At 40.9% G+C, this 54973-nt stretch overlaps 2 protein-coding genes and 3 long non-coding RNA genes across 6 annotated transcripts; 4 read left to right on the top strand and 1 right to left on the bottom strand.

Annotated features, from left to right (window-relative positions):
- Positions 1–4188: 4188 nt before the first annotated feature.
- Positions 4189–5841, top strand: LOC117483842 (protein NLRC3-like; the record flags this gene model as incomplete). The annotated part of the gene is made up of 1 exon (XM_034132176.1): positions 4189–5841. A coding segment is annotated over one exon (1653 nt), but the record flags the coding sequence as incomplete, so codon positions are not given.
- Positions 5842–18509: 12668 nt separating this feature from the next.
- LOC117483848 lies at positions 18510–19542 on the bottom strand. Of its 2 annotated transcripts, none has more exons than XR_004556048.1 (3): positions 19368–19542; positions 18629–18707; positions 18510–18548 (listed from the first exon to the last, which is right to left on the bottom strand). It is a non-coding gene; the product is annotated as an uncharacterized LOC117483848 (long non-coding RNA). The 2 variants fall into 2 exon arrangements; XR_004556047.1 differs by having other exon boundaries at positions 19421–19542.
- Positions 19543–32447: 12905 nt separating this feature from the next.
- Positions 32448–34271, top strand: LOC117483845. Its single transcript, XR_004556044.1, has 3 exons — positions 32448–32546; positions 33591–33653; positions 34166–34271. It is a non-coding gene; the product is annotated as an uncharacterized LOC117483845 (long non-coding RNA).
- An 8351-nt stretch (positions 34272–42622) lies between these two features.
- Positions 42623–47170, top strand: LOC117483854 (protein NLRC3-like; the record flags this gene model as incomplete). The annotated part of the gene is made up of 3 exons (XM_034132185.1): positions 42623–44325; positions 45135–45317; positions 47047–47170. Coding segments are annotated over 3 exons (2010 nt in total), but the record flags the coding sequence as incomplete, so codon positions are not given.
- A 30-nt stretch (positions 47171–47200) lies between these two features.
- LOC117483844 lies at positions 47201–51867 on the top strand. Its single transcript, XR_004556043.1, has 4 exons — positions 47201–47217; positions 48946–49116; positions 49552–49595; positions 51282–51867. It is a non-coding gene; the product is annotated as an uncharacterized LOC117483844 (long non-coding RNA).
- The last annotated feature ends 3106 nt before the right edge of the window (positions 51868–54973 follow it).

Below are 54973 nucleotides of genomic sequence, written 5' to 3'. Positions count from 1 at the left end.
ATAAAAAAGTCCCCTTGATCTCTTCTCCGTCATAATCTTTGAGTTTGTAAACAGATGGTTGACGAGGTATGCGTTCGGACGCCGTAAATAATTAGTCGGTATAACTCTGTTCATATTTTTTATCAAAGACCCCTCTCGCCTTGGAAATTCCTACAAGTTCCCCCTCCTCAAAGTTCATTTTCGTAGCACCTTTCCCCCACTGATGCTAGTGACCCCCCTTTGTATGCTAATTACCCCTTTGTTCGAGGTGTTATCACATGTAGGTGTGTTCAGTTAAACACTGAGATTTTCAACATACTATTCTACATAATGATTTTTCATATTCTTTTGACAAACTATACTTGACTTTTTTACGGAAAATCATGACAAACTTTAATGTGACTTAATCTTAATTTTGCCATACTAAAGTAAGACTTGAAAATACTATATCGTTGTTTTTTAAATTATATTTCAACATATAAAACAGAACTTTTGTTTGTGTTAACATAACATTGACTGGCTTTTCCTTGATCATTTCAACATGAAATGAGTTTTATTTTTTTATTTTTTTTAAATGATATTTTAATATAGCATATTGGCGGAGATAATATTTACGGGCCCTTTGAGTAGAATGTTAAAAAGTAAGCTAGTCCCAGACTGTAGGGCCCACTCCTTAGGTTGGCTCCACTTAGGTTAAATTACTTTAGTTAAAATGAGGACATTCTAAATATGGTTAAAGTGGAGTAATTTGAGTTGTCTGATGCACACAAGCCTGTTTTTTTTGTTTGTTTGCACTGCTGTGTGCACTTAAATTGATGTTGATGGCTAAATTAGTTATTGGTTCAAATGTACTGAGTTCTGAACATGTCATCTAAATGTAGAAATGCCTTGGGCATATGGTTCTTGTTTTAAAAACAATGCAGCATTTTATTTATTTGTTTGTCCTGCTTTTACAACATACAGTATAAGCACTCCTATGTTGTTGTTGTAGTACTTTAGCGTATCTGTAGCTATTAACATGATTGCTCATATTTCAAGCCATATTATTCCTGACCCTTTATTTTGGATCAGTTTTCATCAACCAGCCACCATTCAAAACCGCATACATACATCTGTTTTTCCCCCTCACAACACGCCTTTTCAGAATTTTAAAAACCCTAAATCTAATTTAAGTAGTAGGTGACTTTTTTATAGATCAAGGCTAATTAGATTGACAACAAAAGGGTCTGAGAGTCTCACAGTTTTGTCCTCCCAACAGTGTAAAATAAATTTGATGCAGCAGTGAGTCATTGCAGTTCATTATGTGTTTGAATATATCAGAATGTTCTAAGAAATGTTTTAAAGCACCCAGGACTCTCATTTTTGCCAAGACATGACTTAATACACGATGCAAGTTTTAAAAGCTTTTGCCTGGAAATAGCAGATTAAGTGATTTAATGGTGGAGCAGGATTGTTAAGAAACCCAATTCCTTACAAAAGTACTTTATATTCTACCAAGAAAACGAATTCCTTACAAAGTACTATTCTATCAGTTGTAAAGTGTTGCACACTTCAAAGTGTATCTAAAAGTATCCTAGTAACACAAACAAAAGCAAGGAAGAAAAAAGCAAAAATCAGTAAAGTCATCTAACAAAACATATATTTAACAAGTAATGTTAGTCAAGTCAAGTTATCAAAACGGCATTGTTTCATCGAAACAGTGTTAAAATCACAAACTCTCCATTTAGAGTTTGATTCTTTAAGAATCTCAATTCATTACAAATTAATGAATATTTTACCAAGTTATAAAGTTTTGCATCCAAGTATCTTTGTAGGAGAAAAAACGAAAATCATTTAAGTTATTTCCAGAAAACTGGATTGTCTTACTAAAACCCCAAAGTGCCTTTAAGAGTCACAGTCTTAAAGAAAATCTGTTCGTCTTAGTGGGGGTCCTTAGTTTTGGATGATTTACTAATTGGGGTGGGACTTATTGCGTTGAATGTCTGTATATTCAAAAATATAATGGAAAAAAGGAGAGAAAAAACAAATATCACAGTATGTTGAAAAATATGAAAAAAGTAATGTGTTAAAATAACATGAAAGAAATCAAAAGTAAAGCATCTAAAAACATATATTTAAAAAAGTAATGTTAGTCAAGTCAAGTTATCAAAACTGCATTGTTTCATCGAAACAGTGTTAAAATCACAAACTCTCCATTAGAGTTTGATTCTTGAAGAAAACTCAATTCGTTACAAATGAATGAATATTTTACCAAGTTATAAAGTTTTCCATACATAAACGTGTATCTTACAGTTCCTTTGTGAGAGAATTACGCACAAATCTGTCATATCAAAACATTCTATTGCAGTATTTTATCTGTTTTATGTGCACTGTTGGAGGAGCCTGTGACCTATGTTTGGGGAGACGTGAGGGGAGACAGTCTCACACATCCAGACTCCATTTTTCATGAAGAGCCTCAGACGGAGGGTCTGAACCCGGCACAGATACTGCACCCGTTTCTTGACTGGCGCTTCCGACGGATGGCGGTAAGTTGTCACAGGCGTCTCGCTGATTAAACCCATATCGATGCGTCTCTTTGCCATTTTCGTTTTTGAAAGTTTAGGTGACTTGGTGAGTGGCTTTTTATCTAGTTTGCACGGATTTCTTTTTTTTTATCTAACTGCACCCCTCACTATCTTCTGACATCACAGCAAAAGGAAGGGGGAAGGGGTGACGGGAAGGGGTGAGAGGGGGACGGGGTGCGAGGGGGATGGGGTGACAGGAAGGGATGAGAGGGGGACGGGGTGCGAGGGGGATGGGGTGCGAGACATGTGACAACACCTCACCACCCTCACATCAAAGGACATACATCAAAGGGCTAATTAGAGTGACATCAAAGGCTTATAACACGCCGGTGCGATATCACACCTACATGTTACAACACCTCACCCCCTTACATCAAAGGACAGACACCAAAGGCTAATTAGATTAGACAACAAAAGGATCTACTACAAGGGGGAATTCACACCTACATGTTACAAACACCTCACCCCTCACATCAAAGGATAGACATCAAGGGGTCAGACATCAAAGGCTAATTAGATTACACAACAAAGGATCTACTACAAGGGGGAATTCACACCTACATGTTACAAACACCTCACCCCTCACATCAAAGGATAGACATCAAGGGGTCAGACATCAAAGGCTAATTAGATTACACAACAAAGGATCTACTACAATGGGGAGTTCACACCTACATGTTACAAACACCTCACCCCTCCCATCAAAGGATAGACAACAAAGGGTCAGACATCAAAGGCTAATTAGATTACACAACAAAGGATATACTACAATGGGGAATATCACACCTACCCCTCACATCAAAGGATATCACACCTATCTGTGAAATCACACCTACACGTGATAACACCTCGACCAAAGGGGCTCATTAGCATATCAAAGGGGCTCATTAGCATAAGTAGGAGGCGGGACATAGCAGGTGTGACCTGTCACTTTTTATGCATTCTAATGAGACGAAAGGGGTATTTGTATAACTACTGAGGTGAAATTCATGTCACCTGCGTATTCGTGCAGCGTGAAACATTTCATCTTGAGAGTGAAGTTTGTGACGCTCTGCCCATTGGTGAGAATCAGCTCCACTAATGTGACGTGCTGTAAAGGATGTGTTCATCTCCACAGAGGGAAGAGGAAGAGTGGTGTTCCTGTGGAGGAGCAGCTGTCCAGCTGTGCTCTGTGTCAGGACGTCCTGAAGGATCCAGTCTCTACCAGCTGTGGACACTGGTTCTGCAGACAGTGCATCACCTCATACTGGGAGCAGAGACCTCCATCAGGAGACCCCTCCTGTCCCCAGTGTGGAGAAAGATCCAGAACCAGAGCTGGACTGCAGACAGCCAGTCAGACCAGCTCTGTACAAGGTAAGAGGCCGAACACATGCAGCGTCTTATTCCTCTTCCTGGTTCATTTGTTTTTGAATAGGTATACTGTTGTAGAGCATAGACAGTAAGCTGTTTATAAAACATTTAAACTCAGTCTGTTTTCTGTTGTTTTATTGTTATAATTAGATTCTCAGAGCATTTTCCTGATTCTCTCCTGTTTCCTTCTCTTTCAGCAGATAGTGGTCTGCAGGAGGTTTTAGATGAACATAGGCTCAGTTTGAGGAGGAGATGTGAACGTGTGACTGAAGGAACTGATCAAAGTGAAACCCTCCTCAACAGGATCTTCACTGAGCTCTACATCACACAAGGCCAGAGTGAAGAGGTTAATACCCAACATGAGGTGAGGCAGCTGGAGACAGCTTCCAAGAAGAAGCCCCTCCATGACACTCCAATCAAGTGCCAGGACATCTTTAAAGCCTTACCTGACCAACAGACTCTCATCAGAGCGGTCCTGACCAACGGAGTCGCTGGAGTTGGAAAAACCTTCTCAGTGCAGAAGTTCACTCTGGACTGGGCCGAGGGTTTGGGAAACCAAGATGTCAGTCTGGTGATCCTGCTCTCCTTCAGGGAGCTGAACCTGATCAAAGGTGAGCAGTACAGTCTTCTCAGGCTGCTCCATGTTTTCCATCCAACCTTACAGAAGGTCACAGCAGAGCAGCTGGCTGTCTGCAAAGTGCTGCTCATCTTTGACGGCCTGGATGAAAGCAGACTTTCTCTGGACTTCAGAAACAATGAGGTTGTGTCTGATGTCTCACAGCAGTCCTCAGTCAACGTGCTGCTGACAAACCTCATCAGGGGGAAGCTGCTTCCCTCGGCTCTCGTCTGGATAACTTCCAGACCTGCAGCGGCCAATCAGATCCCCCCTGAGTGTGTGGACAGGGTGACAGAAGTACGAGGCTTCACTGACGCCCAGAAGGAGGAGTACTTCAGGAGGAGATGGAGTGATGAAGACCTGTCCAGCAGAATCATCTCTCACATCAAGAGCTCCAGGAGCCTCCATATCATGTGTCTGATCCCAGTCTTCTGCTGGATCACTGCTGCAGTTCTGGACCACATGTTGACTACAGACCAGAGAGGAGAGCTGCCCCAGACCCTCACTGACATGTACTCACACTTCCTGCTGGTCCAGACCAAGAGGAAGAAGCAGAAGTATGAAGAGGGACATGAGACGAGTCCACAGCAGCTGACGGAGGCTGACAGGGAGCTTCTTCTGAAGCTGGGGAGGCTGGCGTTTGAACATCTGGAGAAAGGAGACATCATGTTCTACCAAGAAGACCTGCAGCGCTGTGGTCTTGACGTCACCGAGGCCTTGGTGCACTCAGGAGTTTTCACACAGATCTTCAAAAGAGAGAGAGTGATCTTCAAGAAAACAGTCTACTGCTTTGTTCATCTGAGCATTCAGGAGTTTCTGGCTGCAGTCTACATGTTGCACTGTTACACCAACAGGAACACAGAGGTACTGAAGCACTTCCTGCAGAGAGACTTTAACAACATCAGTGATCAGGATTACCCATCCCTGGATGACTTCCTGAAGAGAGCCATGGAGAAATCCCTCAGAAGTAAAAATGGCCACCTGGACCTGTTTGTCCGCTTTCTCCACGGCCTCTCTCTGGAGTCCAACCAGAGACTGTTAGGAGGCCTGCTGGGTCGCACAGACAACAGACCAGAAACCATCCAGAGAGCCATCAGCAACCTGAAGGAGATGAGCAGTTCTAAAATCTCTCCTGACAGGAGCATCAACATCTTCCACTGTCTGACAGAGATGAAGGACCACTCAGTACATCAGGAGATCACAGAGTTCCTGAAGTCAGAGAACAGATCAGAGAAGAAACTCTCTGTGATCCACTGCTCTGCTCTGGCCTACATGCTGCAGATGTCAGAGGAGGTTCTGGATGAGTTGGACCTGAAGAAGTACAACACATCAGATGAGGGACGACGGAGACTGATTCCAGCTGTGAGGAACTGCAGGAAGTTCAAGTAAGTCCAGATGTGATTAACTTTATAAACTAATGTGGATCAGGAGTTTAATTATTCAAATAAACACTATAACATTTCTGCTGTTTAAATACTGAGAGCAAAATAAACCCAACACTGTTCTTCTATTTATTTATAATAATAGTTAAACTGAAGCGTTTCTCTCTTCATATTGAGTGATGGAGGCGACATGTCAAACACATGAAGGACTTTAGAGGTTTCTCAGCATGTGATCACACCACACAGCAGGACTTACAGTTATCACAGAAACATGTTATTATTACTTTCTAGTAGTTTCTTTATCATTAAACACGTTTTTATCACAATGTGTTAGAGTTTAAAATCAGATCTATATCATTTCCCACCAATAACAGAGTTATGTCTTAATGCTGATATACTGGGAACATCTGATGGTATCAAGTTGAACATATTGAAACTTTATTGGTTTGTTAATTGTGTTTGTGTGCGCAATAAATGTTCAGATGCTCAGAGAAGACAAAACATCCTTCATCCATCATTCACATCCACATATTAACTAACATTTAAATATGTACATCTCTAATATTGTCAAGTGATTCATTTAATTTCTGTTTCTTTTGGTAACAGTCAGTGACAGCAGGAGCACAGACATGTGATCAGATCACACTGACAACTCATTACACTCTATTATCATATATTATTATATATTATATTAAATGGACTAACAGCAAATGTCTATCAGAACATGTCAAATCTTTTTTCATCAAATGCTTGATGTTAATATAATGTTTCCTCTTTTTTAACACATGTTGTAATATATGTTTTATTATAGAATTACTGGCTATGGACTCTCAGAGACTGAATGTGGAGTCTTGGCCTCAGCTCTGAAGTCTGACCCCTCTCATCTGAGAGATCTGGACCTGAGTAAGAACACTCTGGATGATTCAGAAGTACAGCTGCTGAGTTCTGGACTAAAGAGTCCAAACTGCAGACTGGAGGCTCTCAGGTCAGTTCACTGACTGCAGTTCATATTGATCTGTTTGTGTTTATGATTTTCTGAATTTGAACAAATACAATGTTATTTTTATTCTTTCTATTTTTGCTAATGACTGAATATTGATCAGAGTAACAAAGAGAAGGTGAATGTGTGAGGGAGAGTGTTTGAGCTTCCACAGACTCACTCTGTGCTCCATGAGTCAGTGGAGATGCTGTCAGTACTGATGAGCTGTGAGGGAGATGAAGGAGTTGTTAAACATCTGATCAAGTTAAAGTTCCAGATTATCAGTGGATTGTTTCTGCATCATCTCTGACATTAAAACCCTGTTTAACTCTGAACAGATTATTAAACCTGGAGTTATTTCAAACAGGAACATTGTTTTCTAAAGTTACATCATGTTTTCTTTATTCAGACTGAGGGACTGCTGGATGACAGAGATCAGCTGTTCTGCTCTGATCTCAGCTCTGAAGTCCAACTTCCATCTGAGATATCTGGACCTGAGTGACAACGATCTGCAGGATTCAGGAGTGGAGCTGCTGAGAGATCTTCTGGAGAGCCCAGACTGCAGACTGGAGACTCTCAGGTCAGTTCACTGATACCCCTTTCATACCAAGGCTTTTCCCGTTCTAGCTCCGTGCTAGAGCTTTTCTGGTTCAGAACCGGTTCTTCGGTTCAGCTCCCGCTCTGTTCACACCGCTCAGAGCCCGACTGGTGCTGCCGCTGCTGCGTTATGACGTCACAGTTTACGTCGCTGATTTTCTCCCCAACGGCGCTAACTACAACAACAACGGGGGGGGGGACTGCGTCGGGTAGATGATCGTGTTGCTTTTAATCATACGAAGCCAGATTAAATTAAATAACGACTTCTCCAACCTTATACTTTTCTCCAGAGTGCCGTGGTTCATTGTTTATTAATGTGTTTCAGCTGCATTTACCGACCGCTGCAGTGCTGGCTGCTCTTCCACGGGAGTGTATTCTCCCGTTAGCTCCGGGTTAGCTCACACGGCTCTAAAGTATTCACTGTCTGACTGTCACACAAGCAGCTGAAACATATCCCCAGTTCCCCTTAAGTGAATGTGTGTCAGTCTGAATTGACGCTGTTTGGTGTCAGTCTGAATTGACGCTGTTTGGCATCACAACGCTGTTATGAAAGTTTCTCTGGTATAACATGGGTGATGTTAGCATAGCAACCGAAGCTAAACTGACTACTTGCTAAGCCGTTTTCTACAGGCACTTTTTACCGGCGTATTTTTCATTATGATTCTACTTGTGATAGTCGGACATGACAACCTGTGCAGCCCATGTATTGATTCCATCCGATAGCTGCTATAATAACAAACAAAACATCTGCCTGCTCTCCACAATGATCAATAACAGCGAACGGATGGTCAAAGTAAGGTACAAATAAACAGAATCACACGAAGCCTGGTTAGTGTTGCCTGACTTTATAAAGCGTGTTTTTTTTTACAAGTGTGTGGTTGCCTTCTAGTCACTTTGCTCAGCACTACTGCTTGTTACAACTTTTATTTGCCGTACTCGCCTTAACTGTTAGCTCAGGTTAATCTCGCCCCCCTCCGAAGTAAATGTGACGTATGCGGTTCTTGCTTCTACACGGACAACTTTTTGGTGCTCGAAACGAACCGGATTCCGGAGCTTAGAGGCTGCTCCGCTGCGGTGTGAACACGAAAACCCGGTGCTTTTCAAGCTCCAGCTCCGAACCGGCCCTGAAACACCGTTGGTGTGAATGGGGTATGACTCTCTGTTACTGCTGGAGATCTCACATGTTCACTTTGTAATTTAACCTCATTTATATTCATTAATAACTTACATCCATAAAGTTGTAAATGTCCTTTTATTCATATTTCATTTTTAAGAGTAAGAAGAAAGAACTGCAGACATACATGTTGACTGTTTCTTAAAGTAACTGTAATAGATGTTAGTTGTAAAAAGTAAATCCATGTATTTAATATTTAGTAAACGATAACGTCTGAATAAAGGTCATCTGAAGTCATTTTAATTTTAAATTGTGGTGGGAATTTATTGATCAAATGTGGAAAGAGAATCAAAGCATTCAGCTGTCTTTGTGGTATTTTATTTCTTGAAGAAAGTTCAGTCAGTCACACAGAGAGCATACAGTCTGCAGAGTGGAAGAGGAAGAGTAGAGTTTGGGTTGCATATTTAAACACAGAGAGGAGAAAGGGAGGGGGGAAGCTTGGTGACCATGAAGTAGCATTCTGGGAGTTAGGGAGTTAGGGAGACCGTATCAGGAAGTCCTCAGTTCACCTGAGGTGAAGGTCATACTGTTGGTGCACATAGAGAGTCACTAACAACACCGCAACACATCTTCTTCATAAGGACTTTCCCCAAGCTTAGCTAAGAAGTGTGAGAAGTAGTAAATATAGATAAACATTAGCAAATAAGAATCACACAATTATATTATTAAAGTAAGTAAGTGAGTACAATTGTTGTTGTTGTTGAGTAACATCTGATTGGATTATAAACAGATTTGTATCCTCATCATGTTTTCTTTATTCAGACTGAGTGCCTGCTGTTTGTCAGAGATCAGCTGTTCTGCTCTGGCCTCAGCTCTGAAGTCCAACATCCATCTGAGAGATCTGGACCTGAGAGGAAACACTCTGCAGGATTCAGAGGAGCTGCTGAGAGATCTTGTGGAGAGTCCAGACTGCAGACTGGAGACCCTCAGGTCAGTAAGGGGTCTCTGCTGGTTCAGCAGTATTGTATGAAACACAGGGAGGTGTTTCTCTCACTGGGGAATCACAACAGATCAGTGATGTTACCCACTGACTGCAGGCTCTTTCATTCTTCCATCAACTATAGAAGGCCAGCTGAAAATGCAAAGCCACATTTAGTAAGTAATCAACTTTCCACCAGACATATGGGATTTGACAGAAGAGTGGAAAAGGTAGTCTGTTTTTGATGGGATGTTTTTAGTTCCTTGACTAATGACTGTTACTTCCTGTAATGCAGCTGAGAGCTGTGGCAGTCAGTCGTAGTGTTTGCAGAGAAGATATGATGGGATGTAAAGCATGAGATCAGTCAGGACTCTGAAGCTGACTCAAAGAACAAACACTTATTTTAAACTGGATCCATAACTGTTGGATTGTGTTCATCCCTACAGGATCAGAGAGGATGAGACGATCAGAGCCAAGATCCAGAAGAACTGTGAGTACTGAATATCCTCCATTCATCAAGATATGAAACTCTTTCATGGAGCATGTCCTCAGAGGAAAACAACACTCTTGTTTTTCTCTCTTCATCATTTTGTCTGTTTCTCTTCACAACAACTGTCTATCAAAACAGTGACGCGTTCACTGACACTCTGTAAAATGTATATAAACTCTGAAGAATAAAACACTTGAAAACATCAACATTATAACCAGTCTGTTACAGTATTACCATCAAAATATACTTGAGTAAAAGTAGAAGTACTCAGATCTTGTACTTGAGTAAAAGTAGAAGTACTCAGATCTTGTAGTAAAAGTAGAAGTACTCAGATCTTGTACTTGAGTAAAAGTAGAAGTACCAGAGTGAACTGAGTTACAGTAAAAGTCCTGCATTCAAAAATGTTACTCAAGTAAAAGTATAAAAGTATTCTCATCAAAATATAGTGAAAGTAGCGACAGTAAAAGTAGTCATTGTGCAGATTGGTCCATTTCAGAATAATATATATGATATGTTTTATAATGATTGATCATCAAAGTGTTCTCAAAGCTGGTAAAGGTGCAGCTAGTTTGAATGACTTTGTATACTGCAGGGTAGCTTGTGGATTTACTCCAGGTGGAACTAAAGTCTGATTTAACACTTGGTTAGATTTCACATCATTCATCCAGATCTGTGAAGTAACTAAAGGTATTAAATACATGTAGTGGAGAAAAAGTACACCATTTACCTCTGAACTGTTGAGGAGAAGAAGTACAAAGTAGAATAAAATGTAAATACTCAGGTAAAGTACAAGTACCTCTAAATAGTACTTAAGTACAGTACTTGAGTAAATGTACTTAGTTCCCCTCCTGATCTGTAAAGCTCTCCCAACATATGCAGGTTAGCATCCGGCAGCTTCTATGTGCTGGGGACCCGTACTGTACATTTCTCTCATCACACTTTGGGCTCCTCAACATGTGTGGGTTCCCAGCAGGACTCTCTGAGCTGCAGACACATTCTTTCTGTGACTTTGTTCCAGATATTTGGAGCATAATAACTGAAGCTGTTTCTCCATGTTCAGGAACTCCCATCCCCCGAGTCCTGCGGCAGGAAGCGCTCCTTCTCTCCAAGAACTCCTGGACCCTGCAAGCTGGTCCAGAACCAGAGTCCCAGTGAGGAGTCCAGCCAGTCCACCTCTCAGAGTTAAACTAAACTACAACATTATTAAAGGTCATGATTAAAGTTAAAAAAGGATGCTTTCAGACTGAATCCAGAAGTTTCTCAAGCTGCAGTCAAAGCAGATCATTTGAGGAATATATAAAACAATTATAAAACTGTAATAAGAATTACTCTGAATACTTTCTTTGGACATTTTATTACATTTGTTTTCAACAAATATTTCAAATGTTTCTGACTTTCTATCAGAGTGCTTTTCTCATGAATTAACGACTTCATTTCATTTTTTTTTCATTTCCATCTTTATTTCGAACAGATTAAAAAAACAAATAAAAAAAAACAAATGTGAAAAACAGAATACCGTATTGTTAGAATACAGTATTTATCAATATTCATATTAATTATAATAATAAATTATATGTGTCCGAAAGGGAGCGGGAGGAAGCAAATGCTTATTAATTCCCACCCCTTACTTACCGCTGATCAATGATTATCCTTTAAATCATTTCTGCAAGTTATTCCTACTTACATATTTACATTTATACATACATTTACAATCATTTCTCATCTTCAATCACCTTAAATCATTCTCATAGTTTTCCAAGAAAGTGTTTCTGTACATCCTTTTAAAGTGAATTATATTTGTGCTTTGTTTGAACTCCTGCTCCAAACCGTTCCATCAAATCACCCCACAGATTGTTCTACTCATACTTCTCACAGTTGTTCTGACCTTGAGTTGTTTCAAATGTAGATTTCCTCTCAAGTTATACCCGCCCTCTCTGTCTATGAACAATGTTTGTAATTTCCTAGGAAGTAGATTATGTCTTGCTCTGTACATGATTTGTGCCGTTTTAAATGTAACCAGATCAGTAAACTTCAGTGTGTGTGACTTCAAGAGTAATGAATGAGTGTGTTCAAGATATCCAACATTATTGATTATTCTTATAGCCCTTTTTTGTAATGTGCATAACGGCTGTAGGTTGGTTTTGTAAGTGTTTCCCCAAATCTCCACACAGTAACTCAGACATGGCAATATGTTATACAGAGCATAATGAGTTGTAGTCCAGAATGTGTCTTGCTTTCCCCAATATTGCGATAGTCTTAGCCAGTTTTGCTTTTACATGATTGATATGAGGTTTCCAGCTGATTTTGTGCTCTCAAACCACACCAAGGAACTTCATTTCATATACTCTTTCTATGTTTATGTTATCTAGTATTAATTGCACCTGAGGATTTGTTTTATGTTTTCCAAATAGCATAATATTTGTTTTGCTTAAATTTAATGTTAATTTGTTCTTAAATCTTTTTTTTTTTTCTTGTGTATTTCATAAACAGGATATTTGATTTTTTTATAATAAATATTATTTTCTCAGCTCTGTGATAAAAAACACATTTTTAAAATAAATATCCCACTTCTTGTACTTATATCCTGATTGATGAGTCAGCAGTAAAGCAGCCAGGCGTTAACGGTCAGCTGGCATGTGTATCTGTTCATTGGCTCATATGTGTAGCATGTTTAATGGCAGTGTGTTGAAAATGGCTGACAGGTGAATATGTCAGATCTCTGTGTGTTACTCAGAGAACCGTGTGCAGTGTTTTAGAAAGTGCAGAGTTGAATTGCAGATTGTGTGCAGAGCTGAAAATGTGTTTAGAGTTCTGTTTGATTTGATCCAGCCAGTTCTGCCACAGCAAAGCATAAGGGCTCAGAGCTTGGACCTATTGTGTTCACATTATATACGCTTCCTTTAGGCAATAAGGAATCACTCGGGACATTTTCATTGTTATGCGGATGATACTCAATTATACACAATATAGACAAAAGTATTGGACCACCTACACATTAGAGAGATACCGCAGGTCCTTCCTTCCTGCAGCGGTCAGACTATATAACCACCACAACCCCTAGTAGACCCCCCACACAACAACACAGACTATAACACCTATTATCATTTCTTTTTTAAATCTTGAATACTTTGTTGTATGCATGCTTTAGGTAACATGAAGCTGTCTCTGGCTCTTTCTGCTGTAACAATGTACATGTATCCTCTGTGGGACTAATAAAGGTATTCTGATTCTGATTCTGATTCTGATTCTGATTCTGATTACACCTACAGGAGCTTTCAGGACATCCCATTCCAAACTCTTAGGCATTCATTTGAACTTGGTCCCCCTTTGCAGCTATAACAGCTTCCACTCTTCTGGGAAGGCTTTCTACAGATCTTGGAGTGTGTCTGTGGGAAGCCCTTTCATCCAGAAGAGCATTAGTGAGGTCACACACTGATGTTGGACGAGAGGCTGGCTCTCTGATCTTTTAAAAATATTTTAAACATAGTATATGCAGTATACAAAGTCATTAAAACTAGCTGCACCTTTACCAGCTTTGAGAACACTTTAATGATCAATAATTATAAAACATATCATATATATTATTCTGAAATGGACCAATCTGCACAATGAATACTTTTATTTGTGGTACTTTAACTATATTTTGATGCTAATACTTTTACTTTTACTTGTAACCGAGTATTCCTACACTCTGGTACTTTTACTCAAGTACAAGATCTGTGTACTTCTACTTTACTCAAGTACAAGATCTGAGTACTTAAACTTTTACTCAAGTACAAGATCTGAGTACTTCTACTTTTACTACAAGATCTGAGTACTTCTTCTACCTCTGATAGTAGAAAATTAATGAATACTCAGCTTTGTGTTGTACCCACCATAACCGCAAGATGGCGGTAGTGACCACCGACTGTAAAATAACACCACAAATTAATGCCTTATTCTACATGACCATATTCTAAAGGCCATTAGTTAAGTTTGTCCTCAATAACCCTCTAATGAGAGCTTATTTATTGTAAGTAAGGACGTTGTTGTGCATGATTTAGGGTCTTAATATGCTCAATATGGGCCTAATAACTCTCATAATAACACCTAACAAATATGGTCTATTCTTATGTAACAACACATGAAACTACAAGTGTTAATTGTGTCAAAATAACTCAAAATGAGGTTTTTCTAACTCAGAATAAGTTCCCTATTTTAAAGTGAAGTCTTGTTCATAACCAATAAGCTAGTAGTTTGACTCTAATGTGTAAATGAACAACTAGTTGATGGTGAATATGTGTACCTTAATCTAAAGTGTTACCTGAACTTTTTAAGAAAAATGAAGAGAAATTACACATAAAAGAGTTCTAATAACAAGTTTCTATCGTATTTTAAGATATGTGTACACAACTCCTGTGAAGTCAAACTGCATGGTCCTTTTATCATATAGAGTCATGATAATAACATTTCATATTTAATAATATTTGAACTTTTATACAAGTGGTTTTATAGGAAAATCCCTCTGAATGATCAAAGTGGCAGTGCATTGAGTCACATTGATTTTAGTCGCATAATTGTCACTTTACGCTGATATTTGAATAACCACCATGGATGTTTTGAAAAATTCTCATTTATTTTATATTCCCGTGGTAGTTGTGCTACATTGGCAGCTTGTAAAACCTAAATAGGATGCTGTAGACTGAAAAACAACCCTTTATTAATCAGAATTTGTCGTCTAATTAACACTAAAAATGAATTTTCCATCCATGACTCTGCAGCCATGTTTGGGGACAATCACCATTTTTATATTTCTTATTGAAAATCACCAAAAATCTGCATTAATTTCCTCTCGTTCGGCTTTCATATTTTTATTGAGCAGCATAAAAATAAATGTGCCACACCGTCGGGGGTCCAGAGGGAATGATTTCTGACAGAAACTTGACTATTGCCCACGAAGCCACAACTGTAAACTAATCCGTTTTTATAATGTTACTTTCATACTGTGTGTGTGTGTATGTGTGTGTGTGTGTGTGTGTGTGTGTGTGTGTGTGTGTGTGTGTGTGTGTGTGTGCGCGTGTGCGTGTGCGTGTGCGTGTGCGTGTGTATATGTGTGTGTGGCGTTTCCTCCCATTTCTCTGTTTTAACCGGTGCTTCTGCTGCATTTTTAATCTCAAGTTAGATTAAGTTTATTGTCACAATAGAAGCTTAAAGTACGGTGGCCGACGGGAGCGAACGCCTTACTACGGCCCAAAACATTTCCATCAGGAGAAACGCTCTGCAGTTTCAGAAACGATTCAAATATAAAAACACAAATGTGCCAAAACATATGCAAAGAAATGAAGAAACATGATCACCAACTTGAGCAGTGTTTACTAAAAGCTGCATAAAGGAAACGCTGCAAAAAGCTCAAAACACAACAGAAACCAGGGGACACTAAAGAGTGACGCACACAGCTGGGAGACCAGGGGACACTGAAGAGTGACGCACACAGCTGGGAGACCAGGGGACACTAAAGAGTGACGCACACAGCTGGGAGACCAGGGGACACTAAAGAGTGACGCACACAGCTGGGAGACCAGGGGACACTGAAGAGTGACGCACACAGCTGGGAGACCAGGGGACACTGAAGAGTGACGCACACAGCTGGGAGACCAGGGGACACTAAAGAGTGACGCACACAGCTGGGAGACCAGGGGACACTGAAGAGTGACGCACACAGCTGGGAGACCAGGGGACACTGAAGAGTGACGCACACAGCTGGGAGACCAGGGGACACTAAAAGGTGACAACTGTCTCTGTTACCTAAAATGTTTAATGGTCTTATTTTAACAATGTGATCACATGACTCCTTCTGTTGTTACTGCAGATCTGCTGTAAGCTCGCTAGCTAACGTGGCTAACCTAGTCATTTCAGATATCCTGACAAACACTGACAGTTATGAGACAGACTCACTCTGAGACAGAGACAGTTGTTCAGCTTTATAATCCTGAACGTCACCAAGCGCTCCGTCCCAGCTGTGTGCGTCACTCTTTAGTGTCCCCTGGTCTCCCAGCTGTGTGCGTCACTCTTTAGTGTCCCCTGGTCTTCCAGCTGTGTGCGTCACTCTTTAGTGTCCCCTGGTCTCCGAGCTGTGGGAGACTTTTTAGTGTCCCCTGGTCTCCCAGCTGTGTGCGTCACTCTTTAGTGTCCCCTGGTCTCCCAGCTGTGTGCGTCACTCTTTAGTGTCCCCTGGTCTCCCAGCTGTGTGCGTCACCTTTTAGTCACCTTTTATCTGTGGAAGCCGTAGTACTGTAAAAAGCACGACCAATCATTTTAGCCGGCCCGGCTAAAGTAACTGGATGGCCTACCTGCCTGTCAGCCTTCCATCTGTGCACAAACTTATCTCGTGCCCTCATTGGTCATGTGCGCGCTCGTGTGTGTTGGAGAAGGGGCTCTGTAAGGAAGTGGCAGATTTTTTTCCGGTTGTGTATTTTCAAATTCTAGCGCACTCGAGCTGGTTTCTCCAAAATGACCTACCCCACCTTTAAGTAAAAGACCAAATCATGTCAAGCTTTAACTTGAGCCTGTTTTTTCAGTCTTTACAATGCACTGTTGGAAAATACCTTCCAAAGGCTAAATTCAAACTCAATACCATAAATAACTGGGTACCAGTGGCGGCCGGTCCATAGGGGCGCTAGGGGCGCCGCCCCACCTCTTCCCATATTGAAAAAAATAAAAATAAATAATAATTAAAATTAAAATAAAAAAAAAAAAATATGTTTAAAAAAATATATATGTTTTTATTTTTATTTTTAATGAACAAGGTAAATATTATATAATTGGTATCAGTAAAATGTATAATCTACAATAAAATCTCGTTTAAAATTGTGTTACGATGTCTAAAGTTACTGATAAGTCACATGTTTCCTGCCTGGACTTGCCCATGCACCTTCTCTCGTCTGGGCGCTAAGAGAGGAGCCTTCAACCAGTGCAGCAGCAGCCACCAGCAGCTGACTGTTGCTATCTGTAACGTGTAAACTATGCCGCGAAAATATAATTTCAGCCAATCAGCGTCGTCAAAGATGACGGTCACCGGGCGCCAATGTCAGCGCCCAGTGCAGTCTGTGAGTAGTTTGGACAGTGACTCGTATCCGGTTGACGCAGTAGTTGATGAGGATGGCTTCGTGTGCAGGTGGAGTCTCCGGACCTCGGTCCCCGGCTAATTCTGTTCAAGAGCTAATCTCCAATCCTTTCGAAAGGAGAAGTTTGGCAGATAAATTGTTGCTTAAAGACCTTGCACCGGACCAACCCGATTTGAATATATCGCAGCAATCTCGTGAAAAAGACAACATTTATACACGAGGCTTAGTAGCTGGTACACAAGAAAGGCTTGGCTAGCTGGATGCAAACAGGTAAATGCTGTCTTTTGTTTCCCATGCTTGGATATCACTTTATATGTAGAGAGGAGGTTTCCCATGGTTGTTAGAAGTTTATTAATAAGTGGGCATTTATCACAGAAGTGATTGTTCTGTCTCCACGTTTGTTGCATTGTCTGTGATGTATTTTCCAACGGTTATAGCTCCTGTTCTGTCCCAGCAACACTACACGGTTTGCAGCTCCACCACATTTTTGGTTTATCTTCGGTGTCGCTTAAAATCTGCTTCCCATCGGACTAAAACCTCCACGTAATCTGAAGACAGATACTTGAAGTTATTTAAACCTTTTGCAAACTTTATGTTCTTTCTTGCTCTAGCCTTGCCAGTTACATTGTACATAACACATATATTATCATTATGCTAACTGGTTGTTCGTGTTAGACGATGTAGCTTTTTCATTTCTGAGTTATTGCTATATTTAAATAAGCCTGTTTGTAAATAATCCTCAGAGAAACAAAGAAAAAAACACAATTTATGACATTTTGTGCTGTGGTTATTTTTTTTAAATTGCATTTATTCACAGTTCAGTTTGAAATGCTGTAGTGACTTGTATTGAACCACTTAAATATTTATAATTAATGCTACTGAAAAGATGCTATTAATTTTATATCTCACATGCAGTTCACTGTAAAGCTACTTGGTGAAGGTGTTGGTTCATAAAACATGAACAGTTTTAAGAAAGAAAAAAACAGACCAGTTCTGAGAACACAAATTCCTGGTAAAGTAGTAGATGTTCAGGTTGATAAATAATATTTTCCACACTGAAGATTATGGAGGTATTGATCAGTCTTCTCATATTTTTAAGCCTCGATTTCTCCTTCCCCCCCCCCTCTAACATCACCAGAAGTCATCATTTAAGGGGTCATTTCTCGAAAAAAATTTGCGGGGGGAAACCCCCCCGGACCCCCCGGGTAGGTCACTTACGGTACGTCAAGAGCCCCACCAAAAAAAAAGACCACCGGCCGCCACTGCTGGCTACCAAAGTGCTTTACCTGATAGAACACGTTCCACATGGAGCAGCAACCATCCGGCTCGGCCTTTTGCTGCATATCATCTCCTCCCTCTCCACTGTTTCCATTAGATCTCTACTGTCCAATAAAACTGAAATTCCCCAAAAAATCATATTAAAAAAGTTTAAAACAATAACTTGCTTTTGGCATTGAAATGGATTAGAATCTCACCATTTTCCTGGATGTCAGGAAGGCCAGGAAGTCATTCCCTTCAAGACCGCAACCAGTCACAGGAGTTCAAATGCAAAGCCTGAACGATGACAAGAGCGGGAGACTTACATTTTACAATTATATTTTTAATTAATACCAGAGCAGTGTGTACATAGGCCCTGTACGACATGCAGAGAACAGATCAAATCCCCTGACAGAATCACACACTTTGGTGATATCCTCTTCTGATAATGTTTCATTTTTTAAAGTAACAACAAAGTAACATTACTCAAAGTATGTCAGACCCAACTCATTTACAGTATGTTTTGCATCTCCTCAACAATGGTCTGTATCATTGAGTAGAAAAAAACTGTCCCTACAATTTCAGGTAGATTAACACACATTTGTAAGACAAGTTTACAATGAAGCACAAAAACCCTCTTTGTATTAAGCGAGCTGCCACACAAAGTACAGCTTAACATGTTAACCTTTGGTAGAGAGCTACAGTTTGCTAACTTCATGTTCAACACAAAACCTCTAATGGCATTACATTGACAATTTTAAACAAAACGTAACTCTCTCAACTTGTAAGATAACGTTAAGTTAACTTACCCTTAAATAACTACATCACCTTTTTCAGGGGAAACACAAACTGCAGAAAACGTTAGCTGCTAACTGTTGATAGCTAAGACAGCTAGCCTCCTAGCAAACGTAATATTAAGTTAACATTAACGTAACGTTGTAAGAAAGCAAAACGAACCTTCGAGAAAGCTTTTACTATCAGACTTGGTGAAATTGTGTAGTGTTGCTTACCTCCAGAAGGACTTTTAGCGCGTTTCCCAGTAGACAGAGCTGTCAGAGCGGTGCCTCTCAGAAGAGCAGCCGCTGGGCGGAGTCACAGAAACGCTCAACTGATCTTCTTCACTCCTTGACCGTTGTGCCGTTAGTGCCTATTAGTGCCAGTCAAAACATACCGCTTTGTTTCAACCACTGCCGTCTCGCCGTCCCCCGCCCTCTCTGTCTGTCTGTGTCTGTTTCAGTTTAGCCAGCAAGACTGCTGGTAGACCAGCATAAATACCAGCTTCACCAGCATCCAGCTTAACTACCAGCTAAAACCAGCATAGACCAGCATGACATCCATGCTGGTCTATGCTGGTAAACCAACTAAACCAGCCTAACACCAGCTAAAACCAGCAAAAACCAGCTAAAAACAGCTAAAACCAGCTAAAACCAGCAACCATCTTAAGCTGGTCTATAGCTGTTTTTTTCAGCAGGGTGGAGGACCAGGGGACACTAAAGAGTGACGCACACAGCTGGGAGACCAGGGGACACTAAAAGGTGACAACTGTCTCTGTTGTTGGAAACTTACCTAAAGTGTTTTATGGTCTTATTTTAACAATGTGATCACATGACTCCTTCTGTTGTTACTGCAGATCTGCTGTAAGCTCGCTAGCTAACGTAGCTAACCTAGTCATTTCAGATATCCTGACAAACACTAACAGTTATGAGACAGACTCACTCTGAGACAGAGACAGTTGTTCAGCTTTATCATCCTGAATGTCACCAAGCGCTCCGTCCCAGCTGTGTGCGTCACTCTTTAGTGTCCCCTGGTCTCCCAGCTGTGTGCGTCACTCTTTAGTGTCCCCTGGTCTCCCAGCTGTGTGCGTCACTCTTTAGGGTCCCCTGGTCTCCCAGCTGTGTGTGTCACTTTTTACTGTCCCGTGGTCTCCCAGCTGTGTGCGTCACTCTTTAGTGTCCCCTGGTCTCCCAGCTGTGTGCGTCACTTTTTAGTCTCCCCTGGTCTCCCAGCTGTGTGCGTCACTTTTTAGTCTCCCCTGGTCTCCCAGCTGTGTGCGCCACCTTTTAGTGTCCCCTGGTCTCCCAGCTGTGTGCGTCACTCTTTAGGGTCCCCTGGTCTCCCAGCTGTGTGTGTCACTTTTTACTGTCCCGTGGTCTCCCAGCTGTGTGCGTCACTCTTTAGTGTCCCCTGGTCTCCCAGCTGTGTGCGTCACTTTTTAGTCTCCCCTGGTCTCCCAGCTGTGTGCGTCACTTTTTAGTCTCCCCTGGTCTCCCAGCTGTGTGCGCCACCTTTTAGTGTCCCCTGGTCTCCCAGCTGTGTGCGTCACTCTTTAGTGTCCCCTGGTCTCCCAGCTGTGTGCGTCACTTTTTAGTGTCCCCTGGTCTCCCAGCTGTGTGCGTCACTTTTTAGTCTCCCCTGGTCTCCCAGCTGTGTGCGTCACTTTTTAGTCTCCCCTGGTCTCCCAGCTGTGTGCGCCACCTTTTAGTGTCCCCTGGTCTCCCAGCTGTGTGCGTCACTCTTTAGTGTCCCCTGGTCTCCCAGCTGTGTGCGTCACTCTTTAGTGTCCCCTGGTCTCCCAGCTGTGTGTGTCACTTTTTACTGTCCCGTGGTCTCCCAGCTGTGTGCGTCACTCTTTAGTGTCCCCTGGTCTCCCAGCTGTGTGCGTCACTTTTTAGTCTCCCCTGGTCTCCCCAGCTGTGTGCGTCACTCTTTAGTGTCCCCTGGTCTCCCAGCTGTGTGCGTCACTCTTTAGTGTCCCCTGGTCTCCCAGCTGTGTGCGTCACTCTTTAGTGTCCCCTGGTCTCCCAGCTGTGTGCGTCACTCTTTAGTGTCCCCTGGTCTCCCAGCTGTGTGCGTCACTTTTTAGTCTCCCCTGGTCTCCCAGCTGTGTGCGTCACTTTTTAGTCTCCCCTGGTCTCCCAGCTGTGTGCTTGTTTGTTTGTAGCCTTTATTTATCCAGTTTAAAAATCCCATTGAGATCAACGATCTCTTTTACAAGGGAGACCTGCGGTACATTGAGTTACACATATAAAAACAAACAGAAAACAAAAAGGACATCACAACATAATTACAGGGGTATACATTAGCATCTATTTACATTTACAGGTATCCAATAATATTTCATCCAGTCGTGCTTTAAAATGATGCAAGGGAATCAAAATGCTGAGTTTCAATATTTTTTGCATAGTGTTCCAAGCTAGAGGAGCAGCGCACATAAAAGCTTTAGCACCTAAAACAGTCCTAGCACTTTGCACATGTAATAAAAACACATCCTGTGATCTCAGGCAATAGCTACTTGCCACTCTCCGTGAGATCAAGGAGCAGATATAAGAAGGTAGTTTACCCAGCATGGCTTTGTAGATGAACATGTACCAATGACTGAGCCTCCGAACAGTAAGTGAAGGCAGACCTGCCTTGGCATACAGGGTACAGTGATGAGTAAGTGCTTTACAGTTAGTAACAAATCTCAGAGCACTGTGATAGGCGGCATCTAACCTTTCCAGGCAATGGGCAGGTGCATTCATGTAGATCAAATCACCATAGTCTAGCACAGGTAAAAATGTCACTTTTTAGTCTCCCCTGGTCTCCCAGCTGTGTGCGCCACCTTTTAGTGTCCCCTGGTCTCCCAGCTGTGTGCGTCACTCTTTAGTGTCCCCTGGTCTCCCAGCTGTGTGCGTCACTTTTTAGTGTCCCCTGGTCTCCCAGCTGTGTGCGTCACCTTTTAGTGTCCCCTGGTCTCCCAGCTGTGTGCGTCACCTTTTAGTGTCCCCTGGTCTCCCAGCTGTGTGCGTCACTTTTTAGTGTCCCCTGTGTTTTGGAACATTTGTGTTTTTATATTTGCAGCGTTTGCAAGCTGCAGCGGGTTTCTCCTAATAGAAATGTTTCTGGGCGGTTGTAGCACGTTTGCAACTATCAAACACCGTATTAATTGGCCTAAAATGAATTTAAAACTGTCTCATGTTGCCTATAAGCGTTAACAACCATTTATATACTTTGAAAGCCTAAAATCAGTCAAATGACTGAATCACACATTGTAAGGACCTGTTCAGCCAATGAGAGGTGATGTTCTCTAATATGTTTAATCTGAATGAGTGTTTGCATGCGCAGTGTGAAATTATTTTGGTGTTTTTTTCTGTATCTTTGCCAATTCTTCACAAATTCTTTGCACTTTAGTGAAAGCAGGGAAAGCAACAAAGGGAAATGAATGGTTTGAATACAGGTTTCATTTATGTGTGGGAGGATTTGATTTCTGCATTTTCATGTAGCAGTAATGGTGACAAATGCAATCATCAACTTAACTATCATTAAGATTAATGTAATTTAAAATAATAATATCATTCAGTGAACTATAAGGTGCATTTTATGGTCTACATCATATTTTCCTTTTGAATCATTTTAAACAAGTTTCTCTATATTACAGTGGACATACAGTCAAATACAAAATAATTGATATTGAAAAGGTTACGCTTTAAAGGTCCCCTATTATGCTCTTTTCAACAATATATCACAGGTCTCAGATATATACAGAACCTGTCTCTGATTGGCTGAAACACCAAACAGATCATTGCAGCATCCCATAATCCCCTCTGTTTCAGCCCTGTTTCCAAAGTGCTGATTCTCTGTCTGTTACTTTAGATGAAAATAAGGAGCCCCTCCCCACGCCCCTCTGAGAGAGATTTGGTTAAAAAGAACACATTAGCCGCGTTCACACCGGAGTACTTTCACCGTACTTTTCGCGTTTTAGTTCCGTGAGTACCCCTTATGTCGCGTTCACACCAAAAATCGTACTTAATCTCGGGTACTTTTACCCCCATTTTTAGAGCCAGCTCAGAGAGCGTACTTTTCTGTGGGTGAAAAGTGCTCCAAAAGTGCCCCAGTGCTGATTGGCTGGGCGAATTGCAAACCACGCCCGTACAACTCTGAAAATGTTGTGTGGAGACGCCATTGTTTTTCCTCGCTACAAAAACACAACGCTCCGTGCGTTGTGTTTGTTTTTGAAAGCAGTTATGGCAAGCATCAAGAAATGATGAGGAGGTGTCGGCGCTTCTGGAGATCTACGCAGAGGACGCGACCCAGGGAATGCACTGAAGCCAGTTCAGTAGCTTTCACTCGACCTGGGAATGTGCACAGCCCCACGGCACACCGGCTAAAAATAAAGAAACTCGGGCAGGACTACAAACGGCGGATTCAGTGGCCAACGATGACGACCACGACGAAGGTAAAATCAACTACATGCACTGGGGTTTTAATCTGCACAATAATGGTCTCAGATGTACTTTTATTTGCTCAGTAGATCAAGCTAGCCATGCTAGCCATAATAGGCTAACACCGGCCCCGAGCACACAGTACACACACACTGTAACTTTGTCTTGAAAGAACGTTACGCATCGAACTGATGTTCACAATCATGTTTATTTCATAATATTCATCATATTTTATGTTTAACTTGCCTCAACAACATTAACAAAGTTCAAGCATACATGAAGCACTCTTCAAAAAGGAACAATCCTCCGTGTTTGAACCTCTTAAATCGCTGCATAGCCGATTTATTTGGACTGGATTATCCCAGAGAGGCCAAACATTCTTTATAACACAGTTTCAGATTTGTGAAACCTTAATTCTATTTGTGAAAATAAAAAAAAAGGGAGATTTCAGTGCTTTTTTTACATGTAGACCACATTAGACCAGGTCCTGATCTAAAACCACTATACCTAGACTCATCAAATCTGGACTGGATTATCCCAGAGAGTCAAAAGATTCTTTATAACACAGTTTCAGATTTGTGAAACCTTAATTCTATTTGTGAAAATACAAAAAACACATTCCTAGTATGTTGTAAAACTACATGGCGACTAAACTTGTATATTGTATATTGCTTATTTTCCCCTCTTAGGAAAGCGGACACGGGATGCGAATTTTTTTGACACCGCCCAGGCGTTGGAGGACCGGCGTGCCGTGGTGAATGAGTCGCTGCGTGGAGATCAGATGGTGCTGTTCACCAAGGCCCAGGAAACGGAGGACAAGATGCTCACCTCGATGGAGCGCAGGCAGAAGTGTTCAAGCAGCAGATGGAGCGCCAGCAGCACCAGGATGAAGTGTGGGCGCTGCGCCATGAGGAAGCGTCGGCGCAGCGGCAGGATGAGCGACAAACTGCATTTAATAACAGTTTATTTGGTATAGTTTTTGTAAATACTGACACACGACACACAACGTTGCACTAAGGTGTGCATGCTGCTGAGACTATCCCTACACCTGGGACAGTTTATTTTATATTGTTATTACTGTTATGACTTTATTTTATATATAATGTTTACTGACATGTACAACTGACACTTTATTTACATTTCAAATTGTTCTATTTAATGTTATGTCTTGAGAGTGCAATAAAGAAAACCGACATGGCGATTAAGCTTATTTCTCCTGACACTTTATCTTTTGTGACCTGTGTAGCATCCTATACATCACATGTAAGTGATTATTCTGATACCATCATGTTTCATCGGTTATAAACTGGCAAAGCTTTATTTGTCATTTATTTATCATCAATGTTGCAACCTTGTGGGGGAATGGCAGGGGCACATACACAAATATGACAATTTATATAATTTTAAATATTATTTGACCTAAACTTTTAATTCCCCCCCATTTCACACAACACAACATGGAGTCCACTATGGGCCAAAACTAACATGTATGTTTGCATAGTGTTTATGGCAGACGGATGCAGTGGGTCTCAGGAAGATATATAATAAAGGTGGGTTTGCTGCTGAGACTCCCTACAGCTGGGAGTTTATTTATATTGTTATTACTGTTATTATATAGTACAACTGACACTTTATTTTATATTGACAATGTTTACTGACATGTACAACTGACACTTTAGTTACATTTAAAATATTTCTATTTAATGTTATGTCTTGAGAGTGCAATAAAGAAAACCGACATGGCGATTAAACAGATCCTGTATCAGTTTTTCTTCTTCTTCTCTTGTTTTGTAGCGGGTTGCAAACAACTTTAAGGTGCTTACCGCCACCTACTGTACTTGTAATCTTCCCTCAGGGAAAAGTACTCCGGTGTGAACGCGATCTGTACTAAGTACCCTGGGGTTAAAAGCGCCAGGGCTCTTAGTGCCGGAACTAAGTACAGGAAAGTACTTGGTGTGAACGCGGCTAATGGTGCTCTAGGAGGAGATTCAGGTGATAAGGGGGGGGGGGTTACCTTGGTTGGTGATTGGCTAATGGTTACACAAGACAAAACATCGTTAGAATCTCTTTACACAGAGGGGACACATGGTGATGTAGAAGAGACATGAAGAAGAGGGGACACATGGTGATGTAGAAGAGACATGAAGAAGAGGGGACACATGTTGATGTAGAAGAGACATGAAGAAGAGGGGACACATGTTGATGTAGAAGAGACATGAAGAAGAGGGGACACATGTTGATGTTGAAGAGACATGGAGAAGAGGGGACACATGTTGATGTAGAAGAGACATGAAGAAGAGGGGACACATGTTGATGTAGAAGAGACATGAAGAAGAGGGGACACATGTTGATGTAGAAGAGACATGAAGAAGAGGGGACACATGTTGATGTAGAAGAGACATGAAGAAGAGGGGACACATGTTGATGTAGAAGAGACATGAAGAAGAAGGGACACATGTTGATGTAGAAGAGACATGAAGAAGTGGATTTTGCATAATAGGGGACCTTTTAAAATGTGTGTTTCTGTTTTGTCCAATAAGAAAGAACAACATGTTATATTGTAAGCTAAGAGAAAATAAGTTATAATAATAAGATATCTGTTAGCAGTCATTTCATTCTGCAAAGCACATTTAAAGTACAGACTGAAGGGAAAACAGAAGTTTGATGGTTTTGTTTTGTAATTATCTGTCAGGTGAATTAAATAAACCCTGTTTTTATTAATCATTTCTTATTGTTGTGTATTTATTTATTTGTAATCTTTACGTTGGATTACATCAAGATGCACCTTCATTAGATCCACGAGGAGGAAATCCAGTTATTGCAACTGGACGGAGAAAAACGCAGGTGAAGTAAAATAAAATAAGATAAATATAGAATAAAAATCCAAATTATGGAAGAGTATTTAGAGGTAAAACAAGTTTACGTAAATATAGTAAATTATAATATATTGTGGGGTATAAGACATAGTTGAGGCTTGGTTGTGTTATAATATAGTAGTATATATATATCAATATATATTATAGCAGAGGTGGGAAGTAAAGTACATTTACTCAAGTACTGTGCCATCGTTAGCATTACAGATCGCCTACGAGCAGGGTAAGGCTACATAAAGGGTTACAGTAGCAATGCTAATTAATGCTAACTGCTAGCTAGCAGGTGAATCTGATAACATTTCAATATTGTCCTCTTGCTGGAGCTTGACTCACTTTTTATTTGGATCATTCCAGAATTGGAGGACATTTAGACATCCAAACATTTGATTAAATTAAGCCTTTTTTTGTTTTCTGTGTATTCAGTATATTTGAGAAATATTAAGCCTTCAAAAAATGGATCAGTCCAGCTCAGACATCAATGGTTCTCTTTGTATCTGATGTTTCATTTGTTGCTTTTAACAGTGCTCAATGGTGGGTTGAAATCATTAGAAATCAATTAAAAAAAGGTCTATTACCCTCTTGATCTAACTGTGGGGGAAACGTCTGTAGCAATGGAGGAGTCAGGACTCAAAGGAGACACGAGGAGAGCTGGAGCTTTGATGGCAAACACTGACGGTCTATTTGGAGTTTCGGCAGGAGAATTCACAAGACATGTCACGGGCCACGGTTTGACCACACGGTTGAGACGCCACAATCAATTCTGAAGAACTCTACCCCAGACCCGTGTATTTAGCTAGTTCAGAGAGAATAATCAACATTGTGGATAACAAGATAGAATCATAACACCTCTATCAGCTGACGCCAACAGGCAGGAACAGGGAGGCAAAACACTGAGAGCACAGCAGCCAGGGTTACAGGTGCCTGCGCTCAGTCAGGACAGTATGAACTACACTAACTATAATTTTAACTCAGTTGTGTTTGTCTTAAGTTAATTGTGAAGACTAAATGTTAATGTGGTTGTAACCTCAACATGCAGAGGCACACATTCTGTATTCTGGGAAAATACAGTAATATATGCAATCAATGCAGCAGGGTTATTAATCCAGAAACAAATATATATATATATATATATATATAATAGGGAACAATCTTATGCAGGAGGACAACAGGGTGAGTGTTAACACCAGGCTCTGCTTTCTAACACATGATTTACTCTGTTTTACTGGATGTCAGAACATCAGCGTCCTAGAGTCCAATGAGACTTCTACAAGTACTTTAAACTTTTTTTATTTCCTGTGTTATGATTCATCAAAGCAACATAACATGTGACTCTCTGCAGTCTTCCAGGGCCGAAGCAACAAACTTTGGGTTCAATAACCCACTTTTCAATAAGGCAGACAGGCGAGCTCTTCTTTGGGAGGCCGTTGCATTTATTAAGGTCTTTGTTACAGATCTAACTGTGAAGACACTCGACAGACCTTTGCTGCTGCTTCGTTCACTTCAAAAACACATACCACCCCTCGCTCACTCTCGCTCGCTCTCCCATGCACACACACATGCACGCGCCAACCCCCCCCCCCTCTCTCTCTCTTAAAGGGACAGCTGCCTGACTCTGCATGACCCTAATATCAGAACACAAGTTTATTATTATGATGGTTATGATTGAAACAAGTGTGTTATTATAATGTGAGTGTGTGTGTGTGTGTGTGTGTGTGTGTGTGTGTGTGTGTGTGTGTGTGTGTGTGTGTGTGTGTGTGTGTGTGTGTGTGTGTGTGTGTGTGTGTGTGTGTGTTTGTGTGTTTGTGTGTGCACTACTAGAGAACAAGGAAGTGTGAAGAAACTTGAAATGAATTGACAGAAAGTGTAAGATAACTTCACGTTTTATTTGTTATGTGACAGAGTTACTTCCTTCCTCTTCACCAATAAACTGATAATGAGCATTTATATGTAGTGTATGACATACAATGAGACACCTGTGTGTGTTTGCAGGCAGCATAGAGATAGATATACAAGATAAAAGCAGAAAAGTGTTTTACAATGTTGTACTTAAGTATTTCCATTTTATGCTGCTTTGTACTTACCCCACTACAATTCAGAGGTAAATGGTGTACTTCTACTCCACTACATGTATTTAATACCTTTAGTTACTTTACAGATCTGGATGAATGATGTGAAATATAATCAAGTGTTAAATCAGACTTTAGTTCCACCTGGAGTAAATTCACAAGCTACCCTGCAGTATACAAAGTCATTCAAACTAGCTGCACCTTTACCAGCTTTGAGAACACTTTAATGATCAATCATTATAAAACATATCATATATATTATTCTGAAATGGACCAATCTGCACAATGAATACTTTTACTGTCGCTACTTTCACTATATTTTGATGCTAATACTTTTCTACTTTTACTTGAGGAACATTTTGAATGCAGGACTTTTACTGTAACAGAGTATTCCTACACTCTGGTACTTCTACTTTTACTCAAGTACAAGATCTGAGTACTTCTACTTTTACTCAATCTGTACTTCTCGCTCCTGTGTATTCCTCTTCAAGACAGAAAAGGCACATATGGATGTTTGTGATTAAATGCAGAAACTGATGTAACACCGACCTCTAGTGGTCAAGGTGATTACAAGTACATTTACTCAAGTACTGCACATCAAAAACATTTAAAGGTGGGGTAGGTAAGTTTGAGAAACCGGCTCGAGATACACTTTGTGTTATATTCCATGGAATGCTCTTAACATCCCGATAGCAATGAATATCTGAAGTGCTTTGACAAAAAATCCATTAAAAAATGTCATCTGTGGAAGCCGTAGTACTGTAAAAAGCACGACCAATCATTTTAGCCGGCCCTGCTAAAATAACTGGATGGCCTACCTGCCTGTCAGCCTTCCATCTGTGCACAAACTTATCTCGTGCCCTCATTGGTCATGTGCGCGTTCGTGTGTGTTGGAGGAGGGGCTCTGTAAGGAAGTGGGAGATTTTCTCCGGTTGAGTATTTTCAAATTCTAGCGATCTCGAGCCGGTTTCTCAAACTTACCTACCCTACCTTTAAACATAATATACTTTTTATCAATACGTTAATCTGTCTAGATCGGACAAGGTTTCTATACTGACTGCAAACAGTCTGAATTTGAACATGCAAAAGCTCTTGGGAAATCTGTTGAGCGAGCTAAAAAACAGTACGACAAAAACATTTGTCAAACCCAACACAAAGTGAGAGATGCAGTCTGGCACCTGATTAAAGGCACCACAAGGGTTAAAAACAAGGTATGAAGGTTGCTGCCATCCTACGAGGGTCCTTACTTCATTGTAGGCATGTTGGATGACCTGATCTATAGACTCAAAAAGAGCCTGTTGAGATCTTCATATTAGGTTGAATACTTAAAACGAAAGTTAATTATAATCAAGTATAATCAATTATATTCTTGTATAACCCACAATGAAAATGCATCATATGTTATGATTTTCTATATTTACAGTATAAACAAAGTGGTTTGTTAAGTTGAGTGTGAGGCCTATGATGGTTCATGGGTGTCACTGATAAGAGAAGAGGCAGTTTCTTCCCTCTTCCTACAGCGGTGCACAAGGAGGGGGGCTCCTGACTTAGTGATAAAGAACTAAGAGGCCCCAAAAAGGTGTTTTTGCCATAGCCGAGAATAATGTTTTAGTTCTGTTAGAGGTCATGAACTTTTGTTACATAAGCCTGAGAGGGTGTGTCTTGGGTTTTCTGCCCTGTTTTGAGCTTTAAAACACTGGGCGAGAGAGGAACAGCTTGAGAGCTGGGTTTTTGCTCTCGGTAAGGTACTCTCAAACTTGGTAAATATCTCTCGAATTTATTTGTTGAATGCTGAGTGAATTTCTTTGTGAAATGAGTGGAATGAATTGATGTTTGTTGAAAGTTAGTACCCTGCCACCTATGAGGAAGGTCCTCTGAATTCAAGCGGGACTAGTTGAAGTATGCGAATGTGGAAATGAGAAAATGAACTGATTTGTTGAATGAAAGTTTGAATGTGCTTTTTATTATCACCGGTCTTTTATGAGGAAATGCCTCTAAATTCTATCGGGAGGTTTTAAATGTCACAACTGAATTGGGCAGTTGAAGTTACAAATTATGGTAATAAATGTAAAACTGTGAATTAAAGTTTCATATTAGAACATGATCACAGCATGATAGGTTTAGTATGATTATAATGTTGTAACAAGAGAAGGTAAAAACCCTGTATAAGTTTGGACCTATTTTTCTTCAAATAAACTGATCCCACCTTTTGGATTGGGACAACTTAAAATACATCTGCGCTCTCCTCTCCTGCTTCAAAGGTTGCACACTGCCACACTCACACTTAGGTAGGGCCACACCTCATTTACTGATATCAAAATCCTTCGGGATCGCTGAAACAGATTTAGGGGGTCGTCTGAATTGAAACAGCAGTTCATTTAACCTGGTTCTTCAGGGAGTTAATAGAGGTGAGATCTTGCTGACGTTGGTGGATCTGAGCCAAGCAGCAAACTTACATAGACTCAATAACTTCGGTTAGGTCAATTAGGAGGTCTGAGTAATTTGCCGGAATAAATTATCAGTCCTCCCGACTCTTACAAGCCCCAGAGCCAAATAGTTGTCCACCATGACAAGCTCAAGTCTTACTATTCCAGGACCCCATTAGACAACAGCTGGGTGTTCAAAGACACAGACGCCTGGGCACCTGTCGAGGTGCCGCCCCCTCAGCCAGACCTCAACTCATCTGACGCAGTCATCGGGCCTCTCCACCTGTGGGACCCCCCATCAGACGCAGAGGATCCAGCTGTGGAGGCCCTCGAGGACCCAGGTTCTTCACCGCCAGTTATGCTTGTTGTTGTTTGATAATTGTAATGCCTAAGAGCCACATCATATAGAATGAAGTCACACAGTGTTTAATTTAACTGGGTTGATTAACTACATCACAGTATGTTATGTACATGTCAGTATGTGTGTTTATACACCTTTGAAATGTTTAAATAAAAAAAAAAAGGATCTATGCAGTATGCTTCGTGGACATTTTTATGGACATTGCCTCATGATTCAAGCTGTTTCCACAGCAAGGAAGACGCCTTCAAGGACTGTGGGAAATGGGGTTTATTGTGGGGAATGTGTTGCCATTAATGTTTCATGCTTTCCTTTTATAACAGAGTATTCCTACACTCTGATACTTCTACTTTTACTCAAGTACAAGATCTGAGTTCTTCTACGTTTACTACAATATCTGAGCAGGCCTACTTCTACTTTTACTCAAGTACAAGATCTGAGTATTTCTACTTTTACTCAATCTGTACTTCTCGCTCCTGTGTATTCCTCTTCAAGACAGAAAAGGCACATATGGATGTTTGTGATTAAATGCAGAAACTGATGTAACACCGACCTCTAGTGGTCAAGGTGATTACAAGTACATTTACTCAAGCACTGCAACTGAAAAACATTTAAATATAATGTATCTTTTTATCTGTACGTTAATCTGTCTAGATCGGACAAGGTTTCTATACTGACTGCAAACAGTCTGAATTTGAACATGCAATGGCTCCCTGGTACCAGTAACAAAAAACGCCATTCATATTCTGGGAAAAATACAGTAATATATGCAATGCATGCAGCAGGGTTATTAATCCAGAAACAAATATATATATATATATATATATATATATATATATATATATATATATATATATATATATATAATAGGGAACAATTTAATGTGACGTTAACACTAGAGTACTTAAATACCTACACATTTTAACTTAAGTGAGGTTTTGAAGACAGCATGTTTACTTGTACTGGTTTATTTTCACACTGTGGTTTTAATATATTTATTTCAATAACTTTGTTGAGCTTGTTTTTAGCTTTATTTGTATCTCACTGAACATATGTGAACTTGTTCAGCTGATAAGGCTGGTTATGAAACAGAGAAGGGGGGGGGGGGGCTGCAGACAGGGAGGGAGGGAAGTTGAAAGTGAAAGTATGAAGTCAGACTTGTCAGAGTGCCAAACGCCATTTTACAGCTCGACGGAGCAGGAGGACAACAGGGTGAGTGTTAACACCAGGCTCTGCTTTCTAACACATTATTTACTCTGTTTTACTGGATGTCAGAACATCAGCGTCCTAGAGTCCAATGAGACTTCTACAAGTGTTGTAAACTTGTTTTATTTCCTGTTTTCTGATTCATCAAAGCAACATAACATGTGACAGCCCAGCGCAGTCAAAATGGAGAGCGGCCTGTCTGAAGTCTGACTGATTTGATGTATTTTAACCAAGTTTATTATTATGATGGTTTAGATCAGGGGTGTCAAACTCACAGCTAATTATGAAGTTATTACCCTATCTGATAATAATCTAATGCAGAGGAAATATTGTAAAATAATACATTATTTTATATATATTATATATATTTATCTATGTATATTTATATAGTCTTTAAGTTACCACCCTTTGAGTGCAACCATCATTCTAATGTGGCCCGCGATGAAATTGAGTTTGACACCCCTGGTGTGTGCGTGTGTGTGCGTGTGTGTGTGTGTGTGTGTGTGTGTGTGTGTGTGTATGTGTGTGTGTGTGTGTGTGTGTGTGTGTGTGTGTGTGTGTGTGTGTGTGTGTGTGTGTGTCATAATTACTGACATTATTAATACAAACGCTTTAATCTTAGCGCAGCTTTTTTACTCCTTAATATAAAGTTTGATAGTTTAGTCCAGAGGTTCTCAACCTAAGGGTCGGCCCCCTCCAAAGGTCACCAGGTAAATCTCGGGTGGAAAGAAGCAAACGATTTCTAAAACATAAATCTGTTTTCCCTTTCTAGACATGTCTCCAACATTGTATTTGTAATGAAATAATGATCATTTGTTATTTAGATGAAACCATGTGGGTTCGATAAATGTAGTCAGTAATAAGTGCAATTTTTCCCTCTGAGATGTATTGGATTAAACAAAAACAACGTACAGTACTTGAGGAAATATACTTAGTTACAGTCGGCCACTGGTAATATTAAAGCATTTAATGAAGTGAAGCTTTAGAGAAATGTTCATTAACTGAGAACATATTGTGTGTATTTACCACGTGTTGTTCCTGTGTTTCCAGCAGGGGGAGACACATCCTAATGAACACGTGGTGATCAGAGATCTGACCCTAACACAACAGCAGGTAACAGACCAACATTATATTAAATTACATTACATTAAATATTATGAGGATACACAGCATGTGTGTGTGTTGATCTGTGGCTAACAGGAGTAAACAAGTGTGGTGTTTTTGCAACTTTTTTACACTTGTGATTTTGTGAGAGTGGCTTCAGCTAAAATGTCATTAAAATATTCATATAAAATCAGCACAAAAAAGGCGTGTCCTACTCATGCTTTTTAAATAAAACTGCTGAATTTTCTAAACAATCTTCATTATTTTTTCACTAAAAAGGTTTGTTCTAGTTTTCCAGTGTAATACTATCTGCTCAATTGGCCTCATTAAAATATGTATATAAAATATATGAAGCTCTTAATTTCAGTAATAAAAAGGTGTGTGTGTGTGTGTGTGTGTGTGTGTGTGTGTGTGTGTGTGTGTGTGTGTGTGTGTGTGTGTGTGTGTGTGTGTGTGTGTGTGTGTGTGTGTGTGTGTGTGTGTGTGTGTGTGTGTGTGTGTGTGTGTGTGTGTTCTCTCAGACTGGGGAAGATGAGTGGTTTTAAAGATGAGGAAGAGGACACATCTTCAGTCTCCAGCTGTCTGTCTCTGAAGAGTGACTGGTCTAAAGAGTGGAATCCTCCAGACTTCAGTAATGAACCTGGACCCTCAGACACAAAGTAAGAGTTTCTGCTGTAACCTGACCTGAAGAGGATCCAGTTTTTATGTTATCTGATCATCTAATCTGTTCTTTAATGATCGCAGTAAAGAAACTTAGTAACAGTACAGTAACAACGTTTAAACTCTTGATCCCTGGCGTCATCAGCGATAGTAAATAATCTACATACAGACAGAAGTCAAAATGTGCTCTCTGAATGAACTAATGATGTTTAAAACATGTGTTGTTTCCACAGACAGAGAGCAGAGTCTCCAGTCTCCAGCTGTCTGTCTCTGAAGAGTGACCGGTCTAAAGAGTCTCCTCCAGACTTCAGTAATGAACCTTCACCCTCAGACACAAAGTAAGAGTTTCTGCTGTAACCTGACCTGAAGAGGATCCAGTTTTTATATCATCTAATATATTAAACTGTTCTTTAATAATATCATGTGTGCAGTATAGTACAGAACAAAGGCAGCAGAGTACAGCAAGCTAACATTATTTGAGGATATTTCAATATGCATTTATAGCATCATTGTATCAGTGGCATCAAAAGGTTTTAAATGGCAAAGATATTGATAAATACTCACTAAAAACTAAATATATCGTCCAATACATTATTTACTACTTGGGCATGTTTATGATATGTATTTTAAAGATGTTTATTAATAATAGTGATAACCTGGTGAGCTGGTTGTGTTTAGCATTAGCAGATATAACAGAGCTTTGTGTGATTACATGTAGAGTCAATGCAAAGACCCAGATCCGTGCCTGGAGACACCAAGAAAGTGAAGAGGTGAAATTCATGTCACCTGCGTATTCGTGCAGCGTGACACATTTCATCTTGAGAGTGACGTTTGTGACGCTCTGCCCATTGGTGAGAATCAGCTCCACTAATGTGACGTGCTGTAAAGGATGTGTTCATCTCCACAGAGGGAAGAGGAAGAGTGGTGTTCCTGTGGAGGAGCAGCTGTCCAGCTGTGCTCTGTGTCAGGACGTCCTGAAGGATCCAGTCTCTACCAGCTGTGGACACTGGTTCTGCAGACAGTGCATCACCTCATACTGGGAGCAGAGACCTCCATCAGGAGACCCCTCCTGTCCCCAGTGTGGAGAAAGATCCAGAACCAGAGCTGGACTGCAGACAGCCAGTCAGACCAGCTCTGTACGAGGTAAGTGGCCGAACACATTAGGGCTGTGCATCTTCACTGGTCTCACGATTCGATTCGATTACGATTATCCTGTCAACGATTTGATTCAATTCGATATCCCGATGCATCACGATGCATCACGATTCATACCAATGCGTTGCATCCTCAATTTTCTATATTACTGCACATGGCTTATTTTTCATCAATACATATGAACTCTCTTTTTATTATTTAGAAAGTGCTTCAGAAATCAATAACATAAATGTCTTGACATTAATTTATAAACCAAAATAAATTAATTGTATAGGTCTAGCCTCCCTATATCTGTGTGTGAAGTTGTTCCATCCTCAAAAACAAAAAACTAATGCTTCTGCAGTCTAGCTGCAGCTTCTAGCAACGGTCTTCTGTTAAAGAAAGGACACTGAATGTCCTGAATGTGGCATCACACACAGGACTTGAGTCTGAACACAGCAGACAACAGGAGTATTTACAACAGCATATACAAACACAAATAGTGCATGTGGGTGCACACTTACATTCTCTGTCTTACTGTTACATAAATCCCATGAATGTATGAGATTAAGTTAGCTTCATTATATCTCAATCAGTGATTAAGTGAATAAAGTTTCTATCGGGTCACTATCAGCCTGTCACTCATTATTTTCAGGGAGGGGGCGGGGTTTGGAGGAACAGAGAGGAGACAGTGATCGCGGAAGCTTTTTTCCTCCTGCCTTCACAAACTTTACACACGTATATATCGTCTGAAAATTGCTAGAGGACATTCATACTCTGCAATCCAAGACTTGATTAAATCCACCAAAAACCTGACATGATTGTAACGCGATTCTTTTTGAAAAACATAAATCCTTGTGTCTCTGAGCCGCAGCGACACGGAGTGATTCAGAGCGGGTCCTTCTGCTGTTGGTTCTGGACTGGTGTTCTTGCAACCTGGTCTCACCAGAATGCGTGACTCCACCACGACTCCTTAACACCGCAGTGCGTGGTGGAGTCAAGCACTCTGCTACATTTACGTGTCTGCACCACGCAAACAACCCCAATGTAAAGTGAATGAGGCTCCTTTGTCGTGGTGCACACACGCATTTCTACAACGTCCAGCAGTGAGCTTTTATTCTATAAAACGTTTTTTAAATCTACTTTATAGCTTGTAGTAACTCACAGGAGGCTTCTTTTATTTTATTTGTATTCATAATAATTTGTATTTTTCGTCAGAATGTATTATGGTGCATTATTCACCAATGTTTGTTCTCAAAAAACAGTGCATTGTGTGTAATACAACTGTGATTTTTATTAAATGAGTTAGTTTTTAAGGAAGGCCAGAGCTTCAGCTGTGTCAAAGAGATTGTTCCCTTTAGTTAACGTTATTTAAAAGATAATTATATTCCTATTTGATCAAGTCCTTTATTGTATTATGGACCCAAAGAGCTGAGCGTCCATTCCCATTGGATAACGGAGGATTTTACACCCGGAAGTAAGTTCAAGGTTCAAGGTTCTTTATTGTCAATCTGACATAGCTACAGAGTAATTATGCAGTTGAAAATCTTATGTCACAGGCTTCTCCAACAATGCAACATAATAACATAATAACAATAAGAGCATGAGCAATAGAAAAATAATAATAGTTATAAAAATGAAATAAAGTTATGATGTGGAATAGTGCAGTATGAGTCTATATACAAGTTATTGGAATGATATATATATATTAGGTATTAGATACATACTACTGAGTAGCAGTTGAATGTTTGAAGTTGTTTCAACAGTTCAATTTTTTAACAGTCTCACTGCCCGCGGGAAGAAACTGTCTCCGAATCTTCTTGTCCTTGCCAGGATGCTGCGGTAACGTCTGCCAGACGGCAACAGAAAGAACAGTTTGTGGCTGGGGTGATGGGGGTCTTTGATAATCCGTAGTGATTTCTTCCTGAGCCGCTGGGAGTAAAGGTCCTCCATGGATGGCAGCTCCGTCCTGGTGATGTGCTGTGCAGTTTTCACCACCCTCTGTAAAGCCTTACGATCGAGGTCGGTGCAGCTGCCGTACCAGGCCGTCATGCTGCCAGTGAGGATACTCTCTATCGTGCACCTGTAGAAGTTGCAGAGTATCCTGGAATCCATTTTGAACCTCCTCAACCTGCGGAGGAAGAAGAGCCGCTGTCGAGCTTTCTTGGTGATGGTGGTGGTGTGAAGAGACCATGTCAGGTCCTCAGTGATGTGGACCCCAAGGAACCTGAAGCTTTTGACTCTCTCCACCGTAGTCCCATTGATGGCGATGGGGGCGTGTCCCTCTCCCTGCTGCTTCCTGTAATCCACAATCAGCTCCTTTGTTTTGCTGATGTTGAGATGGAGGTTGTTCTCCTGGCACCAAGATGTCAGGTTTTCGACCTCCTCTCTGTACGCCGTCTCGTCATCGTCTGTGATCTGGCCGATGACGGTCGTGTCATCAGCAAACTTCACGATGGTGTTGGAGCTGTGTGTGGCCACGCAGTCGTGGGTGAACAGGGAGTAGAGGAGAGGGCTGAGCACGCAGCCTTGAGGGGCACGGGTGTTAAGAATCAGGGTGGAGGATGTGATGTTTCCCACCCGCACTGCCTGGGGTCTGCCCGTCAGGAAGTTCAGGATCCAGTCACAGAGGGCGCTGTTGAGCCCGAGGTCTCTGAGCTTGATGGCCAGCTTGGAGGGCACAATGGTGTTGAATGCTGAACTGTAGTCAATGAACAGCATTCTCACATATGTGTTCCTGTTCTTCGGGTCCAGGTGTGAGAGGGCAGTGTGGAGGGTGAGGGCTATGGCGTCGTCTGTGGACCTGTTTGCTCTGTAGGCAAACTGCAGGGGGTCCAGAGATTCAGGGAGGGAGGAGGTGATGAATGATTTGACTAACCGCTCAAAGCACTTCATTATGGTGGAGGTGAGTGCTACTGGGCGGTAGTCGTTGGGGCAGGTGATGATTGTCTTTTTGGGGACAGGAATGATGGTGGAGTGTTTAAGACATGTGGGGACTACAGACTGCAGCAGGGACCTGTTGAAGATGTCTGTGAACACCTCTGCCAGCTGAACTGCACACACCCTGAGAACACGGCCAGGGATGCCATCAGGTCCAGGAGCCTTGTGTGGGTTAACCCTTTTAAAGGATTTACACACATCTGCCCTATTTAAAACAAAAGGGCAGTGTAGCTCCTGGTCCCTCTGTACCTCCACAGCCTGGCTGCTCTCAAAGCGTGCAAAAAAACTGTTTAGCTCATCTGGGAGAGATGCGCACGCAGACACTCCCGCAGCACCCCCCGCTGCTCCTTTGTAGTCAGTCATTGTCCTTAGTCCCGCCCACATATTCCTAGTGTTACAGCCTTTGAAGTCAGATTCCACCTTGTCTTTGTACTGTCTCTTTGCATTTTGAATTGCTCTCCGGAGATCATACCTAGACTTCCTGTACTCCTCCAAATCTCCCGCTGTGTGCGCGAGAGTGCGCGCTTTCAGTTTGCCGCGCACCTCACCGTTTACCCAGGGCTTTTGATTTGGGAATGTCCGTACAGAAACCTTCGGTACCACGTCATCGATGCATTTCCCAATGTAGCAGATGACAGTGTCCGTGTGTGTGTTGATGTTATTGTCCTCAAACACACTCCAATCCGTGGATGCAAAGCAATCCTGCAGTGCTGAATCTGACTCCTCGCTCCATCGTTGTACTGTCCTTGTTATCGGTCTGTCCCTTTTAAGTTTCTGCTTGTACGCAGGCAACAACAGTAGTGAGATATGGTCTGATTTGCCAAGTATTCTCCTTACTGTCGATTGATTTTATTTACAGTGATATCTGCACTACTCATCAACTCAAAAACACCAGATTATCCTTGTTAATTACACAACATTGATTGGTTTAAATTGTGTACAATGCTTTTGTATTTTCCCCTTTCGATTCGGAGAAACAAATATTTTTTCGGAGTGTGTGGATGGCAGAAGACACTACACTACCCAGAATCCTCAGCTATGGGACTACACCATGTGCTTAGAACGCCCCCCCCCCCCTAGGTCACAGGCTCCTCCAACAGTGCAACACAATAAAACAGATAGGCTACACAGAACAAATAGTGCAGTAAATACAAAAAGAAAAATAGTAAAATAGTAAAAAGTGAAATAGTGCAATACGAGTCTATATACAAGTGATTGGAATATGATGTATTAGACAATTAATTTCTAAGTAGCAGCCAGATGAATGTTATGGATGTTGTTTCAACATTCAGGTGTTTAATAGTCTTATGGCTTGTGGGATGAAGCTGTCCCTGAGTCTGGTGGTTTTAGTCCGGATGCTGCGGTACCGCCTGCCAGACGGCAGCAGACAGAACAGTTTGTGGCTGGGGTGATGGGGGTCTTTTATAATCCTGAAGGCTTTCTTTAAGGTTAACCTGGTATTTTTACTCCACTACATTTATTTTAGTTACTTTACAGATTTGGATTAATGATGTGAAATATAAACAACCCTTAAATCAGACTTTAGTTACACCTGAGTAAAATTCAGTGAAGGTGATTCTCAAGTGCCAACATCAGGCGAGATATTTGGTAGTGGGTGCTTGAGAAGACTAAATATTTATCTGCAGATCCCTATAAAGTATATTCATTACTCGTTATTCTCTACTAATAGTTAATTAAAAACTGTATATAATGGCTATTTTGCACATCCCTTTCAAGATTTTCTAAGGTTTATTGACATATCATATACACAACTACGGTGTAGTTATGCAATGAATGAAAAACTTGGGTCACAGGTTCCTCAACAGTGCATTACAAGACATCTATCGATATCTGTGTACCTCCACCATTAAACATATTCTGCACATTTCTTATACTATCTACATACATCTTATAAGAGTATAATTAATATGTATAATATCAGTTAAAATAAGTGCTTCAACATAGTTAACATTGCAGGAAAGTTGATTGTCAAGTTCCAAAACAAACCATGCAATATATTAGACGTTAAGTACTTTGTCAGGCTTAATATCTGTAGATACCCCCAAAGCTTTTTTCTTATTTAAAAGAAGACCTTAACCTAAAGTATTCTTTCATGTTTAAATAAAGCCTTATTAGTTTGTCTGTTTTGCACATCCTCCTATCAGGCACTAAACTGTTTAATTGTAGAGATCACTTACAGTATCTTCTTGATATTTTCTATTCTATATTATTTATATCATTGACCTTCCACTTTCCCACTATATTAAGAGTATGTACTCTTAATATTTAAATGTTTTCATCAAATATAACACATTCAAAAGTGCTTTACAAAAATGAAAGACATTAAGAAAAAGGCATTTTAAAACAGTCAATAAAAAGCAACCCAATCTACCTGCATTGCATTACTCTAAACGTGTAATAACGTGCTTTAACCAGTAGGAGGTGCGGGTTAAAAAGCTGTCAAGTTTACAGTGTTAACAAAATGAAATATACTGCTGTTTCTGGTTTAGTTTACGACGGATATATTCTGTTATTGTTTTGATATTTGTAACACAAAAGCGATGTAAAAAACCCACAGCAACACAGAAAAGATGGTCTTAACATGACCCAGCGGTCTAGTAGTTCATAAAAAACAATAATATCAAAACAAATTATTACTACTAACTTTATTGTGAAATTAAAAGAGAACGGTAAAAGAATAGTTTCCGGTCTATTCTGAGGCCCGATCTCTGTAGATAAATAAAGAACTACGACAGATGTGTAATGTTTAATGCAGCCAAACCATTCATTACAATGCATTCATGTGATGACTTTCAAAGAGTAAAGCAAGCACTGCTGAATAAAGTATGATTTGATCTTTTACGAAACGTTTTTTTCATTGGAATGCAGTTGGAGGTCAACCAATCACAGAGCTTGAGGCAAAGCGGAACAATAGCTGAGGATTCTGGGTAGTGTAGTGTCTTCGGCCATCCTAAACTCTGAACGAATATTTGTTTCTCCGAATCGAAAGGGGAAAATACAAAAGCATTGTACACAATTTAAACCAATCAATGTTGTGTAATTAACAAGGATAATCTGGTGTTTTTGAGTAGATGAGTAGTGCAGATATCACTGTAAAATCAATCGACAGTAAGGAGAATACTTACTTCCGGGTGTAAAATCCTCCGTTATCCAATGGGAATGGACGCTCAGCTCTTTGGGTCCGTAATACAATAAAGGGGACTTGATCAAATAGGAATATAATTATCTTTTAAATAACGTTAACTAAAGGGAACAATCTATTTGACACAGCTGAAGCTCTGGCCTTCCTTAAAAACTAACTCATTTAATAAAAATCACAGTTGTATTACACACAATGCACTGTTTTTTGAGAACAAACATTGGTGAATAATGAACCATAATACATTCTGACGAAAAATAAAAATTATTATGAATAAAAATAAAATAAAAGAAGCCTCTCGTGAGTTACTACAAGCTATAAAGTAGATTTTAAAAACGTTTTATAGAATAAAAGCTCACTGCTGGACGTTGTAGAAATGAGTGTGTGCACCACGACAAAGGAGCCTCATTCACTTTACATTGGGGTTGTTTGCGTGGTGCAGACACGTAAATGTAGCAAAGTTCGTGACTCCACCATGCACTGCTGTTAAGGAGTCGTGGTGGAGTCACGCATTCTGGTGAGACCAGGTTGTGTTCTTGTGTTGGTGGATAAAGCAGACTGCTCCGTGTTTGGTGTTGCTGTGCCGCTGTGCCGCTGTCACGTCTGTTCCCTGATCTCTGCGTCACCGACCGATTTGATATTAAAGTGACAGAAAAAAAAACGTTATAGTAAAGCCGCGGCCGGAAAATCAGGAAGCAACGTTACTATGCTATAATCGATTATCTTCCGTCACTGCATCGATACCGAATCGTCCACGTCCGCATCGCAATGCATCGTTGAAACGATTATTTTCAACACCCCAAGAACACATGCAGCGTTTTATTCCTCTTCCTGGTTAATTTGTTTTTGAACAGGTATACTGTTGTAGAGCATAGACAGTACGCTGTTTATAAAACATTTAAACTCAGTCTCTTTTTGTTGTTTTATTGTTATAATTAGATTCTCAGAGCATTTCCCTCATTCTCTCGTGTTTCCTTCTCTTCCAGCAGATAGTGGTCTGCAGGAGGTTTTAGATGAACATAGGCTCAGTCTGAGGAGGAGATGTGAACGTGTGACTGAAGGAACTGATCAAAGTGAAACCCTCCTCAACAGGATCTTCACTGAGCTCTACATCACACAAGGCCAGAGTGAAGAGGTTAATACCCAACATGAGGTGAGGCAGCTGGAGACAGCTTCCAAGAAGAAGCCCCTCCATGACACTCCAATCAAGTGCCAGGACATCTTTAAAGCCTTACCTGACCAACAGACTCTCATCAGAGCGGTCCTGACCAACGGAGTGGCTGGAGTTGGAAAAACCTTCTCAGTGCAGAAGTTCACTCTGGACTGGGCCGAGGGTTTGGGAAACCAAGATGTCAGTCTGGTGATCCCGCTCTCCTTCAGGGAGCTGAACCTGATCAAAGGTGAGCAGTACAGTCTTCTCAGGCTGCTCCATGTTTTCCATCCAACCTTACAGAAGGTCACAGCAGAGCAGCTGGCTGTCTGCAAAGTGCTGCTCATCTTTGACGGCCTGGATGAAAGCAGACTTTCTCTGGACTTCAGAAACAATGAGGTTGTGTCTGATGTCTCACAGCAGTCCTCAGTCAACGTGCTGCTGACAAACCTCATCAGGGGGAAGCTGCTTCCCTCGGCTCTCGTCTGGATAACTTCCAGACCTGCAGCGGCCAATCAGATCCCTCCTGAGTGTGTGGACAGGGTAACAGAAGTACGAGGCTTCACTGACGCCCAGAAGGAGGAGTACTTCAGGAGGAGATGGAGTGATGAAGACCTGTCCAGCAGAATCATCTCTCACATCAAGAGCTCCAGGAGCCTCCACATCATGTGTCTGATCCCAGTCTTCTGCTGGATCACTGCTGCAGTTCTGGACCACATGTTGACTACAGACCAGAGAGGAGAGCTGCCCCAGACCCTCACTGACATGTACTCACACTTCCTGCTGGTCCAGACCAAGAGGAAGAAGCAGAAGTATGAAGAGGGACATGAGACGAGTCCACAGCAGCTGACGGAGGCTGACAGGGAGCTTCTTCTGAAGCTGGGGAGGCTGGCGTTTGAACATCTGGAGAAAGGAGACATCATGTTCTACCAAGAAGACCTGCAGCGCTGTGGTCTTGATGTCACCGAGGCCTTGGTGCACTCAGGAGTTTGTACACAGATCTTCAAAAGAGAGAGAGTGATCTTTGAGAAAACAGTCTACTGCTTTGTTCATCTGAGCATTCAGGAGTTTCTGGCTGCAGTCTACATGTTGCACTGTTACACCAACAGAGACACAGAGGTACTGAAGGACTTCCTGCAGAGAGACTATAACAACATCAGAGATCAGGATTACCCATCCCTGGATGACTTCCTGAAGGGAGCCATGGAGAAATCCCTCCAAAGTAAAAATGGCCACCTGGACCTGTTTGTCCGCTTTCTCCACGGCCTCTCTCTGGAGTCCAACCAGAGACTGTTAGGAGGCCTGCTGGGTCGCACAGACAACAGACCAGAAACCATCCAGAGAGCCATCAGCAACCTGAAGGAGATGAGCAGTGATTCCTCTCCTGACAGGAGCATCAACATCTTCCACTGTCTGATAGAGATGAAGGACCACTCAGTACATCAGGAGATCACAGAGTTCCTGAAGTCAGAGAACAGATCAGAGAAGAGACTCTCTGAGATCCACTGCTCTGCTCTGGCCTACATGCTGCAGATGTCAGAGGAGGTTCTGGATGAGTTGGACCTGGATCAGTACAACACATCAGATGAGGGACGACGGAGACTGATTCCAGCTGTGAGGAACTGCAGGAAGGCCAAGTAAGTCCAGATGTGATTAACTTTATAAACTAATGTGGATCAGGAGTTTAATTATTCAAACAAACACTATAACATTTCTGCTGTTTAAATACTGAGAGAGCAAAATAAAACCAACACTGTTCTTCTATTTATTTATAATAATAGTTAAACTGAAGCGTTTCTCTCTTCATATTGAGTGATGGAGGCGACATGTCAAACACATGAAGGACTCTAGAGGTTTCTCAGCATGTGATCACACCACACAGCAGGACTTACAGTTATCACAGAAACATGTTATTATTACTTTCTAGTAGTTTCTTTATCATTAAACACGTTTTTATCACAATGTGTTAGAGTTTAAAATCAGATCTATATCATTTCCCACCAATAACAGAGTTATGTCTTAATGCTGATATACTGGGAACATCTGATGGTATCAAGTTGAACATATTGAAACTTTATTGGTTTGTTAATTGTGTTTGTGTGCGCAATAAATGTTCAGCTGCTCAGAGAAGCCAAAGCATCCTTCATCCATCATTCACATCCACATATTAACTAACATTTAAATATGTACATCTCTAATATTGTCAAGTGATTCATTTAATTTCTGTTTCTTTTGGTAACAGTCAGTGACAGCAGGAGCACAGACATGTGATCAGATCACACTGACAACTCATTACACTCTATTATCATATATTATTATATATTATATTAAATGGACTAACAGCAAATGTCTATCAGAACATGTCAAATCTTTTTTCATCAAATGCTTGATGTTAATATAATGTTTCCTCTTTTTAACACATGTTGTAATATATGTTTTATTATAGACTTACTGGCTGGGGACACTATGGACTCTCAGAGACTCACTGTGAAGTCGTGGCCTCAGCTCTGAAGTCTGACCCCTCCCATCTGAGAGATCTGGACCTGAGTGGCAACCATCTGAAGGATTCAGAAGTGGAGCTGCTGAGTTCTGGACTAAAGAGTCCAAACTGCAGACTGGAGGCTCTCAGGTCAGTTCACTGACTGCAGTTCATATTGATCTGTTTGTGTTAAGGATTTTCTGAATTTGAACAAATACAATGTTGCTGCCCTTTTTATAGACTTATCCAAGGCATTTGATACTGTGGACCATGGCATTCTAGGCCAGAAGTTATCTTATATAGGCCTGTCTGACCAAGCTGTTGGTTGGTTTGCAAACTATCTTTCGAATCGCAAGCAATGTGTAAAATTCAGCGGTCTCTCCGCAAGCTTTCTTAATTTAACCAGAGGTGTTCCTCAAGGTTTGGTCTTGGGACCGACCCTTTTTACTATTTATATAAATGATGTGGGTCAAAGTATTGATGCCTCTGTACATCTATATGCAGATGATGCTGTTGTGTACTGTTGTGCTAGCACTGTTGCCCTTGCATTTGAACGTCTGCAGTCTGCTTTTGACACTTTTCAGTCACATCTGTTCCACCTTAGGTTGGTGTTAAATTCAGACAAGACAAAAGTCATGTTGTTTTCCAATAAGAAAAGGTTACCAACTGTTCTTCCCTGCATCATGTCTGCACAGCATAACCCCATTGAAGCTGTTAACACCTACAGATACTTAGGCATTACTATAGATGAAAATCTCTGTTTCAAACCACATATTGACAATCTCTTAAGGAAATTGAAATTAAAACTGGGATTCTTTTTTAGAAATAAGGCTTGCTTCTCCACAAGTGCGAGGAAACGGCTTGTAGCTGCCACATTTTTGCCGCTCTTGGACTACGGGGATGTTTTGTACATGAACGCCTCAGCTCACTCACTTCATCTGCTGGACGCTGTCTACCATGGGGCTCTGAGGTTCATAACCAACTGTAAACCCCTCACACACCATTGCACGCTGTACTCTTTAGTCAACTGGACATCATTATCAATGCGCAGATCACTGCACTGGTACAAACTCATCTATACCGCTATGCTTGGACTGCTGCCCCTCTACATATCCACTTACATATCACACAAACAGTACAGCTATAGCCTACGATCTCAACATTACATCACTCTGTCCGTCCCCTCAGTACGCACGGTGCTTGGGAAAAAAGCCATATCATACTCTGCCCCCTCGACCTGGAACACACTTCAGCAGGAACTTAAGCTGACCAGTTTGATACCCATCACAGATTTTAAACTAATTTAAAAAAAGCTGGAGAAATCATCTGTGGGTGTTTGCACCTGCAATATCTGAATACTTTATATGGATTTCAATGACTACTTTTTTACGATGTTGTATTTTATTGTTGCCTCTGTGTTTAGTGTCCTGTCTGTCTGTAACTTTGTGTGGTAGTGTTACCACTGACAGGTCTCTCTTGCAAATGAGACCTTGTGTCTCAATGAGATTTTACACCTGTATAAATAAAGGCTAAATAAAAAAAAAATGTTATTTTTATTTGTTCCATTTTTGCTAATGACTGAATATTGATCAGAGTAACAGAGAGAAGGTGAATGTGTGAGGGAGAGAGTTTGAGCTTCCACAGACTCACTCTGTGCTCCATGAGTCAGTGGAGATGCTGTCAGTACTGATGAGCTGTGAGGGAGATGAAGGAGTTGTTCAACATCTGATCAAAGTTAAAGTTCCAGATTATCAGTGGATTGTTTCTGCATCATCTCTGACATTAAAACCCTGTTTCACTCTGAACAGATTATTAAACCTGGAGTTATTTCAAACAGGAACATTGTTTTCTAAAGTTACATCATGTTTTCTTTATTCAGACTGGAGCACTGCAGTTTGTCAGAGATCAGCTGTTCTGCTCTGGTCTCAGCTCTGAAGTCCAACATCCATCTGAGAGATCTGGACCTGAGTCACAACAACTATCTGAAGGATTCAGGAGTGGAGCTGAGAGATCTTCTGGAGAGTCCAGACTGCAGACTGGAGACTCTCAGGTCAGTTCACTGACTCTCTGTTACTGCTGGAGATCTCACATGTTCACTTTGTAATTGAACCTCATTTATATTCATTAATAACTTACATCCATAAAGTTGTAAATATTCTTTTATTCATATTTCATTTTTAAGAGTAAGAAGAAAGAACTGCAGACATACATGTTGACTCTTTCTTAAAGTAACTGTAATAGATGTTAGTTGTAAAAAGTAAATCTATGTATTTAATATTTAGTAAACGTTAACGTCTGAATAAAGGTCATCTGAAGTCATTTTAGTTTGACATTGTGATGGGAATTTATTCATCAAATGTGGAGAGAGAATCAAACCACTCAGCTGTCTTTGTCGTATTTTATTTCTTGAAGAAAGTTCAGTCAGTCACACAGAGAGCATACAGTCTGCAGAGAGGAAGACGAAGAGTAGAGTTTGGGTTGCATATTTAAACACAGAAGCCTCGTCTCAATACCCCTCCTCGACTCCTCTTTTCCCCTCCTCCGGGACTTGACCCGGAAATCGATCAAGACACGCCATTTTGAAGGACGTTTTTTTGAGGGGTGAGGGAGGAGGGGTGCGGGAGGAGACCAAAGGGAGGATACACGAGAGCAGACTACGCGGAAATGTTTTCACTACTCGCGTATAAAAGCCCCGCCCCCACCTTCACAGCTGGTCGATTTCAAGAGAGGAAAACGGAGAACTGGAAGAATGAGTGGAAAAGCGTCACATAAATGTATAAGTGCTCACAGCTCCGTGGGAATTATTATGTGCAATTCATTTCTTAAGGTTATACTAACAATTTAAGTCATGTTTAATGATCTTGAACGTCACTAAAACATAGCTATTAAGAAAGCTATTTCATAAATGGCTAGATCTTGATAAATAACAATTATTTGTTTTGTTTTGTGTTAAAATATTGAGTAGTTACATTTTTTAAAATGCAGTCCTGAATGTCGGGATCTACAGGACACACATGTTCAGAGTAAAGGCTTTCACATTACTATAATTATAATTTTATTGAAATGTACATTTGACACCAAAACGTAACACAAAAGCAGGACCAACCATCATACATTGAATTCCTTGACTAACAAGAGAAAGATTCATCATTTAAATAAATATTTAACAACAAATGGGCCGGTTCTAAAGGTTATTCAGTTAAGCCCGATGAGAGGGGAGACAGCTGTGCACATGTCATCATTAACAGACGTCGTTTAAGAGTGACGTTTGAGTGAACGAGGACATCCCAATTAATACCTGAGGACTCCTCTGTCCTCGCGTCTCCTCCTCGTGTCTCTCGCTCGCATCTTACGGAGGCGGAGCTAAGACGCAAGGAAGGGACGCGAGTGAGGGAAAGGAGGAGTCGAGGAGGGGTATTGAGATGAGTCTCGAGAGAGAGAGGAGAAAGGGAGGGGGGAAGCTTGGTGATGATGAAGGAGCATTCTGGGAGTTAGGGAGGCCGTATCAGGAAGTTCTCAGTTCACCTGAGGTGAAGGTCATACTGTTGGTGCACATAGAGAGTCACTAACAACACTGCAACACATCTTCTTCATAAGGACTTTCCCCAAGCTTAGCTAAGAAGAGTGAGAAGTAGTAAATATAGATAAACATTAGCAAATAAGAATCACACAATGATATTATTAAAGTAAGTAAGTGAGTATAATTGTTGTTGTTGTTGAGTAACATCTGATTGGATTATAAACTGATTTTTATCCTCATCATGTTTTCTTTATTCAGACTGAGGAACTGCAGGTTGTCAGAGATCAGCTGTTCTGCTCTGGCCTCAGCTCTGAAGTCCAACATCCATCTGAGACATCTGGACCTGAGAGGAAACGCTCTGCAGGATTCAGGAGAGAAGCTGCTGAGAGATCTTCTGAAGAGTCCAGACTGCAGACTGGAGACCCTCAGGTCAGTAAGGGGTCTCTGCTGGTTCAGCAGTATTGTATGAAACACAGGGAGGTGTTTCTCTCATTGGGGAATCACAACAGATCAGTGATGTTACCCACTGACTGCAGGCTCTTTCATTCTTCCATCAACTATAGAAGGCCAGCTGAAAATGCAAAGCCACATTTAGTAAGTAATCAACTTTCCACCAGACATATGGGATTTGACAGAAGAGTGGAAAAGGTAGTCTGTTTTTGATGGGATGTTTTTAGCTCCTTGACTAATGACTGTTACTTCCTGTAATGCAGCTGAGAGCTGTGGCAGTCAGTCGTAGTGTTTGCAGAGAAGATATGATGGGATGTAAAGCATGAGATCAGTCAGGACTCTGAAGCTGACTCAAAGAACAAACACTTATTTTAAACTGGATCCATAACTGTTGGATTGTGTTCATCCCTACAGGATCAGATATGATGAGACGATCAGAGCCAAGATCCAGAAGAACTGTGAGTACTGAATATCCTCCATTCATCAAGATATGAAACTCTTTCATGGAGCATGTCCTCAGAGGAAAACAACACTCTTGTTTTTCTCTCTTCATCATTTTGGCTCTTTCTCTTCACAAGAACTGTCTATCAAAACAGTGACGCGTTCACTGACACTCTGTAAAATGTAAATAAACTCTGAAGAATAAAACACATGAAAACATCAACATTATAACCAGTTACAGTATTATCATCAGAATATACTTGAGTAGAAGTACTCAGATCTTGCACTTAAAGTGGACCTATCATGCTATATTTGAATAATATAGTGTAGGACCATACCTATATAAGGCATATTTATACTTTTTTTTTTTCAAAATACCAAACAGATCATGCATTTTAGCCATGCCTCATTTCGCTCAATTTGACAATTTCTAGCTCTGTGTTTGTAAGGGCAGATTCTGCGAGAACAGCACCATCTACAGGCCTGGCATATGTACTACAACGTCTCCAGCGCTTTCGAACGGCAATGGCCGTGGCGGTCTCCTCCTGATTGGTGGAGTTGGCCCAATAGCCGTAGCGCCACCGTCCTGACGTCAGGACAGTGTTCAAATCTGGATCAGTTTTTATCAGATCCGTTGCAGCCCCTTTTTTTGAGATTTGGGTATGGAGGAAAATAGAGAGGGTTGTGTTTTCTGACACTTGGTGAGTTCCCTGGAACACCGGGGACACATATTCATGTATAAAAGACGTACAAAAGTGCATTTTGCATGATAGGTCCCCTTTAAGTACTCAGATCTTGTATTTGAGTAAAAGTAGAAGTACTCAGATCTTGTGCTTGAGTAAAAGTAGAAGTACTCAGATCTTGTGCTTGAGTAAAAGTAGAAGTACTCAGGTCTTGTACTTGAGTAAAAGTACAAGTTCTCAGATCTTGTGCTTGAGTAAAAGTAGAAGTACTCATATCTTGTACTTAAGTAAAAGTAGAAGTACTCAGAGTGTAGGAATACTCTGTTACAGTAAAAGTCCTGCATTCAAAATTGTACTCACGTAAAAGTAGAAAAGTATTATCCTCAAAATATAGTGAAAGTAGCGACAGTAAAAGTAGTCGTTGTGGAGATTGGTCCATTTCAGAATAATATATATGATATGTTTTATAATGATTGATCATTAAAGTGTTCTCAAAGCTGGTAAAGGTGCAGCTAGTTTGAATGACTTTGTATACTGCAGGGTAGCTTGTGGATTTACTCCAGGTGGAACTAAAGTCTGATTTAACACTTGATTATATTTCATCATTCACATCACATCATTCATCCACATCTGTAAAGTAACTAAAGGTATTAAATACATGTAGTGGAGTAAAAGTACACCATTTACCTCTGAACTGTAGAGGAGTAGAAGTGCAAAGTAGCATAAAATGGAAATACTCAGGTAAAGTACAAGTACCTCAAAGTTGTACTTAAGTACAGTGCTTGAGTAAATGTACTTAGTTCCTCTCCTGGTCTGTAAAGCTCTCCCAACATATGCAGGTTAGCATCCGGCAGCTTCTATGTGCTGGGGACCCGTACTGTACATTTCTCTCATCACACTTTGGGCTCCTCAACATGTGTGGGTTCCCAGCAGGACTCTCTGAGCTGCAGACACATTCTTTCTGTGACTTTGTTCCAGATATTTGGAGCATAATAACTGAAGCTGTTTCTCCATGTTCAGGAACTCCCATCCCCCGAGTCCTGCGGCAGGAAGCGCTCCTTCTCTCCAAGAACTCCTGGACCCTGCAAGCTGGTCCAGAACCAGAGTCCCAGTGAGGAGTCCAGCCAGTCCACCTCTCAGAGTTAAACTAAACTACAACATTATTAAAGATCATGTTTAAAGTTAAAAAAGGATGCTTTCAGACTGAATCCAGAAGTTTCTCAAGCTGCAGTCAAAGCAGGTCATTTGAGGAATATATAAAACAATTATAAAACTGTAATAATAATTACTCTGAATACTTTCTTTGGACATTTTATTTAAACGACATTTTAAACAAATATTTTTAAATGTTTCTGACTTTCTATCGGAGTGCTTTTCTTATGAATTAACGACTTAAATCTTGTTTTCTTTCTTGTGTATTTCATAATCCTACAGGATATTATATATTTTTTCACGTAACTTTAAGACTAAATATTATTTTCTTCCATAAATATCCCACTTCTTGTACTTATATCCTGATTGATGAGTCAGCAGTAAAGCAGCCAGGCGTTAACGGTCAGCTGGCATGTGTATCTGTTCATTGGCTCATATGTGTAGCATGTTTAATGGCAGTGTGTTGAAAATGGCTGACAGGTGAATATGTCAGATCTCTGTGTGTTACTCAGAGAACCGTGTGCAGTGTTTTATAAAGTGCAGAGTTGAATTGCAGATTGTGTGCAGAGCTGAAAATGTGTTTAGAGTTCTGTTTGATTTGATCCAGCCAGTTCTACCACAGCAAAGCATAAGGGCTCAGAGCTTGGACCTATTGTGTTCACATTATATACGCTTCCTTAGGCGATAAGGAATCACTCGGGACATTTTCATTGTTATGCGGATGATACTCAATTATACACAATGTAGACAAAAGTATTGGACCACCTACACATTAGAGAGATACCGCAGGTCCTTCCTTCCTGCAGCGGTCAGACTATATAACCACCACGACCCCTAGTAGACCCCCCACACAATAACACAGACTATAACACCCCTTGCTGTTAAATACCAACTATGTGCAAGATGTGCAATATACAATATATATATATATGCCGTTAAAAACTGTGTATTTTGTAAAACGTGTAACTTTTTTTAAATTATAATTTCTTTTTTTAATCTTTAATACTTTGTTGTATGCATGCTTTAGGTAACATGAAGCTGTCTTTGTCTCTTTTCTGCTGTAACAATGTTCATGTATCCTCTGTGGGACTAATAAAGGGATTCTGATTTTGATTCTGATTTTGATTCTGATTCTGATTCTGATTACACCTACAGGAGCTTTCAGGACATCCCATGTTGGACGAGAGGCTGGCTCTCCGATCTTTTACAAATATTTTAAACATAGTATATGCAGTATACAAAGTCATTCAAACTAGCTGCACCTTTACCAGCTTTGAGAACACTTTAATGATCAATAATTATAAAACATCATATATATTATTCTGAAATTGACCAATCTGCACAATGAATACTTTACTTGTGGTACTTTAACTATATTTTGATGCTAATACTTTTACTTTGACTTGTAACCGAGTATTCCTACACTCTGGTACTTGTACTTTTACTCAAGTACAAGATCTGAGTACTTCTACTTTTACTCAAGTACAATATCTGTGTACTTCTACTTTTACTCAAGTACAAGATCTGTGTACTTCTACTTTTACTTCAAGATCTGAGTACTTCTTCCACCTCTGATAGTAGAAAATGAATGAATACTCAGCTTTGTGTTGTACTACTCACCATAACCGCAAGATGGCGGTAGTGACCCCCGGCTGTAATATAACACCACGAAGAAGACGAAGAGTGAACCAGAAGTGACGTCAGCTCCCTTTTCCTGCTACGAAGCTAGATAAACAAACAAAAGCAATACATTAATTTAATATATTAACGAGTCTGAGGTCATTTTATATTCCTCCTATGTAAAGATATGTCTACCAGGAACTCTATGTTTTCATGAATCCTCTACAAGTGAAGGCTAATACAGGTTAGCATTGGTTTTAGCTGTCTGTCAGTAGTTAGCTTCGTTAGCTCGTGATGTTTGTTTTACGTCTGGGAAGAATCGACATGAAAAACAACGTTAAGATAACACTGACTTAACAATTACCAACATGGAGAATATTTCATTCAGATGTTGTATGATATGTTTTAACCCTTTAAGGCAATCACATATGTTGGAGAATTCATTGATTGCCATTATCTACATAACACCTATATCACACTGTTATTAAACCCAAATTATACATGAATACACCAATGTTACACCATTAGAACACCTATATTATACACATGTTACACCATTATTACACCATGTTACACTGTTATTAGACCTATATTATACCCATGTTACACTGTTATTAGACCCACATTTTACACAAAGATACAGCCTATCAAATGACTGCATCCCCCAGGATACAGAAACTATTTAATAATAATAATAATATATTTATTTTGTTAGCGCTTTTACAGGTGCTCAAAGACACTTTACAGATATAGTGAAAATAAAATAAAAGAACAACAAATACATATATATAGTTAAAGTTAGAGTACTTAAAGTTAGGGTAGGTAAGTTTGAGAAACCGGCTCGAGATACACTTGTTGTTATATTCCATGGAATGCTCTTAACATCCTGATAGCAATGAATATCTTAAAAAATCCATAAAAAAATGTCATCTGTGGAAGCCGTAATACTGTAAAAAGCACGACCAATCATCTGAGCCGGCCCGGCTAAAATGACTGGATGGCCTACCTGCCTGTCAGCCTTCCATCTGTGCACAAACTTATCTCGTGCCCTCATTGGTCATGTGCGCGTTCGTGTGTGTATACAAAAACAATCACACATTAAAAGCCAGATTGAAGAGGTGAGTTTTTGTAAGTTGTTTGAAGCTGGTGAGGTCAGTGCAGTCTCTGATGGGTTGTGGGAGTGAGTTCCAGAGGGAGGGGGCAGCGACGGAGAAGGCTCTGTCCCCCCAGGTCCGGTGATTGATGCGGGTGGGGATGGATAGGAGGTTGGCTTCTGATGAGCGGAAGCAGGGGGAAGGGGTGTGGTGGTGCAGCAGGTCTGTGAGGTAGGGGGAAGGGGTGTGGTGGTGCAGCAGGTCTGTGAGGTAGGGGGAAGGGGTGTGGTGGTGCAGCAGGTCTGTGAGGCAGGGGGAAGGGGTGTGGTGGTGCAGCAGGTCTGTGAGGTAGGGGGAAGGGGTGTGGTGGTGCAGCAGGTCTGTGAGGTAGGGGGAAGGGGTGTGGTGGTGCAGGAGGTCTGTGAGGGGGGGCTGGTTGGTGAGGGCTTTGTGAGTAATGAGGAGGACTTTGAAGTCGATTCTTTGACGGACAGGGAGCCAGTGGAGGTTCTGGAGGACGGGAGTGATGTGGTCTCGGGAGCGGGTGTGGGTGAGGAGGCGGGCAGCAGAGTTCTGGATATGTTGGAGTTTATTGAGGAGGTTGGATGGTATGCCGTAGAGCAGGGGTGTCAAACTCAAGGCCCGGGGGCCAAATCCGGCCCGCGACTTCATTTTATGTGGCCCGCAAGAGCTTGCAAAGAATATAATACATTTATTATATGGTCACATGCCACTTTACAGAAGCAGGTTGCCCATAAACTACATGTCCCACAATGCATCTCATTTTGTGACATGCGCACTGAAGAGACTTGCAATTATTTGCCCTGGAATTCTGCTTTCAGACGT

This window comes from Trematomus bernacchii, unplaced genomic scaffold (genome assembly GCF_902827165.1).
Source record: "Trematomus bernacchii unplaced genomic scaffold, fTreBer1.1, whole genome shotgun sequence".
Classification (NCBI taxonomy): Eukaryota; Metazoa; Chordata; class Actinopteri; order Perciformes; family Nototheniidae; genus Trematomus; species Trematomus bernacchii.
The sequence above is the reverse complement of the archived record's forward strand: the minus strand, read 5'-3'. Positions and strand labels throughout refer to the sequence as shown.